This window comes from Pelophylax lessonae, assembly GCF_965119305.1.
Source record: "Pelophylax lessonae genome assembly, chromosome: 4".
In the NCBI taxonomy this organism is placed as follows: Eukaryota; Metazoa; Chordata; class Amphibia; order Anura; family Ranidae; genus Pelophylax; species Pelophylax lessonae.
In genome coordinates, this window is record NC_138771.1 from 6,188,130 (window position 1) to 6,260,218 (window position 72,089).

Consider the following 72,089-nt stretch of genomic DNA (forward strand, 5'->3'; position numbering starts at 1 on the left):
GGCAGATTGGCTCATTACTACTCAACTCAACACAAGAATGTAGGGATGCCTAGTCAGTGGGAACTCCTCCCCAGCACAGCACTTTGTCTGTATGTAGATGAGGTAAAGGGCCTCTTCCCCACAACCATTTCCTGGTTAGTGTGGGGGTCTGGGGGATCTGCGGGTAAGGGGCTTGTAGAAATATATAGAAGCCTCCTTTATTAATAAGGGGGCTCCTGAATTCCACCCCCAACATGAATGAGTATGGGGTGCACAGTTCATGACTGATCCCAACAGGAATACTAGGCAAATGACAGCTCCCCGATATGTAAGCTATATAAGGGAATTGGTAGGGACAGTGGTGACATCATTGACCATCATATAGCCATGGCCGTATTTGGTCAATGTCATTGCCCAGATATGGCCCAAATATGGCTAGTGGCCATGCCACTGCTATCCCTGCTCCTTGGCTTCAATGAATCAAGAGCTCCCTCTGACTCTGATACCATAGGTGCTAGCACCCACAACTTTCTTAGAAACCAGTGATATTGGAGTGGGAAGCTGTCATACTGTATATGGAAGCAGTAGAAATCCCACTTCTATATGTTTGTGGGCTCCCACTGCACAGGGGGCTAAATGGGCTACAGTTTAGATGACCACCAGAATACCTGAAACGTTGGCTCGTCCCTAGTGAAAATTTGCAAGAGGTTTAATTGGTCTGATGATTTTCTTTTCAATAGCAAGACCCCTTAGTTTTACCTTAAAAGCTCAGACATAAAATGTACACAAAACATATCCCTCTATAGTGTGTACTTGTCTCAATTCAGAGCACTGAGTGTAATTTCTGTCAGTAAAGAAAAAAGGTAACAGGAGAGGGATCTCCAGCACACAGCCTGTGATTGAAAGCCTCAGCTCTGTTTCTGTGTGCTGTGTGAAGGGGGTGTGTCCCTTCCCTCCAATTAGCTTTCACTTCTCTTCACTGAGCTCTGCAGAGTGTAACTTCAGCCCCCGCCGCCTGCTTTTTGAAAGCACAGACAATCTTGTAAGGGTAGGGTGATGTTGTTTGTCATGTCCTCTGTATTCCCCATTAACTTGTTGGGTGCCAAGTGTGGATCACACGGGATGTCCATCACAGGGTAGGTTCTTTAGGCTACGTCAAGCAAATCACTTGTCTTAGCATAGGGGGAACACCTTGTCCAGAGGCGTGCTCACCCAGGTGGGGCCACGGTCATGTAAAAAGTCAAACATTAAGGCAATCCCCCAACTCAGGAGTGAACCACTTGCATGTACCATTGTATGCAGAGTTCCTACACACTTGCACAGCTGTATGTGTTGTATTAAGAGGGACATGCAGAGCTTGTGCCCACTCCACCAGTAAGCGTACCTCTGTTACTTCCCTCCTAGTAACAGAATGGGTTCCCGCTGAGTGCCGACCTCATGTGTGCTCCAATTAACTCTGGTAATTCCATGCCAAGTGACCAGGTATTAGGTCTCCGTTGTGCTAATCTGCTCCCGGAGACTGATGGAGACAGATAGCTAGGGAGGGAGCTGCATGCCGAACCCCCTCGCTACTGGAGAACCCGTCCCCTATCCAGGCACCATGCCAATGACTGGTTGCTGTTATTCCTTCTGGTTACCTACAGTGAGGGAAAAAAGTATTTGAACCCCTGCTGATTTTGTACGTTTGCCCACTGACAAAGAAATGATCAGTCAATAATTTTAATGGTAGGTTTATTTCAACAGTGAGAGACAGAATAACAACAAAAATATCCAGAAAATCGCATTTCAAAAAAGTTATACATTGATTGGGTGAAATAAGTATTTGATCCCTTATCAATCGGCAAGATTTATGGCTCCCAGGTATCTTCTATGCAGGTAATGAGCTGAGATTAGGAGTAGTGATGGACGAACATCGGCCGGGGCGGTTTGCGAACGCCAGCCGCAAATTTTCTCAAATGTCCGCGAACGGCGAGTTCGCGGCAAGCCCCTTTGACTTTAATGGGAGGTGAACTTTAAAAACCTTTAGGTCATATTTGCTGCCACAAAAGACTTACTAGCTGTGCACAAATAGTCCCACCACATGGACAATGTCATAACAGAAGTATTGCAATTGGAAAAGTTGCCCTAAAACATTTTAATATTTTTTTTACAGCAAAAAAATGATTTGTTTTTTTTTCATAAATCAGCCAGAACTGACAGCAGCCGGTAAATACATTGTCTAATACATATAGGGTCCATTCACACATCTGTAAAATGGGTCCGCATCCATTCCACAAATTGGCGGAACATTTATAGACCCATTGATTTTCAATTCCAGTCTGAAAAATTAGGCATTCACAGGATACAGAAGTGTCGGCCAGTACAAGCCCCAAAAATTAGCCCACAGGGGTTTACCTGACAGCTATGAACATAGTATTCTGTGGCTGAAGGTTCATTAGGCATTCACAGGATACAGAAGTGTCCGCCACTATAGGCCCCAAAGATTAGCCCACATGGGTTTACCTGACAGCTAAGAACATAGTATTCTGTGGCTGAAGGTTCATTAGGCATTGATAGAAAAAATAATTGTCGGCCATGAAAGGCCCCAAAAATTAGGCATTCAATGGACATGAAATGCCTTTTATGCCGCTGTATTTAGCAAAGACAAGGACAAGGAATTGTTGTGGGTGAATTGCGGTCTGGCAGATATTTGTGGCCTGTCATGAGGAATTTCAATGAAACATGGTCTACTGGTCACATGTGTTGAATTCCTCAGAGATCCATGCCTCATTCATTTTTATAAATGTGAGGTAGTCTACACTGTCATGAGCTAGGCGAGTGCGCTTATCGGTCACAATCCCCCCTGCTGTGCTGAACGTCCTTTCGGACAGTTCCATTGCAAATTGTGCAAGCTCTGGGCAGAGGTCAAGCCTTCCCACACAGTAGTCCAGGGGTTCACCACTCCTCAGAGCGTCCACATCGGCCGTTAACCCGATGTAGTCAGACACCTGTCGGTCTAGGCATTCCCTGGTGCTGGATCCGGAGTACAGCTGCCCTCTTCTTGCAGGCGCTGTTGAAATGCTACCCGCAACTGTCTCTCTGTGACTGGAAATTCCTCTGCCAGCGCACGCAAAAGCAGAATGCAGCATTTCTCGCAGCAAGGCCTGGAAGTGCTGCATTCTGACCGCCCTCTGTGATGCTGGTAACATTTCCGCCAATTTTTGTTTGTACCGGGGGTCTAAGTATGTTGCCACCCAGTACTGGTCCTGGCCCTTTATGCTTTTTAAATGGGGGTTCCCCTTAAAACACTGGAGGATGAAGGCCCCCATTCGAACTAAACTGGAAGCGGTGTAGTGGCCTGGCTCCAGCTCATCATCCAGCATAATGTCGTCCTCGTTCTCCCCCCATCCACGGATAACACCAGGGATCCCAGAAAGGTTTAAAGCATGCTCTTCTTGCTCCTCCTCATCCGCCCCAGCACCATCCTCCTCTAACTCCTCTTCAGACTCCTGTTGTTGACTTGTCTCAGATGGAGTAGCACCCACTGGGAATTCATCCAACATTGCCACTTCCTCATCTTCCTGCTCCTGCTCCTCGACGGCTTGATCAATGACATGAAGCAATGCACGCTCCAGAAAGAAGGCGTAAGGTACGATGTCACTGATGGCGCCCTGGCCGTGACTGACCAGTTTGGTGATCTCATCGAATGGCCGCAGAAGTCTACATGCATCCCGCATGAGCAGCCACTGGCGAGGTGAAAAAAACCCAAGTTCCCCGGAACCTGTCCTGCCACAAAGTTCGTACAGGTAGTTGTTAACTGCACGTTTCTGCTGGAGCAGCCTATCAAGCATATGCAACGTAGAGTTCCATCGCGTCAGGTAGTCACAAATAAGACGCCTGACGGGCAGGTTGTGTCGCCGCTGAATGTCAGCAAGGTGAGCCTTGGCTGTGTAAGATCTTCTGAAATGGCCTGAGATTTTCCTGGCCTGCTGCAAGACATCCCGGACCCCAGGGTATTTGGCAACGAATCATTGAACAACCAAGTTCAGGACGTGTGCCATGCATGGCACATGTGTTATTTTGCCCTGTTTCAGCATGCTCAGCAGATTGGCACCATTGTCGCACACCACTTTACCAACTGTCAAATTAAGCTGTGTCAGCCACTGATCTGCCTGTGAACGCAAAGCTGAAAGGAGTGCAGGACCAGTGTGGCTCTTGGCTTCCAGGCACAACAGACGCAGCACAGCATGGCAACGTCTCACTTGGCATGTGGAATAGGTTCTGGGGATCTTGGGCGGCGCAGCGGAAGAGACGGTAGCAGCGGAAAAGGAGGAGTCAGCCAAGGAGGAGAGGGAGGATGGAGGAGGAAGAGAAGAAGAGGCAGGCCTGCATGCTATCCGTGACGGTACAACCAAATCTACACGGGTGCCATGGGTTACATGCTTGACGGCCGTCAGAAGATTCACGCAGTGGGCAGTAAAAGTGATATACCTTCCCTGCCCGTGTTTGCTAGACCATGTGTCTGTGGTCAGATGTATCTTGGCACCAACACTGTGTGCCAGAGATATATTCACTTGCCGCTAAACATGGCCATACAGCTCTGGAATGCCCTTCTGCGAGAAATATTTCCTGCCTGGGACCTTCCATTGTGGTGTTCCAATGGCCACAAATTTATGAAAGGCCTCCCAGTCCACCAGTTGATATGGCAGTAGTTGGCGGGCTATCATTTCCTACAAGCCAGCAGTCAAACGTTGGGCAAGAGGGTCATCCGGCGTCATCATTTTTTTCCACTCCAACATTTATGCCACAAAAGCCTGCCTTTTTCCAGAACAACGTGACGACGGCATGATGGACGGTGGAGTGGAGGACAATTGTGAGGAGAGAGGAGAAGGAGAAGGAGAAGAGGCTGGACGGGGAGAGCCTGGAGTGTGGCTTTGTGGGTTCTGACGGTGTTGCTCCCACTGGGCTCGGTGATGGGAGTTCAGGTGCCTTCTTAAGGCGGTCGTCCCTAGGTGAGTGTTGGGCTTACCGCGACTTATGCATTGACTGCAAAGGCTGCAGATGGCAACACTGTTGTCAGCAACGGACACATTAAAAAAAGCCCACACTGCGGAGCCATGTGCCGGCATCCTGGGAGCACCAGATGTGACTGTACATGGTTGAGCTGATCTGGGTACTGTCGTCAGACTGCTGAGTGGTGGCTGTTGCTACCTCCTCTTCCTGATCCAATGCCAACAATGGCTGCACATCGCAAATGTCTTGTGATGGATCGGAAAATAATTCCAGTGACTCAAGCGGAGGGTATGTGGTGGTGGTGGTGTTTGTGGTGGTGTCTTTTGGGGTGCACACAGCAGAGAGTGAAGAGGGTGCAGATAGAGAGGATTAGGGGGGTGCCGAAGAAGAAGGCTTTGTGAGCCACTCAACCAAGTCTGGTGCGTCCTTTGACGTAATCAAACGCACCTTCTGAAACTTCACACTTTGGCTCCGGCCTACTGCTCCTGCCCTACCCCTACCACCCCTGCATAAGTGTCTGCCTCTTCCTCTGCCTGTCATGTTTTTAAATTACCCTGTGACAAAAGTCTCTAGAGAATCGCTTCAATCTGTGATATTGGGGGGGGGGGGGGCACAGGTTTATCACACCAGTTCTACAATAAATTGGCCAGTAACTGTTGTCACTGTGTGTAGCACAGTTAACGCAGCAAAAGAGGCCACATTTTTGCAGGACTAAAATACACTCTTAGAAAAGTATACTGTTAAATAACACCCCACTTCAATATGTGGTATTGGGGGGCCACTGGTCTATCACACCAGTTGTTCAAAAAATTGGCCATTGAGTTTGGCACTGTGTGTATCAGAGTTAACACAGCAAAAGAGGCAAAATTTTTGCAGGACATAAATACACTTGTAAAAGAATACTCAGATGACACCCCATTTCAATATGTGGTATTGGGGGGGGGGGGGGACCTGGTCTATCACACCAGTTATAATACATTAAAAGTGCTTTTGTCACTGTTTGTAGTATTGCTGCAGCAACGCTCAGTCACCACACCTGTCACAATGCAGCACAGTGCACAATAGAAATCCACTATAATATGCTTTCTATATTACAAAGTATATTATACCGTGGATTACACCCCTATATAGTGCACTGCACACCTATACCAAATAAATACCAGCCCTGAAAAGGACTTTTGTGGATCTTAACAGAGAAGGATTTGTGTCACTGCCGATCTCGATCTGTCCCTGATGAACACAGCATACCTGTCCCTAAACTAAAAGGAAAGTGTAGCACACCTATACCAAATAGCAGCCCTGAAAGGACTTTTGTGGATCTTAACAGAGCTATTTGTGTCTGGCAATCTGTCCCTGATGCGCACAGCCAACCTTTCCCTACGCTGACAAAAAGCAGAATGTGAAATGGCCGGCAGCTCTGGTCTATTTATAAGGTAGGGGGGCATGTCCATGTGTTGAAATGTTTCAATTGGCTGTCCCGTTCCACCTGACGGCTGTCATCGGTCAAAGTTCTTCCCAATGTAAACTAATATGGCTGCCGCGAACAACGCCATGTGTTCGCAAAATTGGCGGGTAGCGAACAAGCAAAATTTGCCGCGAATCGACCGCCAGGCGAACCGCAAGGCCATCCCTAATTAGGAGCACTCTCTTAAAGGGAGTGCTCCTAATCTCAGCTTGTTACCTGTATAAAAGACACCTGTCCACAGAAGCAATCAATCAGAATTCAATCTCTCCACCATGGCCAAGACCAAAGAGCTGTCCAAGGATGTCAGGGACAAGATTGTAGACCTACACAAGGCTGGAATGGGCTACAAGACCATAGCCAAGCAGTTTGGTGAGAGGGTGACAATAGTTGGTGTGAATATTCGCAAATAGAAGAAACACAAAATAACTGTCAGTCTCCCTCGGTCTGGGGCTCAATGCAAGATCTCACCTTGTGGAGTTTTAATGATCACGAGCATGGGGAGGAATCAGTCCAGAACTACACAGGAGAATCTTGTCAATAAACTCAAAGCAGCTGGGACCATAGTCACCAAGAAAACAATTGGTAACACACTACGTCATGAAGGAGTAAAATCCTGCAGTGCCCGTAAGGTCCTCCTGTTTAGGAAAGCACATGTACAGGACCTTCTAAAGTTTGCTAATGAACATCTGAATGATTCAGTGGAAAACTGGGTGAAACTGTTGTGGTCAGATGAGACCAAAATTGAGCTCTTTGGCATCAACTCAACTTGCCGTGTTTGGAGGAGGAGGAATACTATCTATGACCCCCAAGAGCACCATCCCCACTGTCAAACATGGAGGTGGAAACATTATGCTTTTGGGGTGTTTTTTCTTCTAAGGGGACAGAACAACTTCACTGCATCAAAGGGACAATGGACCGGGCCATGTACTGTCAAATCTTGGGTGAGAACCTCCTTCTCTCAGCCAGGGCATTGAAAATGGGTCGTGGATGGGTCTTCCAGCATGACAATGACCCAAAACACAGGGCCAAGGAAACAAAGGAGTGACTCAAGAAGAAGCACATTAAGGTCCTGGAGTGGCTCAGCCAGTCTCCAGACCTTAATGCTATAGAAAATATGTGGAGGGAGCTGAAGGTTCGACTTACCAAACATCAGCCTCGAAACCTTAATGACTTGGAGAGGATCTGCAAAATCCCTCCTGAGATGTGTGCAAACCTGGTGGCCAACTACAAGAAACGTCTGACCTCTGTGATTGCCAACAAGGGTTTTGCCAACAAGTACTAAGTCATGTTTTGCGAAGGGGTCAAATACTAAATTTCAGTCATTAAGATGCAAATCAATTTATAACTTTTTTGAAATGCGTTTTTCTGGATATTTTTGTTGTTATTCTGTCTCTCACTGGTAAAATAAACCGACCAATAAAATTATAGACTGATCATTTCTTTGTCAGTGGGCAAATGTACAAAATCAGCAGGGGATCAAATACGTTTTTCCCTTCACTATATAGCAAATAAAACTTTTGTATGTAGTGAGGTTTCACAGACCCCAATGTGCTCAGTCCAAACCCCGGTTCTGAAGAATGAAATTCTAGGACCCCACATGTACCACTTGAGTAGCTTCAGGCCAGGCTTCGAGCAAAGTAAACAACTTTCCTGCACAATATGCAATAATGTCCTTTCTCTAACTAAACTTACTTTACTAAGTAAACTCTCTTGGCTGATTCTTAGCTATAAAGAAGGAGGGAAGGAATAGCCCCCAGAGATAGTAGGACTTTATAGGCATCTACTGGTTAATCTCATAAAAAACATACAATCCCCAATTGTGTAAATACATACAAAATTTATTAGTATAAAAATGCATAAAAACCGTCACAAAGATGAGTGAGCACAACAGTGCAACAGCATGCTCCTAAACCAAATGAACCCATATATGGTCCGACATGAAGCAGGGTCTGTGTCTGAAGACCATCAAGATGGCCGACCTCCTATGCCAGGATCAGAAGGGTTCTAATGTGCAAATGTACCAAAGGATCACTACACCTTTCGCTATACAGCTTCTTCAGGGGATCCCATTGAAATTATAATACAGGAACATAGGGCACCCAACAATCTCCTGGAAGGGGGGTGCAGAGTAGCGATAGCGGTAGAGTTGTTCCAGCCGGAACTAACAAATATGTACATATATCTCCTTCCTGTCAAAGAGTCACAGCTCCTAGAGATGCCGATCCAATCACTGTGGTTTAGCCCCTCCGGTGGAGATGTCCCCTAGGGACTGATTTTTAGCTATAGGTAAGTCTATAATTGTAACGCTCCTGCGTTTTATGTATGATGTGGATGTTCAGCTGCAGAAATATTCCACTTCAGTAGTCATGTAGAGAAACGCTGAGACACCAATCCCAACTCTCAATGACTCATCATGTGTGGATGATCTCAATTCAGCAAGTAAATACACACACTCAATAAGATGTTTCCTAGAGTGACTTATGTATATAGTAACACAGTGATGATAGGCTGAAGAGACAGGTTGGGTAGAGATGGTAGATGACAGACACTTGAAAGGAAATGTTCTTGAAAGTAAGATAGTAGCAGATGGGATGCAGATAGGTTTAGCAATCATGTATGGTAGCAGATGATAGAGTAGCAGGTGGACATACAAGAGAGATCAACCCAGTGCAAGAACAGGTGGTAGTAGGCTCAAGAGCTAGCAATCTTAGATAATGCAGATGTAGTAATAGTCCTTAGTATGCAGAGCTAGATAGTGTAAGCCTTAGTATGAAAGTTATAGAGGTTTCCCCTGTGGGGTACTTATCACTAATAGCAATGTAGCAGAGGAGAGGTTCGGCAAGAGCGGATGATCCGGTAGCGGGATACAGGGATCAGCGCAGCGTGGTTCCGACAGCGAGGTATGCTTGCAAGCATGAGAGCTTCAAGACAGGTTAGCATCAAGGCACAAAGCAGTTTGAACGAACACATGTGAGTGAGAGCCGGCGATCTAAATAGCCATCCAGTCCGGCGCTCAGTGATGACAGCATCAGTCTTAACTGCTTGCCGACCGCCGCAAGTAGATTTACTGCGGCGGTCAGCCCCTGCCAGGCAGAGTGACGTTAATTAACGTCACTAGCCTGGGAGGGTCTGGGGAGCGAGCGCGCGCCCGCGGAGGCGCGCTCCCGCTCCCGCGCGGTCACGCACCCCCCCGCGCGTGTGACCAGCGGACCCGATGTCCGCCGGCCACTCGGCGATCGTCGGGGGAAGAGGGAGAATGTCAGGCAGCTTGTGTAAACAAGCTGCCTGTCATTCTCCTCGCTGTAAAGACACTGATTACACGGATCTAGTATGTAGATCCATTGATCAGTGTCCTTACAGCTAGAGCCACAGCCAATCACAGTAAGAATCACGCCCCTAGGGACACACACAGCCCCTCCCTCCCAAATAAAGTTAACCCCTTCACTGCCAGTGTATTTTTACAGTAACAGTGCATATGTATAGCACTGATTACTGTAGTAATGTCACTGGTAACCCCAAAAGTGTCAAAAATGTCAGTCAAGGGTCCGATCTGTCAGCCGCAATGTCGCAGTACCGCAAAAAAAATCGCAGATCGCCGCCATTACGCGTTAAAAAAAAAAACAACAAAAATGACAAAAATCTTTCCCTTTGTTAGTAAACGCGATAACTTTTGCGCAAACCAATCAAAATACGCTTTTTGCGATTTTTTTTACCAAACATAGGTAGGATAAAACAAATTGGCCAAAAATGTTAAAAAATTTTGATTTTTACTTTTTTTTTTTGGGGAATTTCATATAAAAAAATGTGAAAAATATTGTTATTTTTGCAAAATTGTCGCTCTTTTTTTGTTTATAGCGCGTGATCAAAAAATCGCACAGGTGATCAAATACCACCAAAAGAAAGCTCTGTTTGTGGGAAAAAAAGGACGTCAAATTCGTTTAGGTACAGCGTCGCACGACCGCGCAATTGTCCGTTAAAGTCACGCAGTGCCGAATCGCAAAATACCCCCTGGTCTTTTAGCAGGAAAATCCTCCGGGGCTTAAGTGGTTAAAGGTGTATGCGCACCTTACCAAAAGAGAATGGTGGGGCGCATACACTTATGAAAGAGTAATTAGGGTACCCAAAGGTACCAGAACATTACAATAATAAGGCTTACCTATTCCATTGTTTCCCAACCTTTTTTTCAGTCAAGCACCCTTTAAAATTTCACACAATCTGGAGACACCCCATTCTAAAGTTCAAAAATGAAACTAATATTTTTCCATAACGCAGCAACAACCACACACATAGGATGCCCAATGTTAAAAGAGATTAGATTATTCTTTCAAAGCAAACACACCTTTGCACACTGGTCCTGATTACTATTCCAATGTTTCTCTTCTCCCTCCGTTTCTGTCCCCCACTCAACTAATGTAATACCAGAGCTGATGGAGAGGGGCAGGGAATTGGCAAACAAGGATGCTGTGCAAGTGCCCAACATCCAGACTTGTATAAAGTACTTGAAATTTCTACTTGAGTAAAAGTACAAGTGCTCGATCAAAAAATTACTTGAGTAGAAGTGGAAGTGCTCGCAGAAAAAGTTACTTAAGTAGAAATACTAAAGTATTCAACATTTTTTTTACTTAAGTATTGCAAGTAGTTTTTTCAAAAAATTTGCTACTTAAGTACTAAAAGTAAAAAGTACCAGTAGTTATAAAAAAAAAATTCTACTCAAGTACTGAAAGTAGAAGTACAAGTACTGTGTTATGTAGTTATTAAAGAAAGAAGTCAAAAGTATGAACACCATATTGTTTTTATTATTTCAAATGATTTATTCAAATGATTAACCTGTGTTTGTTAGTAGTTTCTTGATGCACTTTAAGCGCTGTAGCACCATTTATTTGTTTGTTTCATATTTTCTTTTTATTGGAAAGATTTGGTATAGCAGCTTTTATTATACACAGCCTTTATTTTCCTATGCGCTGATTTACAAATGACATTATACACATTTTTTTTAACTTTATGCAACCTGCCATCTACTGTTCTGGCAGTGGTCATTTTTTTAAAAGTAACGAGTAACTATGCAGCACAAAAAAAAAAATACTTGAGTAGAAGTATCGAAATCATCGAAAAAATGTAGTGAAGTAAAAGTAGAAGTAGGAGAAAAAAATTCTACTCTAGGAAAGTACAGATACCGCATTTCGGTACTTAAGTACAGTACTTAAGTAGTTCTACTTCGTTACTATACATCTCTGCCAACATCCTCCTTATCAACCAGTGATGTCACGGGCAGCTGGAAGGTTGTAATGATGCACAATGACAACTTGTGGTTTTACGTAACGAATAGGCAGGCTTGATCCGCCCACTGGCTTGTATATAATTTTTGGGCAATTTCTAGGCATTTTGCCAAGGCCGACCTGAAGAAACCTAAAAAATCTCCAGGGTCCTGGGCACCCTGGTTGAAAAAGGCTGGTCTATACTGCAAATTCTGGATGGACCCTCTGCACATTGCTTTAAACTCTTTCCAGCAAACTAAAACTGGGATGCCAATAAAGGTCATGTGTGTGTAAAGGCAGGCGTCCCAATACTTTTAAAAAAACTCAAAAACACCTGCGCTCGTAGTAAAAGTGTGATAACGATAAACAAATAAAACCAGCTAGCACAGTTTTCTGGTAAAAACAATGTCAATAATATAAAAAAATGCAGCGCTTTTAACGTGAGTAAAGTTTATAACATTAGGAGATGTTCATAGATGGGGATCCGGTGACTGTGGTTCCACGCGGCAGGTGCTAGTAGAAAAGCCACCACCGATAGAGGGGACGCACTCTGACCCTTACCCCAAATGTTGGACTACTCAATCAAAAGTAGTCAATAAAGCGTTTTTGTAATGAACTTTAAGCCATCACACTCCTGGGGTCTCTTGGTAACTGTGTCCATCAAACTATGTGTAGTACTGTCGCCATAGGGCTTGCTGCATGATGACTTCTCGGGCCTCCTCTGATTTCCAGCGGACAGTCACTTAGGGAACAATTCACACATTCCTCCTTACTCCTGATGGCTCGTCACACAATAAACAGTCCAGGGGAATTGGTTTTTAGTGTTTATTTTGGAACTTGGATGGGAGAAGGGAGTAGTGGAATACTCCAACTGGAACTATTCACAATAGATAACAACTCTCACTTGGCCTCACCAGGTTGCTTGTGGAAGCAGCTGCACTGCTTAATCTATACTGCCACATGTATGAAAAGGGTTAAGTCTCCTTGTTTTTTTCTCCCCAGAAATAGACTTGGTGAATCTACATTATCTTTGGGACACTCTCTAGCATCCCCTTCACTGACACCCGTCCACTGGCTCTTCTAGCTGCAGGGGTGGCCCCCCCTAAGGTCAGGCCACTTGACACAGATCTGTACTCTCTGTACTGCAGAATCAGATCCTCCAGTGTCTCCCCTTTCAGTCAGCTTCACCGGACCTCTGGGTTCAGTTCCTCACTAGCACTCTCCAGGACCTCAGGTCGACTCCCTGAGGCCGCATGGCACCTCTACAGAGGAGGAGGCAGCCGCCCATCCCTCCGGGACTCCGCTATCCAGCCAAAAGGCCTCAAGCACATTTGCTCTTGGCTTTTATACAGTATCCCAGCATGCACTTTTCCTCTGCCAAATCACCAGAGCTGTATCAAACGCATGTGCACTTATTTGCCAGGTTTCCTCGCACTGTCCAATATCCCTCCCTATTGGACCAGTGTGAAACACTCTGCAGACAGAACGAGTTGCAACTGAGCACAATGAGCAGACCTCACTAACAGATCCTTCTCTCTGGTAGGCAAAGAACAATATAGATTTACCTGCAGTCCTTCTGGTAAGCAGACGGGACTCAAAACTATACCTAGGAGGGTGCTACATATAACACACTCCTTCCAGAACAAAAACCTGTCTATCTGCAGTCTTCTCCTCTCTATATATTTTCAAAGTCCAGAACCTGCAAAGGTTGTCTGAGTGTAGGGAATGTAATTATTCATAGAAATTTGGGTTCTTCAGGTTTGAATGCTTGCAAACAAAAATTGTTAAGCCAGCTCCCGTATAACCTCTCTTCCAACATTTTGTGAGCAAGCAGTACATAAGGCCAATAACACAGTGGTGTGGGGACCTGTATACAAAAAGGAGATTTCTTCATCAAAACCCAGAATGTTGCACAGTGCAAATCAAGAGAAAACTTCCCATACCCTAATCTTTTAGCAACAGTTATTTGCAAAAGGTAAGAATGCCCTTTAGGACACAGAAGGAGCTTGTCCTCTTGGTAACTTTCAATAGAGATCTAAAGCAGCATTTCTTTTTCTCAGTTGCGGGACTTTTAAAGTATGCAAAATCTCAATCTCATCACACAATGTCAAAATGCTTTACTGACTACTTTTGATTGAGCAGTCCAACATTTGGGGTAAGGGTCAGTGTGTGTCCCCTCTATTGGTGGCGGCCTTTCACTAGTGGAACCACAGTCACTGGATCCCCATCTATGAACATTTCCTAATGTTATGGACTCTACTCACGTTAAGCGCTGCATTTATTTTATTTTAGTCCTAATCCATTGTGAATAGTTCCAGTTGGAGTATCCCACTATTCCCTTCTCCCATCCAAGTTCCAAAATAAACACTAAAAAACAACACCCCTGGACTGTTTATTGTGTGACGAGCCATCGGGAGTAAGGAGGGATGTGTGAACTGTACCCTAAGTGACTGTGTGCCGGTAATCAGAGGAGGCCCGAGAAGTCATCATGCAGCAAGCCCTACGGGGTGCTACACATAGTTTGATGGACACAGTTACCAAGAGACCCCAGGTATGTGACGGCTTAAAGTTCATTACAAAAACGCTTTATTGACTACTTTTGATTGAGCAGTCCAACATTTGGGGTAAGGGTCAGTGTATGTCCCCTCTATTGGTGGTGGCTGTTCACTAGCAGCTGTCGTGTGGAGCCACAGTCACCGGATCCCCATCTATGAACATCTCCTAATGTTATGGACTCTACTCACATTTAAAGCGCTTCATTTATTTTATATTAGTCCTAATCCATTGTGAATAGTTCCAGCTGGAGTATCCCAATATTCCCTTCTCCCATCCAAGTTCCAAAATAAACACTAAAAAACAACACCCCTGGACAGTTTATTGTGTGACGAGCCATCGGAAGTAAGGAGGGATGCGTGAACTGTTCCCTATGGCGCTTTTCCACTGCATGGAACCGAATGGTTTGGCTCGCTTTTGTGCTGTTCCACTGCTGGTACCGCATGGTACGGTGTTGGAACGGTTCGGTACGGTACGGCGGCGCTTTTCCACTGCATGGAACCGAACAGTACGGCTCTCAAAAACAATACCACCTCGATTGTGGTTCCAAGAGGTACCATACCCGGTACCATATCCCACAATCCTTTGCATGCAATCACTACTAGCCACTGATTGGTCAGAGAATCCCACCCACCCCGTTGTTATCCCACCCACTTAACTTTAGTACTACTTTAGTGGAAAAGCAAACCATACCGTACCGTACCGAACCGTTCCAACACCGTACCATGCGGTACCAGCAGTGGAAAAGCAAACCGGGCCAAGCAGGGCTGAGTAGAGCCAAGCCGGTACTTGCAGTGGAAAAGTGCCATAAGTGGCTGTGTGCCGGTAACCAGAGGAGGCCCGAGAAGTCATCATGCAGCAAGCCCTACGGGGACAGTGCTACATATAGTTTGATGGACACCAAGAGACCCCAGGTATGTGACTGCTTAAAGTTCATTACAAAAAAGCTTTATTGACTACTTTTGATTGAGTAGTCCAACATTTGGGGGTAAGGGTCAGTGTATGTCCCCTCTATCGGTGGTGGCTTTTCACTAGCAGCTGTCGTGTGGAACCACAGTCACCGGATCCCCATCTATGAACATCTCCTAATGTTATGGACTCTACTCACATTAAAAGCACTGCATTTATTTTATATTAGTCCCAATACTTTTAACATTATAGTGTACTCACATCAGTCCAATCTGGACCAATGTATAAATCGCCATACCTGGAATTCAGCTTTGCATTTTTGTTTTTAGGTTTAGATCTGGTGATCAGGTTTTAAAAACAAAGCAACACCAACTGGGCTTCTGTTTACTGCGTAAGTTCTCCGCTGTTTTTGTGTTGACTGATGTCTTTGTGTAATTAAATATTAAAACTTTTATGTACTTTTTACCTCCGCTTATTGTGATCCCGCGATTGAGTCCGGGCATTAGGGGATATTGAGCACTTAACAAATCGGTCCCATTATCTAATTTGATTGTGTCTGGTAGTGCTGGAAATAGAAATGAACAAAGCTCCATTAGAACGCACTTTATGAACATATGGTAACATAAGAGTCCTGGCTGAGGAATGTTGTTAGAGAGGTACACTTAATGGATCAGAGGAGGGAGGTGTTTATGCCCCATAAAACCTAACAGTAAAACAGTATGAGCGGCATAGAAGGACCTATGAAACAAGACCTTCAGGGCAACTAAATCAATTAGACATAATGCACAGAGAACATGCACTGTGAAATCCACCAACAGAGCTGTTATTGTCTGTCTCTAGCACATTATTACAGGCAGTAAACAATATAGTGCTGATTTATATAGCCCCAGACAGTGCTACAATTGTTGGATTTGTAGCCATGGGGTGAAAGGTTACATGACTCACCAGTCCCTTTGTTCCTCATTAGACTCTTATGGATCATCTGGGCAACGCTTGGCAGCCAACCTTTAAAGAGAAGATGGCGCTGTCATGATGTTGCAAAAGTTTATTTTTTTTTTTCTGTCCGGGAAGGATGATGTGATGATACTAGTAGTCATTGACACATCATAAAAACCAACCAAGAGAAGATGAGCGGGTCCAGCTGATGAGGCAACGACTCTTGTGGAATCTTTGTGTAAAATATAAAACTCGTTAAAGTGTCAGCTCATGTTCTAAATTTGGAAACAAAGAACCTTCCCTGTATATAAAAGATTGTTAATTGCTTGGATTCTGTAAATGATAAAGAGAGAATTTTAATAGCATTTGTCTACCACCTGTATAGACTTTACAGATGTGAAATTGCTTTTTCAAGTTCCTATAAGGTTTCTTAGAAGATGATAGTGATCTGTGAGGCACTTCTCTTCAGGGCAGCTTTTCTCAACCTTTTTAACACAGAGGAACCCCTGAAATAATTTTCAGGTCTCAGGGAACCCCTGCTAAAAATGACTTTATTTACAACTCATGATACATTAGTGTGATGGTCAATGGGATGAAAGCTCCTTACCAGGGGAGTGTAAAAGTATTGGGACACCGGCCTTTACAGACAAATGAACTTTAATGGCATCCCAGTCTTAGTCAGTAGGGTTCAATATTGAGTTGGCCCACCCCAAAGGAATTCTATTGGGTTGAGGTCAGGACTCTGTGCAGGCCAGTCAAGTTCCTCCAGCCCAAACTCGCTCATCCATGTCTTTATGGACCTTGCTTTGTGCACTGGTGAGCAGTCATGTTGGAACAAGAAGAGGCCACCCCCAAACTGTTCCCACAAAGTTGGGAGCATGAAATTGTCCAAAAATGTCTTGGTATGATAACGCCTTAAGAGTTCCCTTCACTGGAACTAAGGGGCCAAACCCAACCCCTGAAAAACACCCCCACACCATAATCCCCCCTCCACCAAATGATTTTGATCAGTGCACAAAGCAAGGTCCATAAAGACACGGATGAGCGAGTTTGGGGTGGAGGAACTTGGCTGACCTACAAAGAGTCCTGACCTCAACCCCATAGAACACCTTTGGGATGAATTAGAGCGGCGACTTCGAGCCAGGCCTTCTCATTCAACATCCGTGCCTGACCTCACAAATGCGCTTCTGGAAGAATGGTGAAACATTCCCATAGACACTCCTAAACCTTGTGGACGGCCTTCCCAGAAGAGTTGAAGCTGTTATAGCTGTAAAGGATGTGCCAACCCAATATTGAACCCTACGGACTAAGACTGGGACGCCATTAAAGTTCATGTGCGTGTAAAGGCCGGCGTCCCAATACTTTTTGTAATATAGTGTATATATTGGGAATTTATAAGTATGGTGTGGTAGCTAGTTAGAAGTATTATTGTACAGGGAGTTCCTTATTGTGGGGGGATGAAGAGGATTGCTATAGAAAGGTTTGAAGGTTAAACAAAAAAAAAAGGGCAAAGGGAGAAACAAGAGTAAGATATAAAAAGGGGGGTAGGATGGTGGGGCCCTGGGTGACCGGGAGAGGGAAGAAGGAGAAAAGGGGGGAGGGGATCCAGGATTCCATTCTCCTCCACCTGAAGGTATCAAAGATATCACTTTTGTAATTAGGTCAAGAGCTTAGAGTACTCATCTGTTGTAACGAAGTGGTGCCAACATGACCAAAGTTTGTTGAATTTGGACTGGGTCTCCTTTGCTTAGTGTGCAAGCTCCTCCATTTCAGTGGTGTTCTTTATACGTTGGAACCATTGACACCCAAATCCATACCTCACAGCTTTTTGAGATAGGAACGAGGGACAAGTACAACTGAAAAGATCAGACCAAAATGAGGGACAAATGGGGAGGAAAGAGGGACAGGGGGACTTTGTTCCAAATCAGGGACAGATGGGTATGCAGGTCTATCTCTCTAACCCTCAACTCAACCCCCCTCAACTCCATCGGTCTCCTCACGCATCACTAATTTACTAACAGACATATCAGTTTGGATGTCACAGCACTTCCTTAAATGAAACGTGTCCACAGGGACACCATGAGAAATTTCCACTTTTAAGTACAGGGGGCAGTACACACTGGTCTGTACTCACTAATGTCCTTGGATAGTTGGATGCCTCCTTCAAATATCTGCCAGACATATCTCCTGTGAATTCTTCAGACCAGATCCTAAGAAGAAGTCCCTCAGTCAGCTCCAGTAAAGTTCACCAGAATAGGCCCCCCAGCCAGCAAAGCTGAGAAGACCATAAAACACGATCTAAAGAAAATTACCACCAGCCAGACTAAAGAGCTGGGAGGTGGTACCACTTTTTTTTTTTTGTCCTTACCATACAGTCATGTTTAGACTGGGGAGCCTAAGCAACCTATATACAAGACTGTATATAAAGGGGGGGGGGGTAGAGGTGACACATGAAGCCCATGGGTCTCCCCAAGAGAAGGTTGCAAAAGGAAGGCTCAACTCAGGTTAAGAGGGCAAAACTTTAATCTTTATTGGAATCAAAATCAAAAGTAAGGTGAGATAGACAAAAAATTGTGGCTAAAATGTCTAAAGCCAATAGAAAGACCACACTGTGAACTGACTGCTGCAGACGATTACACTTATCCATACATACCTCCATACCTCCGGAACCCTCAGGTGATCCGTCCTTTCGGTCTCAGGAAGAGCACGCCCGGCACAGGATAAGGGGATGGTAAGCCAACTTAGAGACCGGTGGTCTCATTATTGATGGACTATATTGGATCTTGCCATATCACAAAATATGTACCTTCCCGAGCCATGAGACGTGCCAGAGATTTAGAATTGTATGGGACAGTATATGAGGACCTTAGTCTCATAGCGCTCTACCTGCAGTCCTCTATGAGACTTTGACCAATTTTCTTATGCATATAAAATAGTTTAGAGAAGATTCTCTGTAAATTTGAGGACTTTGCATGAAGAGGCTCCCCCTCCCCTTCTCCCGTGGTTCCCTCCTCCACCTTCCCCTACTGAGCAAAAATTATACCCAGATCCATCCGTATTTCCCCTCCAGGATATTCACAGCCAGGATATGGTGCGTCCCCTTTGACCCCCTACATCACTGGGTTGCCTTGAGTCCAGAATCTTCTTCAGCATAGGTTCAACCACCTATTTATAATCCCCATACTCCTGATTTAAGTGCAACATGATGCTATCAATGATTGACAGATGCCTGGACTATTAAGGGGTAAAATATTGGGCCAGATCTGGATTCTCAACTGGGATGGTTTTGGTCTATTATGCATGCACGACTTCCACAGTCTGCCCTGTAAGCAGAAGTTGAATGGAATTATTTGGCGAATGCATGCTGTTTATATGACCCATTAGGTTCCATGTGTAGCTGTAAATCCTTTACAGACAGGGTTTTGGTCTCACATGTGCAGGGTTTAGTGCTAGGGCCCCTATATGTGTACATGTATGGATGAGGGTGATCGTCTGCAGCAGTCAGTTCACGGTGTGGTCTTTCTATTGGCTGTAGACATTTTAGCCACAATTTTTTGTCTGTCTCACCTTACTTTTGATTTTGATTCAAATAAAGATTAAAGTTTTGCCCTCTTAACCTGAGTCGAGCCTTCCTTTTGCAACCTTTTCTTGTGGAGACCAATGGGCTTCGTGTGTCCCCCCTACCCCCCCCCCCTTTATATATAGCAAAGCTGAGACCCTGTTAAGCAGTAGAATGCACAACTGGACTGATCAGAAGGGCAGTAGGCCTTCAGGCTGGGATCTCCTCTTCCTGGACAAGAACCCCTCTGCACTAGGCTTCAAGCTATTTATGATCCCTTGCAGCCACCTTCTGGGCTCTCTCCCAGGGGTTGTCTGGGACAACATACAAGTTCATACTGTGAATTTGGCTCTCCCAACCCACTATCTTTCAGAACCATCCAGAAGACAGACGAAAGCAGGAAACTCACAACCCGTGAAACTCAGAGCAGACCAAAGTTATCACAGGCATCTCCACTGATTTACCTGACCTCGCACCTATCTAGAAGGGTGCTACAAAGGATACCCATAGAGGAATGGAAGCAACTGAGAAATGATTGTGGCCTTGCCTAAACTGTCCATGGCTTTTCACAATCAGCTCAATTAGATCGTCAGAAGCAGAGAACGCAGAGCAGGTCCCACAATGCCACTGCAAACTTACAGGTCCACGCGTAATCTGATCGGTGGACCTAGAGTTGCGAAGTAACACCGAGACAAGAAGAAGTGTAACTAGGAGAGTGATCCTCGGTGCAGAAGATAATCAAATCGGAGGTGAGGTGGCTCAGTTTGGCATCTTTGCCTTGGGGATTAAGTTTATCTGGTCTAAGCTGGACCAATGTAATTATGTTTACAATATCCATACCTGGAGTTCCTCTTTATAAAACAGTAAGTAGTGTTTTTGTAGACTCCTTGGGAGAAAAATAAAAGGCATGGTGAGACTTTTTATGGCTGCCCTAAATCGTCCTACTTGAAGCAAGATTCTCCCATCACACCCACATATGCATCATTTGGTCAGTATTAGGTTTCCCCATTTAGCATTTTCCCCTGGAGGGGCCACTGGAAATAGACTGGTTCTCCCAAAGTAGTACATAGGCCACCAGTCACACATGCACAGCCCCACAAACACAAACAATTCACACTCAGTCTAGCTGATGTCTTTTTAGTATTTTTAGTACTGCTGAAGATCTTTAACAGGAGAGGGTTTTGGGGTCACAAAATTATCATTAGCAATACTAGGAGGACAAACTTCTCTCTAATCTTCTCTAGGCAAACTTTTCTGGAGGTAACAGGGAATGGCCAGTATATCTAGGACTCTATAGTTGCAGTTCCAGTCCATATAGCAGCTTCTGGAACTTAGTTTCCTTCTGGCACTCGCACAATTAACGGTCCACAGCAAGGTCTTTACTCACAATGCCCCAGTAGTTGTCTGCCACCCAGCTTCCACAGGTAGATACTCAGTGAGGGAGATAAAAAAATCTTTCTCCAGACCAGGACTTCAGAACAGTGCCCTCCAGCAATTGTAATCTTCAGGCAATCTTCTCTAGGCCCTCAGCCCAGCTCCTGCTATGGCCCAGACTGCAATATCTGTCTCACTAACTCCGACCCAGGGCCAGGGGCAGCAGCCCCCAAGGAGGACTGGAATCCTCCTGGAGAGGAAAGAACTCTGTTCAGGCTTCTTACACATATATCACCTCCCAATCCACCTTTTGGATACCTCTTCCCAGGGATTGGTGGAAGCATGATAAATATTAAAATGATCATTTGAATCTCCCTGCCCTATGCTCTGAAAACTTCTTTCAGAGGCAGGTGGCAGTAATCAAACTCTCAGCTCAAGTAACCCTGATCAGGCCAAAACAATCAATCACTGCTCCATTCACTACAGTGGAGCAAAAAAATGACATTTAACCCAACTGCCTAACTAGGAGGGTGCTACACTATCCTAGGCTACACTACCAAACATGAGTACTAAAAGAGAGCATGCACAAAGCAGGCACAATGCAAAATGGTGAATTGACTGAAGCCCAGGCTGGTAGTAAGGCTGTAAGGCTACAATTCTATTTTCTAAAATGTAACTTTGCAATGCCATAAATTATAGTATAAAGATCTATGCTTGTAATTGTGGTGATTTAGGCCAGACTACAAGGTCTCTGGGATTATAGAGGATGAGATTGTCCAAAAGTAACTCACCTTCAATTTAAATTGCTCCTACAGGTCACCAACGATGTGAAGCAAATGATCGCAAAGGCCTTGAAAAACCCCGCCCTGAACACCCTTGAAATCAAACATAGAATCACCAGAGCAATGATTCATGCTAAAGTTGAAGCAGTTATCCTAGATAAGGTTTCCAAATATGAACGCCTCTGGCAACCATGGGTGGACATCTTTCTCCCACCGGACTTTGACAGCTCCTTATTACTTCCTTAACTCACCTTCTCTTAAGATTGTCCAAAAGTTGTTTCTTTGCTGTCATTTATAGCTTTAAATTTTAGCATCAATAGTCGAGAAAAGGTTGATTGATTGTTATGTCCAAGAAACTGTCAAGAAGCATAGTTATGGGTGAATGAAGTCATTAATATGTGAAAATGAAGATAGAAGTGATAACTGATGGGAATGGATTAGTGCGCAATTCTTTATAAAGTCATTAGCTAGTCCTTTGACAACAGAGATTGCTGTCTCATTAGAGTGCAGTAACTATATGAGTCCCATAAGTCCTCAGCTGTGATCTCAGAGACCTTCAGCCATTTTGAAAACCCCCATATGATTGTAGCCCCGATCCATAGCACCAGTGGAGGGAATAGCTCCCGACTGTCCTTGATTTGAAGGGACTGTCCCACATTTGGAATAAAGCCCCTCTGTCCCTCTTTCCTCCTCATTTGTCCCTCATGTTGGTCTGATCTACTGTATATAGTTGTATATAAAATGCACTTTTTATTTCCCAGTGCTAAAACTTTCATCCAATTTCTAAGTTGCTGGATTTGTAAATGTAAAAGCCAATATAAAGGAATAGTAGTAATAAAAAAAAGCACTTGTGGGTTTAACTAATTTTTAATTTCTTTGTATAATTCTCCTTTAAGGGGGCGTGGCAGGGGGCTGTGTCCTACACCTACCTACAGTGCATCCGGAAAGTATTCACGACGCTTCACTTTCTCCACATTTTGGTATGTTACAGCCGTATTCCAAAATTAATTAAATTCATTATTTTCCTCAAAATTCTATAAACAATCCCCCATAATGACAACGTGAGAGAAGTTTGCTTGAAATCTTTGTAAATTTATCAAAAATGTAGCACCCTCCTAGGTAGGTGCTAGTGAGGACATGGCTCAGTTTGGTGGGGGGGTGAGTGTAGCACCCTCCTAGGTAGGTGCTAATGAGGACATGGCTCGGTTTGGCAGGGGGTGAGTGTAACACCCTCCTAGGTAAGTGCTAGTGAGGACATGGCTCGGTTTGGTGGGGGGTGAGTGTAGCACCCTCCTAGGTAGGTGCTAATGAGAGAGTATAGTTTTTGGCTCTGTCTGCCCAGAGGAGCAGCAGGTAAATCTGTATTGCTCTGTGCTTATTAGAGAGCAGGATCTGTTAGTGAGGTCTGCTCAGTCTGCTCAGTATGCGATTCATTATGTCTAGAGTGTGTTTCACACTGGTCCAATATGGAGGCATGTTGGACAGTGGGAGGAAACCTAACAAATGGATGCATAGGCTTTGGTACAGTCCTGGTGATGGGCAGGGGCAGGTTGCCTCAGTGCATTCTGGGATACTGTATAAAACTCAGGAGCACATGTGCTGTGGGGTCTTTGGCTGGAGAGCAGAGTACCAGAGGGAGGGTGGCTGCTGCCTACTCCTCTGTAGCAGTGGCACATGGCCTCAGGAGGTCGTCCTGAGGGCCAGAGGAATGGAGCTGAACCCAGAGGTCCAGGAAAGCTGACTGGAGGGGAGACACTGGAAAAAACAGTACCGTGCATATAGGGGCTTGTGTCAAGGGGCCTGACCTGAGGGGGGCCACCCCACGTGTAGGATAGTTAGTGGACGGGTGTCGGCAGTCAAGAAAGAGGATACTGAGGAGAGTGTCCTGAATATAACCTTAGTTCATCAAGTCATCTTAGGAAAGAGACTTAAAGCTAAATTCACCTCAGTGTCAAAGTGGATCAACAGCCTGGCTGTACCAAGAGATAGAAGTTCTCCAGTATTGTGCATAGTTAATTCAGAGTATCCCCACTATTCCCTTCTCCCAACCCTAATTTATAATAAAAAAAATAAATAAATAACAACATACCCCTGGACTGATTATTGGACGAGCCAAAGTGAAAAAGTGAGATGACTGTGCATGTCAAGGTTGGTAACTCAGGGGGACCCGTAAGTGTTAAATTTGGCAGCCCTCAAGGGGGAAGTGCTAAAAAAATAAAAAAGGAAAAAATCAATTGTACATAATTATCACAGCCTTTGCCATGACACTCAAAATTGAGCTCAGGTGCATCCTTTCTCCACTGATCATCCTTGAGACGTTTCTTTAACTCTATTGGAGTCCACCTTTCCTAAATTCAGCTGATTGGACATGATTTGGAAAGGCACACACCTGTCTATATAAGGTCCCACAGGTAACAGTGCATGTCAGAGCACAAACCAAGCCATGAAGTCCAAAGGAATTGTCTGTAGACCTTCGAGACAGGATTGTATGGCAGCACAAATCTGGGGAAGGGTACAGAAAAATATCTGCAGCATTGAAGATCTCAGTGAGCACAGTGGCCTCCATCATCGGTAAATGGAAGAAGTTTGGAACCACCAGGGACTCTTCCTAGAGCGGGCCGCCCAGCCAAACTGAGCAATGGGGGGAGAAGGGCCTTAGTCAGGGAGGTGACCAAGAACCCAATGGTCACTCTAACAGAGCTCCAGCGTTTCTCTGTGCAGAGAGGAGAATCTTCCAGAAGAACCATCTTTGCAGCACTCCACCAATCAGGCCTGTATGGTAGATTAGCCAGACGGAAGCCACTCCTCAGTAAAAGTCACATGGCAGCCCGCCTGAAGTTTGCCAAAAGGCACCTGAAGGACTCTCAGACCATGAGAAACAAAATTTTCAGGACTAATGAAACAAAGATTGAACTCTTTGGCCTGAATGGCAAGCGTCATGTCTGGAGGGAACCAGGCACCACTCATCACCTGGCCAATACCATCCCTACAGTGAAGCACGGTGGTGGCAGCATCATGCTGTGGGGATGTTTTTCAGTGGCAGGAACTGGGAGACTAGTCAGGATGGAGGGAAAAATGAATGCAGCAATGTACAGAGACATCCTTAAAGAAAACCTGCTCCAGAGTGCTCTGGACCTCAGACCAGGGCAAAGGTTCATCTTCCAACAGGAGAACAACTCTGAGCGCATAGCCAAGATAACAAAGGAGTGACTACGGGACAACTCTGTAAATGTCCTTGAGTGGCCCAGCCAGAGCCCAGACTTGAACCCGATTGAACATCTCTGGAGAGATCTGAAAATGGCTGTGCACCGACGCCCCCCCCCCATCCAACCTGATGGAGCTTGAGAGGTCCTGCAAAGAAGAATGGGAGAAACTGCCCAAAAATAGGAGTGCCAAGCTTGTAGCATCATACTCAGAAATACTTGAGGCTGCAATTGGTGCCAAAGGAGCTTCACTAAATTATGAAGCAAAGGGTGTGAATACTTATGTACATAGGAATTTTTCCTTTGTATTTTTAATAAATTTGCAAAGATTTCAAACAAACTTCTTTCACGTTGTGATTATGGGGTATTAATTGTAGAATTTTGAAAAAATAAAAGCGCTGTGAATACTTTCGGGATGCACTGTGAATTTGCCAATAGGTGTCTCTCATTCCCATCTCAAAAAGTTGGAAGGTATGGCAGTGGGGCAGCCGCATAGACTGAGCTGTCAGTAACCCAGAAGCCGCCTGCACACACACATTCAGCACTTCAGCCATTCTCCCTCTCTGCAGCTGCCAGTGAGGGAAGAGAAGGAGAGATTATTATTTTCTCGGTCCTGAGTTGTGGCTGATGTCACTGGTTCCACACAAACAACAGAAGGAGGCGTGATCACAGATCATTTGATGGTGAGAGGCTGCTGGCCAGGGCCGGGACAAGGGGTGGGCAGGAGGGCCCTGCGCGCAATGGTTTATTGCAGGGATGGAGGCACATTCACCCCAACCCTAAGGCAAGGGGGGGGGGGGGCAGTTTGGCATCGTTGCCCTGGGCGCTGGACGACCTTGTCACAATTTTCTTCCCACTTCTTAAAGAGACTGTGTCATCCATTTTTGGCATACAGTTTGGGTATTCACGCCCATTATCGTGGGATCTACTAAAGTCTGAGCACTCCAACATCCAGACCTCGGTCCCCAACGATTATGAACACCTTGGCCAGTGAGAGGAGTTTAGAGAGACTAATGGACCTTTAGTTCTCAGTAACACCCCTCAGTTAAGCCCTCCTTGGTTTTTGGTTTGAGGGGCAAAGACATTTGGTCCTCCAATTGTTTATGGTGTTATACAAAATTGGTATCTGTTGCTGTTCACTGTTATTGCTGTTCTGTTGTTTTCATATTTTGGAAATATTTTCCTAAATAAATCCTCCTTATTTAGCCTTGGTGTGTCAGAAGGTGTGGCATTGCCGGGAAGGTCATTGACAGGGGACCCAAACATCATTGGCTCCTTCGTAGGTAAAGAGAACAGGTATGGCTTTGCTTCCATTGGATTCCAGTGATCATAAAACAAGTTGAACACAGTATTCCAGTTAGCCTGCATATTATTAGCCCCCATGGCCTTAGAATGTGAGTTTGGCAAGTGTAGCTTCACCCCAATCCTGAAGGGCAAGCCTTCTAATGCTTGGCTGCCCTCTGGATATTTTACACAATATTTTAGTTACGGGCCAAGTGGCACTAGAGGCTTAGCAAGGTTATGACAGCGAAGCACCTGTGGTCCATGGGAATGTCAGGCAAGGATGGATGTTCCAACAGGTGTTTCACCAGTAGCAAAGTCCAGATGTTGACAGATGTTGGCAGACAAAAGTGTAATCCAGGGACAGGCAGAGGTCAGGGTAGGTGGCAAACAATAGAGTAATCCATAAATGGACAGATGTCAGGGTAGGCTATAGACAGTAGTGTAATCCAGGGATATGCAGAGGTCAGGGATGGCAGTTGACAATAGTGTGACATAGGGGTGTGTAGTAGTCAGGATAGGCAGCAGACAAAGGGATACTCCAGGCACAGGCTGAGGTTAGGACAGGAAGCAGACAATAGTGTGGTCCAGGGACATGAAGAGGTCAGAGATGGTGGCAGATAATAGTGTAATCCAGGAACAAAGAGAAATTGGGCAGGCAATCTCTTAGGAGTAGTGTTGGGTGAGCAGTTTGGACCAAGCATAGATTTGGCCAGAACATTGTTCCTGTGTTTGGTTAACACCCGAATTTGCAGGGCTCTTGTTAGAATGTTCGCCCGCTGAGTGCCCCACAATGCATTGTGCACTGCACAGTGCATTCTCGGGCCCTAATTGGATGAAGCAATCCACCTGACTGCTGGTCAGGTACAAAACTTTACCCAATCAGGGCACAGAGCACTGTCAGAGCCCTGATAGGACAAAGTCATGATGACTTTGCCCAATCATGGCTCGGTGCTCATAGTACCACCCCACGCTATAAAAAAGTTACTTTCCACAGGAACCTTTTGCAGTGTGTTGTTGGAGATATATAGAGCAGGGCTCAGTGATCACTAGTTAGTGTTATTGTGACTCTGAGTGTAGAGTGTCAGGGTAGTGTTAGTGTAGTGATAGTGTAGTGTGAGTATAGGGTAGTGTCAGTGTAGTGTGAGTATAGTATAGTGTCAGTGTAGTGTGAGTATAGTGTAGTGTCAGTGTAGTGTGAGTATAGTGTAGTGTCAGTGTAGTGTGAGTATAGTGTAGTGTCAGTGTAGTGTGAGTATAGTGTAGTGGTAAAGTAGTGTGCATATAGTTTGTGAGTATAGTGTAGTGTCAATGTGTGAGTATAGTGTAGTGTTAGTGTAGTGTTAGTGTAGTGTGAGTATAGTGCAGTGGTAATGTAGTGTGAGTATAGTGTAGTGGTAATGTAGTGTGACTATAGTGTAGTGTCAGTGTAGTCTGAGATTTGTGTAGTGTTAATTTAGTGTGAGTATAGTGTGTCAGTGAAGTGTGAGTATAGTGTAGTGTTAATTTTGTGAGAGTATAGTGTGTAATTATAGTGTGGTGTCAGTGTTGGGTGAGTATAGTGGAGTATTAGTGTAGTGTGAGTATAGTGTGTGAGTATAATGTAGTGTCAGTGTAGTGTGAGTATACTGTGTGAGTATAGTGTAGTGTCAGTGTAGTGTGTGAGAGTATAGTGTAGTGTCAGTGTAGTGTGAGTATAGTGTGTGAGAGTATAGTGTAGTGTCAGTGTAGTGTGAGCATAGTGTGTGAGTATAGTGTGGTGTCAGTGTAGTGTGAGTATAGTGTGAGAGTATAGTGTAGTGTCAGTGTAGTGTGAGCATCATGTGTGAGTATAGTGTGGTGTCAGTGTAGTGTTAGTATAATGTGTGAGAGTATAGTGTAGTGTCAGTGTAGTGTGAGTATAGTGTGTGAGAGTATAGTGTAGTGTCAGTGTAGTGTGAGTATAGTGTGTGAGAGTATAGTGTAGTGTCAGTGTAGTGTCAGTGTAGTGTGTGAGAGTATAGTGTAGTGTCAGTGTAGTGTGAGTATAGTGTGTGAGAGTATAGTGTAGTGTCAGTGTAGTGTCAGTGTAGTGTGTGAGAGTATAGTGTAGTGTCAGTGTAGTGTGAGTATAGTGTGTGAGAGTATAGTGTAGTGTTAGTGTAGTGTGAGTATAGTGTGTGAGAGTATTGTGTAGTGTCAGTGTAGTGTGAGTATAGTGTGTGAGAGTATAGTGTAGTGTTAGTGTAGTGTGAGTATAGTGTGTGAAAGTATAGTTTGTGTCAGTGTAGTGTGAGCATCATGTGTGAGTATAGTGTAGTGTCAGTGTAGTGTCAGTGTAGTGTGAGCAGAGTGTAGTAGTGCTGGTTTAGTGCAATGTTTAACAGCTTTACATTACATTTTCTGCTGTATAAATCTTTTTTTTGGTTGCTGCTTCTTTTTTCTGGTGTTCCCCCCTTTTTTTTTTCTTTTTTTTTTTATAACTTTCTCATTTCTATCAGCGGCGGTCCTCAATTTAAAGTGCACCAAACGCCACTTTTCATTCAATAAAGTGCATCCAATCACCCATTTCCTAGTATCTATTAAATTTGGGTAATAAGCCCCCCCCCCCAATCATGTCCAAGAGGCCAACAAGGAGAGGCAGACATTCCCATTGCTCTGTGAGGGGGCCAGCAGCGTATGTGTCCAGAGGCAAAGGTGGACGTTGTCAGTCCTCAGGCAGAGCATAATTTCCTCTGTTTAGTGATGTTGCCTGTGCTATCCAGCCACAGCATGCAGAGGATGTGGTGAACTGGCTTGCTAAACCGTCCTCATCCTCCATCACCCAAGCAGAGACTAGTGTGCAGTCCACTGCAGCTGCCAGCGTGGCCAAATCTGCCTTCTTGTCCACAGCTCCTGCCATAGCCCCAACATCAGGCATGGAGGAGTCAGCTGAGTTTTTTGAACACAGCATCAGCCACTTGCTCCTTGACAATGCACTGCCATTACTTGATTCAGATGTTGGTTCTGAGGTTGAGGAAGGAAGGAAGATCAGAATGGAGAACGCTGGTAAACAACAAATTGGCAGTCATATTCCCCCGGCCTCAGCTTATCGCCAGGTTGGCTCCAGTGATGATGAGGATAGAAGGGATGATGATGATGATGAGGTCAGTGACTCGACTTGGGTGCCTTATAGAGCAGAAGATGGAAGTGAGGGGGAGGCACAACCCCAACAAGGCAGGATGTCCTCCAGAGGAAGCCATCATAGAACAGTCATGAGATTGGCTTCTGTCAAACAAGGACCGGCTGTACACACGGGCTGAATGTTGGCCGGTATCTATTGTATCGGCTAATTTTGGCTGGTATTTGGCCCGTGTGTATGGGGCGTAACGGATTTTCTAAATAGTAGCTCACCAAATGAATGATGTGACTATTGCCTTGATGTCACGTACCAGGCCAGAGGCTGAAGTGGTGGGAGGGCTCTCTTTGCAGCTGAGAGAAGAGCACCCCTGAGGATAATAACAGATGGGGCTGCACCAAAGAAGCACGGGTTGCCAGTGAGGCAGCTGCCTGATGATTCCAGATAAAGGGACACCTGAGAGCAGGAACGTTAGTAAAGGCAGATCTGAAAAAGCAGGTGAAACTTGACAATAGGGCTGAGCAGGAAGTGGAGTCCGAAGCCAGAGTCGGGGGGGGGGGGGGGGGATGGATCATGCACAGGAGGTCAATCAGGAACAGAGGCAAAAGCGTGGTCAAGATCAGGCCAGCAGTGCCAGGACAAGGTCATCTAGAGCCCAGGGCGAGCATGCCATACTGCGCCCCCCCTTCCCCCAGGATGTATGAGCATTATGTGTTAGCAAACCCCCCCCCCCCCAAAAAAAAAATAAATAAATAAAAGAAATAACCACTAATCTGCATGCTTACCAACCAAGCATAAAATTCCCCCTCCTCCCAGGGCAACTTGCCCCCCCCCCTGCTAAAATCCCCGTTCCCAGTGCAAATCTGTGCCCTGTCACCCCCCCCAGCTGAAATTCTCTCTCCCCAAATCCCCCCCCCCCCCACAAAAAAAAACACTCCTCCTAGCACAAATCCTCTACCCCTCAAATTTCCCCTCTGAGAAGAAATCCTTTTCTACTCCAAATCCCGCTCCCAGCACAAATCCCCCCCCCATCCCCACTCCCCAAACTTTCCCTCCTAGCACAAATACCCTCCATTCATCCCTACAAGCACCCCCCCTCCCTTAAAAAAAGTCCCCTCCTAGAACAAATCCTCCCCTCTCCACTATTTAATTTCTTCTAGCACAAATCCTCTTAGCACACACCCCCAAGAATTTCCCCTCCTAGAATAATTCTTAACCCCTGCTACCCTCCCAAACTTCCCAACCCAACACAAATCCCCTCTCCCAATCTCCTCGTATCACCTCTGCACCTCACATGATACCACAGTGCCCTTCTGCCCACTCCTTGTCCCGGCCCTGCAGGCCAGGGTCATACTCAGGAAAGCAGGCAGTGGCATGTCCATGGAAGCAAGCCGGGGTCAGAGCCAGGAGAGAAGCTTTAGACAGGTCAGGGGCAAGCCGGGTCAGTAATGGGTAATCCAATTAGAGCAGCAAACACAAGAACATGGGATACAAAGGCTAACCCAGCAACTTATGGACAGAACCGCAGTCCTTATAAAGCCCATTGGGCGCCAGCATGTAGATGCGCCTATGCGTGCATGTGAGCATTTGTGTGCAAATTAGCGCAGCCATGCTGGAAATTGGCAATTGGCAAATTGGAAATTCTCCGATTCATTCCCTGACACTTTAAGAAGCTCATCATTCGATTGTTCTCGCCATAGTACGGACATCACGATGCAATTTTTTTTATGTCCTTTGCTCCTCCCCATCGAGACTCCCTAATGAAACCCCCAGCTCCATATTTCTCCTCCGATGTGACAAGTTGTTACGGAGTAATTCCATTGTTCGTGCGTCATAATTACACATCACTTAGAGGAGGTTGTCCTGGACTGGAGAGAGGTATGTGCGTTGTGGAAGTCCCAAGGGCGAGCTAAATTACTCCAATTAATACACGGCGCTCCTGGAAACGAGGAGGCAGATTAAAGACCATTCCATTCCATTATATAGGAAGTGGAGTTTAAATTTCATTTTTATTTATAAATGAGTAGTGGCGGAGTAATGGATGATGTGGGGATGGTCATTATTTTGGGGATAGAGAATGGAGGCTAATAATCATCATAAGCGCTGTGGTTGGGGGGGAGGGGGGGGGGATTAATGAACCATGGCTGGTTTCTCGCTGGCAGAGTCGGTGAGATCCTACGTGTGTATTTGTGCGCAGAGCGAGCGGCTGGTGACCTACAACTAGGTTCCAGCAAATGCCTTTACTTATGATAATAAACGCTAATGGCTCTCCATCGTCCCCGGAGCTCGCTGTAAATCTCGCCACCATTCTAATTGAATAGCGGAGGATTTATGAGCTAATAAGCCGCAGATACTTTATACTTATCAGAGGATATTAGGAGTGTCAGTGTCAGACTCGGCTGTTCTTCATAATGTATAAATTAACGCCGCTGTATGTCTGGATTTACACATTGGGAGATCATGGTCTGCCAAAATGCCGCCTGGTGCCAGACTATCCCGTGCCCTCAATTAACGGGAAACCTGTTGGGATTTTGTAAAAGAGAGACTGCTGGAAAAAAAAAGACTTTGTTGGATACAAGTGTATCGGGATGCGAGCGTTTACTTGTGATGGCGGCACTGCTGTGCGAAGAATAATTGTAGCGTTTAAGGATTTTAAATTGCAGACATTTAAAGCAGTGAAACAAAAAAAGGGGGGGAAAGGGATAGCTCCCCCCAGGAATAATAGGACTTTTAAGGCATCCACTGATAGATCTCATAATAAAGCGTACAATCCTAGTATAATAGTAATAATATAATAATAATAATAGTATAAATACAGCACATACAAAATTTATTGATAAAAAGTTCTGAATACAGTATATACTCGAGTATAAGCCTACCCGCATATAAGCCGAGGCACCTAATTTTACCACAAAAAACTGGGAAAACTTATTGACTCGAGTATAAGCCTAGGGTGGGAAATGCAGCAGCTACTTGACCCAACTGGACCACCACGAGACCCAAAACAGGGGCATGATGCAGGGGCTGTGGGCATGGTACAGGAGATGCAGGGCTGTGGTCATGGTACAGGAGATGCAGGGCTGTGGGCATGGTACAGGAGATGCAGGGCTGTGGGCATGGTACAGGTGATGCAGGGCTGTGGGCATGGTACAGGTGATGCAGGGCTGTGGGCATGGTACAGGAGATGCAGGGCTGTGGGCATGGTACAGGAGATGCAGTGCTGTGGGCATGGTACAGGAGATGCAGGGCTGTGGGCATGGTACAGGTGATGCAGGGCTGTGGGCATGGTACCGGAGATGCAGGGCTGTGGGCATGGTACAGGAGATGCAGGGCTGTGGTCATGGTACAGGAGATGCAGGGCTGTGGGCATGGTACAGGAGATGCAGGGCTGTGGGCATGGTACAGGAGATGCAGGGCTGTGGGCATGGTACAGGTGATGCAGGGCTGTGGGCATGGTACAGGAGATGCAGGGCTGTGGGCATGGTACAGGAGATGCAGGGCTGTGGGCATGGTACAGGAGATGCAGGGCTGTGGGCATGGTACAGGAGATGCAGGGCTGTGGGCATGGTACAGGTGATGCAGGGCTGTGGGCATGGTACAGGTGATGCAGGGCTGTGGGCATGGTACAGGAGATGCAGGGCTGTGGGCATGGTACAGGTGATGCAGGGCTGTGGGCATGGTACAGGAGATGCAGGGCTGTGGGCATGGTACAGGAGATGCAGGGCTGTGGGCATGGTACAGGAGGTGGTTCAGGCATGGTACAGGAGGTGGTTCAGGCATGGCACAGGAGATGGTTCAGGCATGGTACAGGCATGCCACAGATGGTACAGGAGATGCAGTGTTGCGGCATCCTGAGGAGATGCAGGGGCTGCGGAGGAGTCTAACTTACCTTTCCGCCTTACATTTAAAAATGGCGCGGCCACGCCACCGCGCATGCGCCATTTGCCCAGTAATAGCCAAATGTGTACTGGCTTTCCTGAGCGGCGGCGGCGCATGCGCACTGACAGAGGAAAAGGTAAGTGAGACCGTGACTCAAGTATAAGCCGAGGGGGGCTTTTTCAGCATAAAAAAATGCTGAAAAAGTCCGCTTATACTCAAGTATATACGGTACATAAAAACCATCACAAAAGTGAATGAGCACAACAGTGTAACAACATGCTCCTGAGCCAAAAGAACCCGTAGGTGGTCCGACATGTAGCAGGGTCTGTGTCTGAAGATCATTAAAGTGGCCGACCTCCTATGCCCGGATCAGAAGGGTTCTACTGCACAGATCTACCAAAGGATCACTACGCGTTTCGCTATGCAGCTTCTTCAGGGAATCCCATTGGAGTTATAGTATAGGACAGAGGGCACCCGACAATCTCCTGGATGGGGGCTACAAGGTAGCAGTTGCAAAGGGATTGTTCCAGATGGAACAGACCAGTGTAAAAATATACCTCCTTTCTATAGAGAAATCACAATCACTGTAAGTGCTGATCGAGTCGGTGTGGGGTGGCCCCTCCGGTAGGGAGAGGATGGAGATCTCCATCCAGGAGATTGTCGGGTGCCCTCTGTCCTAGATCTATCAGTGGATGCCATAAAAGTCCTATTATTCCTGGGGGTATCCCTCCCCCCTCCCCTTTTTTCATCTCTAAATTATTGGATGCGACACCACTAGGATCTAGGATCATGCCTCAATTTTTATATATATATATATTACTGATCGACCGATATCCTTTTTTTAATGCCAATATTTTCGGACATGTAAAAACATTTTTCTTTTTTTTTTCTAAAGGTACTCCTTGTGGAGGGATCTGGGGGTCTAAAGAAAGTCACTACAGCCCTTGTCACCTTTGGGTTTTTGAACCTTGATGACCTTTTATTTTATTTCATCATAAGGACTTATATGTGCTGTTGCACTTTAACCACTTGCCACACGACTATATTCTGCGGCGGTCAGCCCCTCTGCGGCGGTCAGCCCCTCCTCCCCAAGTGATGTATGGGTACGTCACTCGCCCACGAGCCTGTAGGGCAGGGGTGTCAAACTCAATTGCATCACGGGCCGTATCAGCATTATGGTTGCCTTCAAGGGGCCAGTTGTATCTGTAGGACAAGATTTCCAGAGCACCTCACCCCCCCCCCCCACCTTATATTTAGATGTCAAGAGCCTCCCACCATCAGAAGTCAAGGATCCCCCACCCTCCCTTCCATCACAGTGCACCCCAAATACCTTGTGCTACTGCAAAGCTGCGATGCAGAAAGTTGAGGGTCTGAAGGAGGTCAAGGGGAGGGCTGGAGTCAGCTGCCAGAGTCTTCTGAATGCTGGTTGAGACAAGGGGGTGCTTCGGCTGCACAGAGAGACACAGGATCTGTAGGAGGATTTCTGTCCTCCTCTCTGCTGCTGACTGCTGAGAAGGGGAGGGGGTCAAGATGAGCCTCTCTGTGGCTGCAGGGAAAAGTGCAGGATCTGGCGGAGCAGTTCTGTTCTCCTCTCTGCTGTTGACTGCTGAGAAGGGAAGGGGGTCAAGATGAGCCTCTCCGTGGCTGCAGGGAGAAGTGTAGGATCTGGCGGAGGAGTTCTGTCCTCCTCTCTGCTGCTGACTGCTAAGACAAGGTGGAGGTGGAGACTAGGGTGGTGCCGTAGCTGCAGGAGAGATACGAGGGCCACATGAAATGGCCTGGAGGGCCAGATTCGGCCCCAGGGCCTTGTGTTTGACACATGGGCTGTAGGGGGTGAGCGCACGCTTACGGTGGCGCGCTCCCGCCCCCGCTCGTTCACTGACATCCCTGTGCGTGTGACCGTCGGCCACTCGCGGTCTCCCTCAGGAGAGGGAGAAAGGCAGACGGCTGATGTAATGACACCTGTCTGTCATTCTCCCTTAGATCATCACACAGGCTATGCGATCCTGCTATGTAGGATCGTATGTCTCTGTGATGATCTAACAAGCAACGCCCCCTGACAGTTAGAATCACGCCCCTAGGGACACACTAAACCCCTTGATCACCATTAAAGTTAACCCCTTCCCTGCCAGTGTCATTTTTATAGTAACAGTGCATATTTTTAGCACTGATTACTGTAGTAATGTCACTGGTACCCCCAAAAGTGTCAAAAATGTCAGTCAGGGGTCCAATCTGTCCCCCGCAATGTCGCAGTCCCGCTAAAAATCACAGATCGCTGCCATTACTAGTTAAAAAAAAACAATAAAAATGACATAAATCTTTCCTGTAGTTAGTAAACGCAATAACTTTTGCGCAAATCAATCAAGATACGCTTATTGCGATTTTTTTTTTAGCAAAATATGTAGCAGAAAACAAATTGGCCTAAAATGTTAAAAAATTTTGATTTTTACATTTTTTTTGAGAATTTCATATAAAAAAATGTGAAAAATATTGTTATTTTTTCAAAATAAACGCTCTTTTTTTGTTTATAGCGCAAAAAATAAAAATTGCAGCAGGTGATCAAATACCACCAAAAGAAATGTCTATTTGTGGGAAAAAAAGGACATCAATTTTATGTGGGTACAGCGTCGCACGACCGCGCAATTGTTCGTTAAAATAATGCGGTGCCGAATCGCAAAATATGGCCTGGTCAGGAATTGGGTAAAATCTTCCGGTCTTAAAGCGGTTAAAAATACGCTCATTGAGAATTTTTTTGTCAAAGACATGTAGCTAAATACATTTTGACCTAAATATATGACAAACATTTAATATATTGGATATTTTTTAACTGTCAAAGTAGAAAAATATTGTTATTTTTTCAAAATTGTCATTCTTTTTTTATTAACCACTTTACCACCGGAGGATTTTGCTGTCTTACGTCTGGGCCACTTTTTGCGATTCGGCGCTGTGCGATTTTAACGGAAAATTGCGCGGTCGTGCGACGCCGTACCCAAACAAAATTTACGTCCTTTTTTTCCCACAAACAGAGCTTTCTTTTGGTGGTATTTGATCACCTGTGCAATTTTTACTTTTTGCGCTATAAACAAAAAAAGAGCGTTTATTTTGAAAAAATAACAATATTTTTAACATTTTTTTATATGAAATTCCCCCCCAAAAAATGTAAAAATCTAAATTTTTTAACATTTCTGGCCAATTTGTTTTCTGCTACCTATGTTTGGTAAAAAAAATCACAATAAGCGTATTTTGATTGGTTTGCGCAAAAGTTATTGCGTTTACTAACTAAGGGAAAGATTTCTGTCATTTTTGGTGTTTTTTTTTAACGCGTAATGGCGGCGATCTGTGATTTTTTTTGCGGGACTGCGACATTGCGGCGGACAGATCGGACCCTTGACTGGCATTTTTGACACTTTTGGGGGTACCAGTGACATTACTGCAGTAATCAGTGCTATATATATATATGCACTGTTACTGTAAAAATGACACTGGCAGGGAAGGGGTTAATTTTATTGGAGAGGGAGGGGTTAATGTATGCCTGGTGCTTACTGACGTGTGTGGGGGGAGGTGACTGAGTGACACAGGGACAGATCGGATGTTCAGCTATGTTGAACACTGCGATCTGACCCTGCCTGTCACTTAGGAGATCCGCCCGCACTGTTTACACAAGCGGGCGGATCTCCACACTCGATTCCCCGACGATCGGGGAAGAGCAGCGGCGATTGCCGCCGCTCCTTCCCTGGCCCGACTCCCGCTGTGACTGAAAACATCGGGAGCGCGCCTCCGGCGGCGCGCGAGCGCCGCCTACAGGTGGAGGAGTCTAGCGACGTAGTACTACGTCGCTAGACGATAACGAGCCACATTGCGGCAGTAGTAGCAATGTGAGCAGACGTTAAGCGGTTAATATCACAAAAAATGAAAAGCGCAGAGGTGATCAAATACCACCAAAAGAAAGCTCTGTTTGTGGGAAAAAAAAGAACGTAAATTTCGTTTGGGTACGGCGTCGCACAATTGTCAGTTAAAGTCACGCAGTGCCAAGTTGCAAAAAGTGGCCTGGACATACAGCAGGAAAATCCTCCGGTCCTAAAGTGGTTAAAGTAGTCATGGCATTTTTATTATATTGTTATTTTTTTATACTATTGCTCATTTGCAGGTAATATTTTGCACACAGAGAGGATAAGCGCAGCTTTTCACTTACTTACGGAAATCCTAATCCTGAAATATGAAATGTATGTTTTGAATACAAAGCCAAAGGAAAGCAGAAATAAGGGACAGGACAAAGAAAAACCCACGGACCGTAATATTCCTCGGGACCGCCTGGTTTTCTCATTAGATTTGTACATAAGTATTATTCATTACCATTGAACAGCTGGTGAGCTGGAGGTATGGAGATCTATAATGAAGAGAGAGAATGGACTAGAATACGTATTTATCACATTATATTATAGGCAGACGTCTTGTTGGAACATTCTAGGACCCGTCACCGCTCACTACTTCCACAACTTGTATGAGAGGAAGATCTTGTAGTCTGATTAACCACATAAGGACCGGGCCTTTTTCTGGCACATGTTGTTTACAAGTTCAAATCAGTATTTTTTGCTAGAAAATTACTTAGAACCCCCAAATATTATATCTTTTTTTTAGCAGAGACCCTGGAGAATAAAATGGAGATCATTGCAATACAATTTACTGCTGATATAATATTGGGGGCACTGGTCTGGTCCCCCATCTCTTCTCTCTTATGAACGGGTCTTACCTTCTCTTCTCAGCTCTGTGTGGGACTGACTGCGGCGAGCTCCTCTGCTCTGAGGGTGGAAGAAGGAAATTATGTCACTGCGCGGAGCATCTCATTGGCTGGAAGTGCCTGGCACCTGTCCTGGTATACTGCTGGCCTAATCTTATCCTATATTTATTGTGTATCTTTTCTTATTCTAGATGGGAAATGTTTCATATTGGATATCTGTCATGTATGAACATAATGTCTTGAAGAAGTGGCAACAGCGGCGAAACGCGTCACTGTCTTTGTACATTTGACAGGAATTCCTTTATTTGATATACTGTTTTGACAAACCGTATGCACAGCAATTGAGTTCTTTTTAAAATAATTCTGTTTAATAAATCTTTGTCATTTTATATGGTACATTAAAGGGATTGTAAAGGCAGAAGGTGCATTACGATAAAAAGCCTTAAGCAGCCCCCTCAGCCCCCCCCCCAATACTTACCTGAGGAACCTCTAGATCCAGCGATGTTGCTGGAGTGTCTCAGCTGCCCGGGACTCAACCCGCGCCATTGGCTCCCACTGCCGTCAATCAAAGTCAGTCAGCTAATGAGGACAGAAAGGTGGCGGGCAGGGAAGGGCCGCGGCTCTGTGTCTGAAAGCACAAAGGGATGTGTGACTCGGCTCAGGTGCCCCCATAGCAAGCTGCTTGCTGTGGGGGCACTCAACAGGAGTAAGGGGGGCAGGAGCGCCTGTGAGGTACCCGAGAAGAGGAGGATCCGGGCGTCTCTGTGCAGAACCAACTGCCCAGAGGAGGGAAGCGTAACATGTTTGTTATTTTTAACAAAAAAAAAAACGAGACTTTACAATCACTTTGATGTGTCTTGATCAGTGGCGGCCGGTGTGTTGGGGGCGCAGGGGCGCCGCCCCCCTATCCATGCGTCCGGCCCCCTAATCTGCATGCAGGGGCACCAGACGCATGGAGTTCAATGGGGCTTTTTTTTTTTTTGCATCACCTGATTAGAGCCAGAGGCTCTAATAGGCTGCAGCAAAGGGTGGACCCGGGGCGCAGAGCAGTGCGCCCCGAGCCCACCCATTGTGTGACAATAGCGAATGAAAATTTGCTATTGTCACACGGAATCCTCCTCCTGGCCAATCAGGGAGCTGGTCTCATACCTGATTCCTGATTGGCCACAAGGCAAACCCCATGCCATTGGCCGAGGAGGAGGCGGGAGCAGAAGAACTTGAGGAGACGCGCCGCCGGGACTGAGGAAAAGCTGCTGCCGGGACTGAGGAGAAGCCGCCGCCGGGGGACTGAGGAGAAGCCGCCCGCCACCGCTGCTGCTCCAGGTAAGTAAGGGGGCACACACGCTGATCTCTGCATTGAAGGGAGCATGTACGCTGGTCACTGCATTGAAGGGGGCATGTACGCTGGTCACTGCATTGAAGGGGGCACGCACGCTAATCTCTGCATTGAAGGGGGCATGTATGCTGGTCACTGCATTGAAGGGGGCATGTACGCTGGTCACTGCATTGAAGGGGGCATGTAAGCTGGTCACTGCATTGAAGGGGGCATGTACGCTGGTCACTGCATTGAAGGGGGCATGTACGCTGGTCACTGCATTGAAGGGGGCATGTATGCTGGTCACTGCATTGAAGGGGGCATGTATGCTGGTCACTACATTGAAAGGGGCATGTACGCTGGTCACTGCATTGAAGGGGGTGTGTATGCTGGTCACTACATTGAAGGGGTCATGTATGCTGACACTGTATTGAAGGGGGCATGTACGCTGGTCACTGCATTGAAGGGGGCATGTATGCTGGTCACTACATTGAAGGGGTCATGTATGCTGACACTGCATTGAAGGGGGCATGTACGCTGGTCACTTCATTGAAGGGGGCATGTACGCTGGTCACTGCATTGAAGGGGGCACGCACGCTAATCTCTGTGTAAGAATATTTAATAATAAATATCTCGCACTCGTACTTATGTCAGAATATTTATACTGCTCTGAATATAGCAGTGTATTTATTTATGGTTAATAAGCAAAGATCTGTGAGAAAGGAGAGTCTCCACTTATGCCATAAATCAATGTCGTGAATTCTTTTTAATTGATTAATTTCTTTTTAAAAGCATATACCAATCTTAGTGAGTACAGTCTACAGTGTGGAATATATATAAAAATATTTATTCTCAAGACATGCAAACACGATATATGATCAAACAAGAAATGACACAAAAAGATAACTTCTACATAAAAAATGCTAACTTCAAATAATCAATGCAATGTGATGTTTAGCTCAATAATGAAAGTGAAAGTAAAACAAAGTAAAATGAAACAAAGTGAAAGTGAAACCAAAACACAATGAAAGCAAGATTACCATTTCTTCCCAGGTATAGTATAAGCCATAAATTAATGTTCTATATAAACAGACTACAATGGTCTGCGAATCACAGGGCCCAAAGTCATTCCACTGCAGAAGGAATGAGAATAAGCCATGCGAAACGGAAGACTTAAAATTGCAAATAATGCACTGAATCTGATATTAATAAAAATGTATAAAAACAAAAATCAGCTTTTTAGAGAAAAATATACCATGGCTTATACGGCTGGGATTGTAATCTCATTACCCTTAAATATGCAATATAAAACATATAAGGAAAGAATAAACAATTGTTGAATAAAATCAAATAATACAGCAAGGCATATTTACCACACTTATGGCTGCTAGCTTCAAATCGTTACCAGAGTCCTAAGATGGATGCCTTTCTTAAGATGGTGGATTCCCTTCAAGTTTCAGATGAATGATGGACCAGGGAGTATGTCTGTATGAGTCTTTCGAAAAATGTAATAGCGTGTGTGGTGTAAGTGTGAGGTGTGTTGTCAGTAGTGTAAAGTGTGTCTCTATCTCATATCTGGGTTGGTCTTTTATATGGTAAGAACAAAGAGCTATAAAAATTACCATAAGTAAAACCCAGAGGGATGAAACATTATCCCAATTGGTTGGGATATTCTATACCTAAACTGGTGAGATCATAGACACCTCTTTTGATAATTAACCCCATACTTAGATCATAAAGTTAAGGATGATTCCTCTATATGTGAGATTAATCATATAACACAACATAAAACTTTGTCCAGACTACCAGTACATACATAAATATCCACCTGTATTTCCATCATTCATCTTGGCAAGTAATGCCATTTCAATAATTATATTATTTAACACAATATAATATTTTTATATGGGAATATCTCAAATTATCTCAAGACTGCACCTGGTATTTCGCCTCCAGAGGGCAGTATCGTACCGTTCATTAGATTCTGTATGTAACATAATTTAAAACAATTTGTTATCTGATGACCTATTGACCTGTCGGCTAGTGAAAAGCAATTACTTATTTGACCATGCCAAAGGGCTGTCAGATATAGTCTAGGTTTGGGAATATTTACGACACCTTGAGCACTAAACCAGTCCAAAGTGATTCTTATATAAACACTCCTACCACATGCCTTAACATGAAGTAATTTGTTTTTAAGATGCACAAGTCCTTACACATCATAGAAAAGTATACTTATATATATTATATATCTAATATTATATAAGTATCAAGTTCACACTTCTATATTAATAAGAATACAATGTATTATCGTTAATATACATCTTACATATGATGATGTTTCCTATAAAAACTTATATGGTTCATCTTTAAATGTCTGCTAGAATATACTGGGGTATTGTCCATTGTTATATACAGATAAGATTACAGGCCAGACTAGCCATGAGTGACTAGTACGATGTCTCGCCAATTGATTCTTATCTGATGAAATGTATGTATTACCTTATTTACGATCACATAGATACAAAGATCTCTGTTGAAACTATAAGACCCTATTGTTGAAATTCTATGCTCTCTTGTAAGCTTGTGAGAGACATTTTGCAACAAGACATATATGAACCTTCTTTCACCTTAAAAACAAGATGGATCCTGTCCTGTTCAGAATCTCTTGTATGCATAATACAAAATATACATGGCTTTTAAAATCATTTTTCTTTTTACCTATTATTATTTTAATCAACCCCCAATAACCCCGACATATCCCCCCCCTTTCTTCCCAGTAGACAAGTGAGCAACTTAGGCCTATCTGGAAAGAAAGCTTTTTAAGGAGTAGTAAAAGGAAAAAAAAATGTCTTGTTCTCTTTTTTTTAAGAGAATAGTTCATATTGGGAATTGTTCATAACTTTTAAGTAAAGCGATAAAAAAAAATTGAGAAAAAAAAAAAAAAAATCAGTTCAAAATGTCAGTTCGTAGCGACTTTGCTAGTGTTAGCTATGTCACAAACTGTTCCTTATTAGTCTCTTTGAATTCTGATCTCCTGGTAAAGAAACTCAAATGTTCCTTGAAATCTGCATCTCCAGCTTGTAGAGTCTTGATGGAGACATAAATTAACTGCTGCAATGGCATTGGCAACTACCATTCAAAGCGCAGTAAAACAATGTTGGCAATCAGGAATCAGAGAAATCTTTGAACGTTCAACCTTGGATGTTGGTTGGATAATGAATGGTTTCAGCATGGTCTAGAGTGTCATACACCTAGACAGAGGTTTGCTCACATGCGCAATGCACCATTCTCACATCTCCTTCAACTGAAAACAGGAGGTAGTGCGATTCCTCTCAATGGATTTCCTCGGATCAAATGCACAAAGATCTGTTGAAACAAATCTTCCTCTCCGTCAACAAGAATCTGTGGCGTCTCGCAGCTTGATTCCTGAAGAGGGACCTGATTCAATGAGGGGTTCCGTCCTGAGCTGGGCTCTAGGGAGAGATGACCCATCCGATCGCTGTGTCTTTGGCAAACATCACCGTCTGTACCAATCAAGGACCTGGCATGGAAGGTTAATCTCTTCCTATTGGATGAAACATACAGTATGAATATACATTCTTATCAATTGACATTTCAATGCGATGTTGGTACCCTAAGCTTCCTCAGAGTTCTCCTTGAATCCACCGTGTGATCAGCCCTTTTATATGACACCAGGGAAGGTGAGACTATATATGCGACCTTTCCTAGGGCGACTGACTTCTGGGGCTTACTAACATGGGATGTATATTTATCGCCATGGATACCACGCATTGAAAAATAATATAATATTTGGTCTAAAATTTACCTACTACTTAGGAAAAAAAAATATCTCCCCCTATGGGGCATCAATGCAATTTATTGGAGGCAATAAAACTACCTGGCATTGAGGATTCCTTCTTGGTTACCGTATACAACCTTTAAACTCTTGACTGCATTACGTCATAAGGGTTTGATCCTCCTTGGTATCACCGTCTTTGGCGATTTTTCAAAATGTGTCCGCTTTAAGCGACCTGTTTGAGTCAGAGGGATGAAGTGACCACTGAAAAATAGGAGGGTAGTTAGTATCTCACAACCAAGATCCCCCCCTGACAGGGATTTCAGGATCCTCAATGCTGTGACCTGGAATAAAATGGTGTTAGAACCTCTGTATCCTATACAGCTATTCAGTGTATCCCTTTGATTCCTTACCACTTGGGCATTTAAGGATTTTATGGCCCTTGGCTGGCCATAGGATTTGTTACTAAGGAGAAATTTTTTTAATTCTGGGCTGCAGTGCCCTGAGTGAACCAAGTGATCAGCTGATCAATTTGGCCTTTACTCAGCTGAAAACCTTTACAGAGTTAAATTATTGGCTCCACCTCCTGCGGTGCCTATGTCTCTCGGGTTCAGACAGATGGGACAGATCCCCATCAGAACCAGTTTCTGGGTTCTGGCGTGAGGTCTGGGCCTTAATGTCACTTAATCTTCCCGAGGATTTTGGGGAACCCTAGGATGGGGCAAATCCCTATTTATTTGTGGGTGTCCCCCCTCCTTGTTGATGGGATGTCCGGTGTCCTCCTTAAGGTATCCGGTGTTCCCCTTGGGGCCTAGGTGGCATATCTTGCTCCTTTGCCAAATTTATTATTATGTACATGGGCAATGCCTCAAAGCATAGGGATTTAAATTACAGGTGGTTGTACTCAGCTCCTTCATTGAAGGGTGTTAGGCACTTTTGAGTACAGACAAAAAAAAATTCAGTGGGGCTTTGGTGCTGTGTACATTTTAAATTTCAGATAGCAGCTCTAGCAGCAGTAAAGTCTTTATTTGGGCTGCATTTAAACTACATCCTTGAGGCACAACACAGAAAGTTGTTTTCATAGGCCTCAAGATGATCAATAAAGTTTAAGGACCTTTTATTAACAAAAAAAAAATATACAGGACAGTACTCTTTTTAAAACTTTTTAAAAAAAACTGGAGGTGCATGGTATCTTTTTTTTTTTTTTTTTAGGGGTGCTAGTCTTTTTGCAGTGACCTTGATATGACTCATACCTATTTATGCATGGCTGCCCAATTTCTTGCCCTCCTATATTAGGAATATGGCTGGGGTGGATATGGACTCTTTGCCTGATTCCCCCCCTTGTCTGGGTCATAACCAACAGACTGGGAGTCATATCTGGGTCTATGAATAATTACATTATATTTAAAACGTAGGACTGATTAAGCATTTCCCTTATGCATTTACACCATGACCTTATGGAACTCTCCTATGTATTTACTGATGAGTTCCTGTCATGACATGAACTGTTACATTTTTATTTTATTTTTATTTTTTTCAAAATTTTCCACGGCTGATTACTCAGCAACTTTTGCTAGAAAAACATTTTTCCTTGCTCAAAACTTCCTAATTATTGCATTAATCATTTACATTTCACTTTCACATGATTACTTTCATTACAATTTACTTGATGAAACTTCTGCCACAGTTCTACTTTATTTTGCAGTTTCACGCTACATTCTCTTAACTTATGTGTCCCAATAGAGGTTACTTTCACCTGCTCAAGGAGGTTCCTAATCTCATTCTCTCATTTATTTGGAGTGGAGATTGAAACTCTACTAAACTCCTTTTTGCTGAGCCTTGTGGTGCAGTTCCTCACACAGACATAGTAAGATTGGCCATGACTCTAAAAGTATGTGATCACACTTCCTGACGTCTTTTGGTGTTAGATAAGCTTATTGGTGAGTTCATACATACAGGTTGTCCTCTACCCATGTCAGATGCCCTTTATTGGCCCGACTTCTGAGGATTTTGATATATGACTCTAACCAGCATTTACATATTACACCATATCAGACTCAGAGAGGTGTTTCCACACATTTATGACCTGTGCCAAATCTACTGGGGTTGTGTCATTACCACCAGGGACTCACACCTTGCCAGAGTTTGCAGTGTGAACATTACCTGCTGTAGGCATTTTTAAGGCATTTCTATTACATTCATAATTAATAAAAAAAAAATTCCAGAAAAAAAAAAAAAAAATTTTTTTTATTTTTTTTTTAAAGTTATTGATTATGTCACATGATCAATATTTATGATTGGCATATGTAAGAAATCAATAATTATCTCGCTGGGGCCTCCATTATATGTAAGAATATTTAATAATAAATATCTCGCACTCGTACTTATGTCAGAATATTTATACTGCTCTGAATATAGCAGTGTATTTATTTATGGTTAATAAGCAAAGATCTGTGAGAAAGGAGAGTCTCCACTTATGCCATAAATCAATGTCGTGAATTCTTTTTAATTGATTAATTTCTTTTTAAAAGCATATACCAATCTTAGTGAGTACAGTCTACAGTGTGGAATATATATAAAAATATTTATTCTCAAGACATGCAAACACGATATATGATCAAACAAGAAATGACACAAAAAGATAACTTCTACATAAAAAATGCTAACTTCAAATAATCAATGCAATGTGATGTTTAGCTCAATAATGAAAGTGAAAGTAAAACAAAGTAAAATGAAACAAAGTGAAAGTGAAACCAAAACACAATGAAAGCAAGATTACCATTTCTTCCCAGGTATAGTATAAGCCATAAATTAATGTTCTATATAAACAGACTACAATGGTCTGCGAATCACAGGGCCCAAAGTCATTCCACTGCAGAAGGAATGAGAATAAGCCATGCAAAACGGAAGACTTAAAATTGCAAATAATGCACTGAATCTGATATTAATAAAAATGTATAAAAACAAAAATCAGCTTTTTAGAGAAAAATATACCATGGCTTATACGGCTGGGATTGTAATCTCATTACCCTTAAATATGCAATATAAAACATATAAGGAAAGAATAAACAATTGTTGAATAAAATCAAATAATACAGCAAGGCATATTTACCACACTTATGGCTGCTAGCTTCAAATCGTTACCAGAGTCCTAAGATGGATGCCTTTCTTAAGATGGTGGATTCCCTTCAAGTTTCAGATGAATGATGGACCAGGGAGTATGTCTGTATGAGTCTTTCGAAAAATGTAATAGCGTGTGTGGTGTAAGTGTGAGGTGTGTTGTCAGTAGTGTAAAGTGTGTCTCTATCTCATATCTGGGTTGGTCTTTTATATGGTAAGAACAAAGAGCTATAAAAATTACCATAAGTAAAACCCAGAGGGATGAAACATTATCCCAATTGGTTGGGATACTCTATACCTAAACTGGTGAGATCATAGACACCTCTTTTGATAATTAACCCCATACTTAGATCATAAAGTTAAGGATGATTCCTCTATATGTGAGATTAATCATATAACACAACATAAAACTTTGTCCAGACTACCAGTACATACATAAATATCCACCTGTATTTCCATCATTCATCTTGGCAAGTAATGCCATTTCAATAATTATATTATTTAACACAATATAATATTTTTATATGGGAATATCTCAAATTATCTCAAGACTGCACCTGGTATTTCGCCTCCAGAGGGCAGTATCGTACCGTTCATTAGATTCTGTATGTAACATAATTTAAAACAATTTGTTATCTGATGACCTATTGACCTGTCGGCTAGTGAAAAGCAATTACTTATTTGACCATGCCAAAGGGCTGTCAGATATAGTCTAGGTTTGGGAATATTTACGACACCTTGAGCACTAAACCAGTCCAAAGTGATTCTTATATAAACACTCCTACCACATGCCTTAACATGAAGTAATTTGTTTTTAAGATGCACAAGTCCTTACACATCATAGAAAAGTATACTTATATATATTATATATCTAATATTATATAAGTATCAAGTTCACACTTCTATATTAATAAGAATACAATGTATTATCGTTAATATACATCTTACATATGATGATGTTTCCTATAAAAACTTATATGGTTCATCTTTAAATGTCTGCTAGAATATACTGGGGTATTGTCCATTGTTATATACAGATAAGATTACAGGCCAGACTAGCCATGAGTGACTAGTACGATGTCTCGCCAATTGATTCTTATCTGATGAAATGTATGTATTACCTTATTTACGATCACATAGATACAAAGATCTCTGTTGAAACTATAAGACCCTATTGTTGAAATTCTATGCTCTCTTGTAAGCTTGTGAGAGACATTTTGCAACAAGACATATATGAACCTTCTTTCACCTTAAAAACAAGATGGATCCTGTCCTGTTCAGAATCTCTTGTATGCATAATACAAAATATACATGGCTTTTAAAATCATTTTTCTTTTTACCTATTATTATTTTAATCAACCCCCAATAACCCCGACATCTGCATTGAAGGGGGCATGTACGCTGGTCACTGACATGAAGGGGGCATGTACGCTGGTCACTGCATTGAAGGGGGCATGTATGCTGGTCACTGCATTGAAGGGGGCATGTATGCTGGTCACTGCATTGAAGGGGGCATGTATGCTGGTCACTGCATTGAAGGGGGCATGTATGCTGGTCACTGCATTGAAGGGGGCATGTATGCTGGTCTCTGCATTGAAGGGGGCATGTACGCAGGTCACTGCATTGAAGGGGGCATGTACGCAGGTCACTGCATTGAAGGGGGCATGTACGCTGGTCACTGCATTGAAGGGGGCATGTACGCCGGTCACTGCATTGAAGGGGGCATGTACACTGGTCACTGCATTGAAGGGGGCATGTATGCTGGTCACTACATTGAAGGGGGCATGTACGCTGGTCACTGCATTGAAGGGGGCATGTACGCTGGTCACTGCATTGAAGGGGGCGTGTATGCTGGTCACTACATTAAAGGGGTCATGTATGCTGGTCACTGCATTGAAGGGGCATGTGCGCTGGTCACTGCATTGAAGGGGGCACGCACGCTGGTCACTGCATTGAAAGGGGGCACGCTGGTCACTGTGCATTGAAAGGGGGCATGCTGGCATCTCTGCATTGAAAGGGGGCACGCTGGTCTCTGTGCATTAAAAGGGGGCAAGCTGGTCTGTCTGCATTGAAAGGGGGCACACTATACCTTAATTACAGAAGGCCCCTTTCACACTTTTGCGACCTCAAAGTCACGCAATTTTTTTACAGCGTTTTTTGCCGCAGAGCAATGCCTATTACATTTTTCTGTTTGCGCCCCCCCAAAAATTGTGAGCACCAGCCGCCACTGTTCTTGATGTTATATGCAATACGGAAAGGTTTCTTCACAGTAAGAGCTGTGAAAATGTGGAATAGACTCCCTCCAGAGGTCGTTCTGGCCAGCTCAGTAGATTGTTTTAAAAAGGTCCTGGATTTTTTCCCAGGTCTCACTGTAACGTCCATAACGTCCATCACTGCAGGTTGCTTCAATAGGATGCACTTGGAAAAATCCCACTTCCTTCCTCCCCAGGACATCAGATTATGACGAAACGCGTAAGTTGGGACAGGACGGGACCATATGACGGAACCATATGACATAAACACACCACATGCCGCGGCCATCTTTGGAAACTTTCTTTGACATGTCTTTGTGATTTTTATGCTTGTGAGTGCAAATCTTTATGAATAAAACAGAAATTTTAGCTTCCTAGACATACTGCACCATAATATTGTTATTTACATCCCTTTGAGGTTACTCTGCATCTATCGGTGGAAGTGGGATTTTTCCAGGTGCATCCTTTTGAAGCAATCTGCAGTGGTGGACGTTTCAGTGAGGCTGCTGATGATCCATCCAGCCTTTGTTTCCCGCATGCTTATGTTGACCTCTCTATCGTTAAGGTGCCCATCTAATAGTTTTTTTTAAACTATCGATGCTCCCTGCTGAAAACCACTGCTTGTGGAAGAGAATTCCACATCCTTACTACTCTGACAGTAAAAAACCCTTTACGCAGTTTAGGGTTAAACCTGCTTTCTTCTAACTTTAGCGAATGGCTGCGAGTCCTTTTATTTTTCCTTTCACTGAAAAGTTTTTTTTCCCTATACTAGGGTCGCCAGTACAGTATTTGTATACTGATATCATATCCCCTCTCATCGTCTCTTCTCCAGAGAGAATAAGTTCAGTGCTTGTAGTCTTTCCTCATAGCTGAGGTCCTACAGTCACTTTATTTGCTTTGTTGCCCTTCTCTGGACTCTTTCCAGTTCCAGCACATCCTTCCTGAGGACCGGTGCCCAGAACTGGACAGCATACTCCAGATGTGGCCGGACCAGAGTCTTGTAGAGAGGGAGAATAATCTCTTTATTTCTGGAGTGAATCCCCTTTTTTATACATCCCAGTATTCTGTTGGCTTTGCTTGCAGCGGCTTGGCATTGCATGCCACTGCCAAGCTTGTTGTCTACCAGTACCCCCAGGTCCTTTTCCATCCTAGACTCACCCAGAGGTTTCCCCCCCTACTGAGTAACTTGTGTTCGTATTTCTGGAACCCAAATGCATACCTTACATTTTTCAACATTAAACCTCATTTGCCATGCAGATGTCCACCCCATTATTTTGTTCAGGTCTTCTTGTAATGTTTCCACGTCCTGCATAGAAGATATTGCCCTGCTTAATTTAGTATCATCCGCGAATATGGAGATTGAGCTGTTTATCCCCTCCTCTAGGTCGTTTAAGAATAAATTGAACAGGATTGATCTCAGGACAGATCATTGGGGGACCCCACTTTCCACACCCGCCCAATCCAAGTACTCCCCATTAATCACCACCACCTGGAGCCAGTTCTCTATCCAGGTACTCACCTTATGGTCCATACCTACCTTCCTTAGTTTGTACAGTAAGTGTTTGTGGGGAACGGTGTCAAAGGCCTTTGCTAAGTCCAGATACACCACATCCACAGACCTTCCTTTATCCAGATCACCACATCCACAGCCCTTCCTTTATCCAGACACACCACATCCATAGACCTTCCTTTATCCAGATACACCACATCCACAGACCTTCCTTTATCCAGATCACCACATCCACAGCCCTTCCTTTATCCAGACACACCACATCCATAGACCTTCCTTTATCCAGACACACCACATCCACAGCCCTTCCTTTATCCAGACACACCACATCCATAGACCTTCCTTTATCCAGACACACCACATCCACAGACCTTCCTTTATCCAGACACACCACATCCACAGACCTTCCTTTATCCAGATACACCACATCCACAGACCTTCCTTTATCCAGATACACCACATCTACAGACCTTCCTTTATCCAGACACACCACATCCACAGACCTTCCTTTATCCAGACACACCACATCCATAGACCTTCCTTTATCCAGACACACCACATCCACAGACCTTCCTTTATCCAGATACACCACATCCACAGACCTTCCATTATCCAGACACACCACATCCATAGACCTTCCTTTATCCAGATACACCAGATCCACAGACCTTCCTTTATCCAGATACACCACATCCACAGACCTTCCTTTATCCAGATACACCACATCCACAGCCCTTCCTTTATCCAGACACACCACATCCACAGCCCTTCCTTTATCCAGACACACCACATCCATAGACCTTCCTTTATCCAGATACACCAGATCCACAGACCTTCCTTTATCCAGATCCACCACATCCACAGATCTTCCTTTATCCAGATACACAACGTCCACTGGCCTTTCTTTATCCAGATACACCACATCCAAAGACCTTCCTTTATCCAGATACACCACATCCACAGACCTTCCTTTATCCAGATCCACAACATCCACAGGCCTTGCTTTATCCAGATACACCACATCTACAGACCTTCCATTATCCAGATATACCACATCCACAGACCTTCCTTTATCCAGATACACCACATCCACAGCCCTTCCTTTATCCAGATACACCCCATCCACAGACCTTCCTTTATCCAGATCCACCACATCCACAGACCTTCCTTTATCCAGATCCACCGCATCCATAGACCTTCCTTTATCCAGATCCACAGACCTTATTTAGTTCAAGTCTTCTTGTAAGGTTTTCAAATCCTGCGTAGAAATTATTGCCCTGATTCATTTAGTATCGTCGGCAAATACGGAAATTGAGCTGTTTATCCCATCCTCTAGATCAGCCGTCATTAAATGGCGGCCCGCGGTCCAAGAAGGGACCACACAATGCTTCCGCCCGAACCCATCAGGCAGCCACTATAAGCAGTCATTGGTTTGCTGGGACCGCAGGTGTCCCATCAATTAGTGATGCCCCGTGTGTGCGCCCCGCCCCCTGCTTCTTTCTACGGCTCCCTCCCAGCCAGGCCGCGAGTTGGGGTATGATGTCACGTGCGCGCCCCGCCCCCCTGCTCCTAACTGCGGCTCTCGACTCTCACTCTCAGCCGGGTGGCGCGTTGGGGCATGATGTCACGTGTGTGACCCGCCCCCTGCTCTTAACTGCGGCTCTCGACTCTCCCTCCCAGCCGGGCCCCGAGTAGGGGCATGATGTCACGTGCGCGACCAGCCCCCTGCTCCTAACTGCGGCTCTCGACTCTCACTCTCAGCCGGGCCGCGAGTTGGGGTGTGACATCACGCGCACGCCCCGCCCCCTGCTGTTCGCGGCTCCTGGCTCTGGCATTTTTCACCCCCTGGGGCACATTTTTTAGGGGGTTGCTTATTTTTATAAAGTGCAGACTGATTGGCATATTTTGTTAAGGGGCACACTGATGGGCACATATTGTTGTGCCCATTAGAGTGCCCCATAAAATAAAACGTGCCCATTAGAGTGCCCCCTAACATAAAATGTGCCCATCAGCGTGACCCTTATTTTATGTTAAGGGGCACTCTAATGGGCATATTTTATGTTAGGGGGCACGCTGATGGGCAAAACAAAACGTGTCCATCAGCGTTGCTCTTAACATAAAATATGCCCATTAGAGTGCCCTCTAACATAAAATGTGCCCATCAGTGTGACCCTTATTTTATGTTAAGGGTCGTGCTGATGGGCACATTTTATGTTAGGGGGCACTCTAATGGGAAACGTTTTATGTTAAGGGGCACTCTAATGGGCACATTTTATGTTAGGGGGCACTCTAATGGGCACATTTTATGTTAAGGGGCACTCTAATGGGCATATTTTATGTTAGAAGCAACGCTGATGGACACGTTTTGTTTTGCCCATCTTTCTGAGTCATAGCACAGACTTGAGATTTGGACCTCGGCCCAAAGAAAATTTTAGCGACCGGACCTCCTTGAATTTTAATTCATTACCCCTGCTCTAGATCATTTATGAAAAAAAAATAAATCTTTGTTTTTGATTTGTTGCATTACATTGCAGCAGCTAATGTGCTGTGCAATGTGGTGGGGCAACTGCAGTGGCTTTGCACCGATCCCAGCACATCATGTTCCTTTTCTTTAAAGTTTATTGAATTGTCACACAATGACATTTCATAAAGTCCCACTGACCACTGCACAGTGCGGGGTGGTGGATTTCCTTGCTCTGCCCTGTGCTGAAGAAGTATGGCTTGCCATGGTGGCGGGAACCAGGCACATAGGAGACAATACATTTTGCCTTGTCTTTTGGTGGGACTGCGCTGGAATAGCCGCTAAATGCTGCCCCACCGCTTATGGAGACAATGAACTCCATAGTCTCTTTCTTTGACTCTGGTCCCTCAAAGTGACCTGTTAAGGTCATGTGTACCGCAAAGATAGCCCAGTTGTCATCCAATCATCAAAAACTCTTCTGAAGGGTATGAGCAGCTACGGTCTGATGGCCATGTGTTTCCCATTTCAATTTTTTTTTCCAATCAGAACTACAAAGCAATTAGCATATTTTTTTTTTTTTTTTTCAGCGTTGTGATCGGCGGAAAGAACACGAAAAATGTGTTTTTAAGCGTATGAAAGCACAAACAGCGTCGGCTGGGGCTGGTATTGCTTTCATGTGTTTGGACGGCTGTCTCTTCCCCTCTCTGACATCAGCCCGGAGTGAAAATGCAATATTAAGCATTCTGCCAGTCTCCGTAGTAATGTAATTCTTTGTAATTGAACAAGAGTTTTATTAAACACCTCTCGGGATGAACACTTTCCCTGTTCTCTGTATCCAAACCTTCACTTTCAATTACTCGCCGTATGTTGGCAGCTTAAAAAAAAAAATTTAAACTGCATTACCAAAAAAACGAAATTACCGTCCCCCAGGAGCCGGGGGCCAGCCAGCAAAATCTTTCCATTAACGCTTTCGGTTCTCGGATTCCGCGGATTGATGGAAGCCGGCAAACTACGTGATTATACGAAGGAGATGGAGAACATTCTGCGGCTTCTTCAAGGCTGCGGTAGGCGCCATGTTGTGTAGGTGAATGAAATCCCTGTTAAAGGACAAAGAGTTATAGAAAAAAAAAGGAACTGTGGCCTGAGGGCCATATGTGGCCCTTTGCTTGTCTTTATCTGGCCCTTGGGACACTGTTCCTCCCACGGATACAGCGCATCCGGAAAGTATTCACAGCATTTCACTTTTTCCACATTTTGTTATGTTACAGCCTTATTCTAAAATTGATTAAATTCATTATTTTCCTCAAAATTCTACAAACAGCTCCCTGTGAAAGAAGTTTGTTTGAAATCTTTGCAAATTTATTCAAAATAAAAAGTATTCACAGCCTTTGCTCAATACTTTGGTGAAGCTCCTTTGGCACCAATTACAGCCTCCAGTATTTCTGAGTATGATGCTATAAGCTCGGCACTCCTATTTTTGGGCAGTTTCTCCCATTCTTTTTTGCAGGACCTCTCAAGCTCCATCAGGTTGGATGGGGGAGGGTTGGTGTTCAGTCATTTTCAGATCTCTCCAGAGATGTTCAATCGGGTTCAAGTCTGGGCTCTGGCTGGGCCACTCAAGGACATTCACAGAGTTGTCCTGTAGCCACTCCTTTGTTATCTTGGCTGTGTGCTTAGGGTCGTTGTACTGTTGGAAGATGAACTTTCACCCCAGTCTGAGGTCCAGAGCACTCTGGAGAAGGTTTTTATCAGGGATGTCTCTGTACATTGCTGCATTCATCTTTCCCTCCATCCTGACTAGTCTCCCAGTTCCTGCCACTGAAAAACATCCCCACAGCATGATGCTGCCACACCATGCTTCACTGTAGGGATGGAATTGGCCAGGTGATGAGCGGTGCCTGGTTTCCTCCAGACATGACGCTTGTAGCACCAAAGAGTTCAATCTTTGTTTCATCAGACCGGAGAATTTTGTTTCTCATGGTCTGAGAGTCCTTCAGGTGCCTATTGGCAAACTCCAGGCGGGCTGTCATGTGACTTTTACTGAGGAGTGGCTTCCGTCTGGCCACTCCCATACAGGCCTGATTGGTGGAGTGCTGCAGAGATGGTTGTTCTTCTGAAAGGTTCTCCTATCTCCACAGAGAAATGCTGGAGCTCTTCCAGAGTGACCATCGGATTCTTGGTCACCTCCCTGACTAATGCCCTTCTCCCCCAATTGCCCAGTTTGGCCAGATGGTCTGCTCTAGGAAGAGTCCTGGTGGTTCCAAACTTCTTCCATTTACGGATGATGGAGGCCACTATACTCAATGGGACCTTCAATGCTGCAGAAAAGTTTCTGTACCCTTCCCCAGATTTGTGCCACCATACAATCCTGCCTCGGAGGTCTACAGACAATTCCTTGGACTTCATGGCTTGGTTTGTGCTCTGAAATGCACTGGTAACTGTGGGACCTTCTATAGACAGGTGTGTGCCTTTCCAAATCATGTCCAATCAACTAAATTTACCACAGGTTGACTCCAATCAAGTTGTAGAAACATCTCAAGGATGATCAGCGGAAACAGGATGGACCTGAGCTACACATTGAGTGTCATGGCAAAGGGTGTGAATACTTTTACTGTATGGTGCACTAATACTCTCATTGACATCAATGATGAGGCACCATTACTTCCACTGACACCAACAATGGTGCATTATACCTTCTACTTACACCAATGATGGGGCATAATTCCTCCTATCGATGGGATACTTTTTGTCATGGACTTGCAATAGTGTTTGGCAGCTTACCTGTCCCTTCATCTCTGTATTAGAGGCCAGACTTCACTTCTGGTTCCTTTTATCACCTCTCCTTCCTGTTCGGCCCCACCCCAGGTCATCACAGGAAGTCTATATTAACCAGTGCACTGCAGGTCTGCTTTGCTGTTCAACAGTGTTTGTTTCCTGTTTCCTGTCTGCCGTGTGCTTGAACTACATTTCTGTGTACCGACTTTGGCTTGTCTCTGACTATTCCTGTTTGCCTGTTACCCTGACCTTTGGCCTGTCCCTTGGTTACCCTCGTCAGCCTGTTACCCTGACCTTTGGCCTGTTCCTTGGTTACCCTTGTATGCCTGTTACCCTAACCTCGGCTTACCCATCACCATTCCGTGTGTCCTGAGTGGCTGCTTCCCTTCTCTCCCTACGGAGCGTGACTCGGGGGACCCCAGGGTCCGCGACCTGGGCCCAGCTGCAGCCAAGTCCATCCTCACCACTAGAGGCTCTGGTGAACATCTGCTGGGTCTTAGACTCCGCGCCCTAGGGAATCTTGGGCTCACGTACTGGTTCATCCGTAGCAGTCTGCTATCGGGTTCACTACCTTGCGTTGCACCCCTGCCTCCAACAGGGTGCAGTTGTCACCTGGCCACAGGTGACCTGACACTTTTCCTCCCACCAAGATGAACAATTGGGCACTATTCCTTCCATTGAAAACAACAATGGGATAATGTTCCTCCAACTAATACCAATGAAGTACCACGATTTCTCCTCCCAATAACCATAGACAAGTGCATTTTTTCCTACCACTGGCGCTGGGACATTTTCTCCTCCCACTGACGGCAGTCTGACCCCGCTAAAGGACAATAAACTTGCCCTTTGTTTATAAAGTTTGGAGACCCCTGATCTGGACGTCTGTTTCCTGTTTTATAGAAATGTGTAACGTTCAGAGAATTATTTGCCTTTTTTCTTTAATTTTTTTTAATGTTTTTCAGTTTTTGAAGCTCATGACCTGTGCACTTTTAAGGTATAGCCTGCAGGTAGGTGCAGCTAGCTACTTTGCCACTAGGTGGCTCTGTACTAGAATAGTGTCTGGTTACAGCAGACAGTGTCATCAGGTGCTAGGTCCCATTTAGTTAGAGCCCTCCTGTAATGATGTCATTGGTAAGTCAATGCCCACATATAAGCAAGGCTGGGAGGAGCCCTAGTGCACTTGCAGCACATGAAGGCCCTGGATAGGGCAGGAGGTTGGGGAAGGGTAGACCTGAACCCAGGAAGAGCTGAATGTAGACTTCCTGACCCTTATGGAGGTGGGGGGGAAGGGCATATTGCAAAAAAGCCTTTTTAGGCCAGGCCGTTATCACGAGGAGCAGGAAAGGATGTCCCCTCCCTCCACCTTCCGCCACTCCACCTGGGTCTCCCGTCCCACCGTCGGCTGGTCAGTGTCCTGAACAAAGCCGGAATATTGTCTATTTTGTTTACATTTCCGTGAAGTGTATTTTTTCCCAAAAAAATGCGTTTGAAAGACCGCTGTGCAAATACATAAAACATTACAACGACAGCCATGTTATTCTTTGCTAAACATATATATATATATATATATATATATATATATATATATACAGTATCTCACAAAAGTAAGTACACCCCTCACATTTTTGAAAATATTTTATTCTATCTTTTCATGTGACAACACTGAAGAAATGACACTTTGCTACAATGTAAAGTAGTGAGTGTACAGCTTGTATAACAGTGTAAATTTACTGTCCCCTCAAAATAACTCAACACACAGCCATTAATGTCTAAACTGCTGGCAACAAAAGTGAAAAATTGGGGCCAAAGTGTCGATATTTTGTGTGGCCACCATTATTTTCCAGCACTGCCTTAACCCTCTTGGGCATGGAGTTCACCAGAGCTTCACAGGTTGCCACTGGAGTCCTCTTCCCCTCCTCCATGATGACATCACAGAGCTGGTGGATGTTAGAGACCTTGCGCTCCTCCACCTTCCGTTTGAGGATGCCCCACAGATGCTCAATAGGGTTTAGGTCTGGAGACATGCTTGGCCAGTCCATCACCTTTACCCTCAGCTTCTTTAGCAAGGCAGTGGTCATCTTGGAGGTGTTTGGGGTCGTTATGTTGGAATATTGCCCTGCGGCCCAGTCTCTGAAGGGAGGGGATCATGCTCTGCTTCAGTATGTCACAGTACATGTTGCCATTCATGGTTCCCTCAATGAACTGTAGCTCCCCAGTGCCGGCAGCACTCATGCAGCCCCAGACCATGACACTCCCACCACCATGCTTAGCTGTAGGAAGACACACTTGTCTTTGTACTCCTCACCTGGTTGCCCCCACACACGCCTGACACCATCTGAACCAAATAAGTTTATCTTGGTCTCATCAGAACACAGGAGATGGTTCCAGTAATCCATGTCCTTAGTCTGCTTGTCTTCAGCAAACTGTGGGCTTTCTTGTCCATCATCTTTAGAAGAGGCTTCCTTCTGGGATGACAGTCATGCAGACCAATTTGATGCAGTGTGCGGCGTATGGTCTGAGCACTGACAGGCTGACCCCTCCCTCACCCCTTCAACCTCTGCAGCAATGCTGGCAGCACTCATAAGTCTATTTCCCAAAGACAACCTCTGGATATGACGCTGAGCACGTGCACTCAACTTCTTTGGTGGACCATGGCGAGGCCTGTTCTGAGTGGAACCTGTCCTGTAAACCGCTGTATGGTCTTGGCCACCGTGCTGCAGCTCAGTTTCAGGGTCTTGGCAATCATCTTATAACCTAGGCCATCTTTATGTAGAGCAACAATTCTTGTTTTTCAGATCCTCAGAGAGTTCTTTGCCATGAGGTGCCATGTTGAACTTCCAGTGACCAATCTGAGAGTGAGAGCGATAACACAAAATTTACCACACCTGCTCCCCATTCACACCTGAGACCTTGTAACACTAACGAGTCACATGACACCGGGGAGGGAAAATGGCTAATTGGGCCCAACTTGGACATTATCACTTAGGGGTGTACTCACTTTTGTTGCCAGCGGTTTAGACATTAATGGCTGTGTGTTGAGTTATTTTGAGGGGACAGTAAATTTACACTGTTATACAAGCTGTACACTCACTACTTTACATTGTAGCAAAGTCTCATTTCTTCAGTGTTGTCACATGAAAAGATAGAATAAAATATTCACAAAAATCTGAGGGGTGTACTTACTTTTGTGAGATACTATATATATATATATATATGTATATATATATATATATATTATATTTTATTATATTTTTTATTATTTTTTTATTATTTTTTTATTATATATATGTATACATAAATGTTTTGCCTCATTTTTATTTTAAAACGGAATGGGTTGTTATACAAGGTGAAGGTTCACATAGACTTGAACTTTATTGCTAGCGGTGACATTCTGTGTGACTCCGGAAATTCCCTGAGTGCCATAATTCAGGTTGGAGGAAGGAGTCCGGTCATATTGTACCCTGACATATATGCTGAGCACTCTCTATTTTCTTGCTTATATTTCCCTCTGTGGATTGTTCTTCGCGGTGTTCCATCCTTCTCACTCACCTTTTATATTATTGACTGCCTGCTGGAGGGTGACCTGTACACAAAGAACCCCCCGAGTGTACAGAGCACAATGGGTCCCCCAGGCACACTGAGCAGTAAAAATTAAATTATTATTTTGTCCAAATAAATGAATTAGCATCCGAATGCGTGATGTGCCTAAACACGCCTTTCTAGATGCGTTTATACACGTTTACACGCGTCAAACATATAAATATATATTTTTATTAAACTGTGACTCACATACTGGAAAGGCATTTTTTATCTCATATTACATTGTATGGATACATTGTATCTTCTTACATTGTATGGATAAATTGTATCTTCTTACATGTATGGATAAATTGTATCTTCTTATATGGATAAGTTGTATCCTGTTATGTTGTATGTATATATTGTACTGTATTGTACCTTCTTATATTGTATGGATATATTGTATCTTGTTAAGTAGTATGGATATAATGTATCATTCTTTAACCACAGTGCTGCCACCTAGTGGTAAAAAGAAAGAACAAACATAGTAGTAATTACTGTGTTATACATGCAGACAGTAGCACACCTCCTTATTTTGGGATCAGGGATAAGTTCCTAATTTTGTACAATTTAAACATTTTCGGAGGTTTTGTTCTTATGGTGGTGGTGTGGGGAGGTCGAGGGGGGTGGGTTTAAATCTGAGGAGTTGACTGCCAGCTGTCAGATGGAAATGATCCAGAGGCTGTGCAGCTGCCTGATTGCTTACACCCCCACCCCCCCCCCACCCCCCACCACCACCACAGTTTAAGCTAGTGCCATGACCACTGCCCCAGTTTTCCTGTCTCAGGGTGGCTCCTTTCTTATGCAGCATCCTATAGAGCCACCCTTGCAGGGATTAGACTTGTGTCTCTCTACATTGTGTGCACCAGTAGAAAGGCACAGCCCCATAGCCTAGGATGGCAAGACACTCCTCTGCTTCTCCTGCATTCTCAGAGCTTACAGACTGGCTAAAGACTGCACTCAGTAGTGTCGCTATGGGGGTGCAGGGGGTGCAGACTGCAACTGGGTGACACCCACCAGAGGGGTGATACCAGGGTTGCCAACCATCCGTAAAAAATATGGCTGCAGGATGACTTTGGAATTGTGCAAGCGCAGTTCCAAAGCCGACTTGGCTCGGACATGCTTATCTCTTTTTGGCTGGGCGGTCCATGCGCAGTGAGTCAGTGACGTCATGGCGCCATGTTTAAATGAATGGCAGCACAGCAGCCCGGCAGTGGGCATGCCTCCCGAGTCCCGACCCGGAGACTGGATTCTAGTCTACCATCCCACCATAATGCCACTGTGAGCAGAACAGACATGGAGTCCTGGAGACTGGACCCCTGCCCTGCACCATCCATCCATGGCTGCTGGGGACTCCCACCACACCACCATAAGCACAGCCACACGGAGTCCCAGAGACTGGACCCCTGCACCTTCCATCCACTCCACTGTTAGTACAGCTACAGCCACAATCTCTGACCATCTCTTGTATCATGTTCGCAGCACGGGTGGGGTGGTGACACCATGTTTTATGGCATTGGGTGACACCAACCCTAGTGACACCACTGACTGCGCTGTCCACTGTCAATACCAAAATCTCTGTGGGACATGGACCAGTGTAAAGGTCGGTGTCACTTCCCTCCCCATACAAGTCTAAGCAGGAATGCAGAAGCATTCTAAAGCAGGTCAAATGTAGGTCGAAAGGAGGTCAACTGCAGGACTAGCTATAAAACATTTGTTGGACGAATGTGACGAGCATCCACCTATCCCTGAGAAATTCTGGCTGTGCTTTGCTTAAACCTGTCCTGTAGAGCCTCAGGTTCCCTTTAACAGGGTCTGTACACCAGGGGGTGGGAAGGATTGGCCGATTACATGACTACTGCGATTGGCTGTCACAGTGGTCACATGATTGGAAGTCAGCCCCGCCAGTTCCCTATCATTGCTATGGACTGAGAGCTGTTTCTGACTCCTAGCACAGAAAACGTTGCCTCCCATGGACTCATATGTGCAACGTGTGGACATTAAAGCCCACCCTTTGCCGCTGCACATATGGGTTACATGGACGGCAAGAAGACAAGTGGTTGTAAACCTCTAAAATGAGAAAAGAGCATATCCCTTTATAGAGTGTACCAGTGGCAGCCCGTCCATTGGGGGTGCAGGGGCCCCGCCCCCTATCCATTCATCCGGCCCCCTAATCTGCATGCAGGCGCCGGACGCACATGGATTCCAATAGGGTTTTTATTTTTTTAAGCAAGTGATTGGAGCCAGAAGCTCTAATAGGGTTCAAAAAAGGGTGGGCTGGGGGCGCAGAGCACTGCGCCCTCAGCCCACCCAGTTGTGTGACACGGATCCTCCTCCTGGCCAATCAGATCTGAAATCCCCGTGGCTCCTATCCATGATTCTCTGTGTCCTGACAAGGCATTTTAATTGGTCAGCACCGTCACATGGACTGCGCTGACAAATCAGAACCGGCTGCCTCTTCTCCACTTTCAGCACATCCATAGGACGCACTTTTTCCCGTTTCCCGATTGGCTGAGGAGGAGGAGGAGGGAGGAGACGCAGGAAACCGAGGAGAAGTAGGTGCAACCGCTGCTGCCTGCCTGCCCTCCACATGTTAAGGATGAGTGAGCCAGCTACTGGTGTGTGCTTGCCTCTATCCAAAGCACTGAGTGTGATTTCTGTCTGTTGTGTCCCTCCTTTACTATCTGCAGGATTCACTTATGAGAGGTTACGCTGACTGCAAGAGACCCAGGGGGATGGGTGCTCCAGCACACAACCTGTGATTGACAGCCACAGCTGTTCAGGTTTCCCTATGTGGCTGTTCAGAGGTGTGGGCGTGTCCATTCCCTCCACTCAGGTCTCAGATTACACTCAGCTCTATGCTGTGCAGTGGCGGCCGACCCATAGGGGGCACAGGGGCGCCGCCCCCCCCCCCCCCCCCAAAAAAAAAAAGAAAAAGAAAAAAAAAAAGATTTAAAAAAAAAAAAAAAAAATTGCCCAAAAGGGGCGCCCGCCTCATTGGTGCCTGTGGGGGGGTGGGGTTTTCCACCCGCAGAGGCACCGAGAGGCGGCCTTCTGGGGCATAAATGTAGCGCAGAGCACTGCGCTACACCCCCCCCTTTTGGAGCCCGCTCCATTGGTGCCTATGGGGGGGTGGGGTTTTCCACCCGCAGAGGCGCCAAATGGCAGCCTTCTGGGGCGTAACTGTAGCGCAGAGCACGGCGCTACACCACCCCCCTTTTGTGATGTCTTGGATCATGATTGGTCCAGACTCCAGCCTGGACCAATCATGATTAAGGACATCCATGCTGACCTCGTTGGGGGCGGTGCCAGTGCGTGCATCGGTCACTCACCGTCACCGCCCGGTCAGCTTCCCGCCGCCGAAGAGGAGTCCAGTCCTGAGAAGAAGCCGGCGCCGGTCACCCGCCGCAGAAGAGGCCGAGAGAGAGAAGAGCCGCTCACCTTCCCGCCACCGAACGAAGAAGAGGAGAGGGAGAAGCCGCCGTGACTCACAGGTAAGTGCACTCTCAGTCGGGCACGCACGCATAGCTCTGCATTGGGGTACATTACTGGTGGTCACTGGAGGCACGCAAGCACGCATAGCTCTGCATTGGGGTACATTACTGGTGGTCACTGGAGGCACGCACGCATAGCTCTGCATTGGGGTACATTACTGGTGGTCACTGGAGGCACGCACGCACGCATAGCTCTGCATTGGGGTACATTACTGGTGGTCACTGGAGGCACGCACGCACGCATAGCTCTGCATTGGGGTACATTACTGGTGGTCACTGGAGGCACGCACGCACGCATAGCTCTGCATTGGGGTACATTACTGGTGGTCACTGGAGGCACGCAAGCATGCATAGCTCTGCATTGGGGTACATTACTGGTGGTCACTGGAGGCACGCACACATAGCTCTGCATTGGGGTACATTACTGGTGGTCACTGGAGGCACGCACGCACGCATAGCTCTGCATTGGGGTACATTACTGGTGGTCACTGGAGGCACGCACGCACGCATAGCTCTACATTGGGGTACATTACTGGTGGTCACTGGAGGCACGCACGCACGCATAGCTCTGCATTGGGGTACATTACTGGTGGTCACTGGAGGCACGCACGCATAGCTCTGCATTGGGGTACATTACTGGTGGTCACTGGAGGCACGTACGCATAGCTCTGCATTGGGGTACATTATTGGTGGTCACTGGAGGCACGCACGCACGCATAGCTCTGCATTGGGGTACATTACTGGTGGTCACTGGAGGCACGCATAGCTCTGCATTGGGGTACATTACTGGTGGTCACTGGAGGCACGCACGCACGCATAGCTCTGCATTGGGGTACATTACTGGTGGTCACTGGAGGCACGCACGCACGCATAGCTCTGCATTGGGGTACATTACTGGTGGTCACTGGAGGCACGCACACACGCATAGCTCTGCATTGGGGTACATTACTGGTGGTCACTGGAGGCACTCACGCATAGCTCTGCATTGGGGTACATTACTGGTGGTCACTGGAGGCACGTACGCATAGCTCTGCATTGGGGTACATTACTGGTGGTCACTGGAGGCACGCACGCATAGCTCTGCATTGGGGTACATTACTGGTGGTCACTGGAGGCACGCACGCACACATAGCTCTGCATTGGGGTACATTACTGGTGGTCACTGGAGGCACGCACGCATAGCTCTGCATTGGGGTACATGTATACTGGTGGTCACTGGAGGCACGCACGCATAGCTCTGCATTGGGGTACATTACTGGTGGTCACTGGAGGCACGCACGCATAGCTCTGCATTGGGGTACATTACTGGTGGTCACTGGAGGCACGCACGCATAGCTCTGCATTGGGGTACATGTATACTGGTGGTCACTGGAGGCACGCACGCACGCATAGCTCTACATTGGGGTACATTACTGGTGGTCACTGGAGGCACGCACGCATAGCTCTGCATTGGGGTACATTACTGGTGGTCACTGGAGGCACGTACGCATAGCTCTGCATTGGGGTACATTATTGGTGGTCACTGGAGGCACGCACGCACGCATAGCTCTGCATTGGGGTACATTACTGGTGGTCACTGGAGGCACGCATAGCTCTGCATTGGGGTACATTACTGGTGGTCACTGGAGGCACGCACGCACGCATAGCTCTGCATTGGGGTACATTACTGGTGGTCACTGGAGGCACGCACGCACGCATAGCTCTGCATTGGGGTACATTACTGGTGGTCACTGGAGGCACGCACGCACGCATAGCTCTGCATTGGGGTACATTACTGGTGGTCACTGGAGGCACGCACGCATAGCTCTGCATTGGGGTACATTACTGGTGGTCACTGGAGGCACGCATGCATAGCTCTGCATTGGGGTACATGTATACTGGTGGTCACTGGAGGCACGCACGCATAGCTCTGCATTGGGGTACATGTATACTGGTGGTCACTGGAGGCACGCACGCATAGCTCTGCATTGGGGTACATGTATACTGGTGGTCACTGGAGGCACGCACGCATAGCTCTGCATTGGGGTACATGTATACTGGTGGTCACTGGAGGCACGCACGCATAGCTCTGCATTGGGGTACTTGTTTACTGGTGGTCACTGGAGGCACGCACGCATAGCTCTGCATTGGGGGACATGTATACTGGTGGTCACTGGAGGCACGCACGCATAGCTCTGCATTGGGGACATGTATACTGGTCACTGCATTGGGGACATGTATGCTGGTCACTACATTGAAAGGGGGCATTTATACTGGTCACTATATTGAAGGGGGCCTGTACTGTGGGGTTTATGCTAGAGGGGCTGTAATGTGGGGTTTGTGCTAGGGGCCTGTACTGTGGGGTTTGTGCTAGAGGGCCTGTACTGTGGGGTTTGTGCTTGAGGGGTTTGTGCTTGAGGGGTTTGTACTGTGGGGTTTATGCTAGAGGGCCTGTGCTTGAGTTGTTTGTGCTTGAGGGGTTTGTACTGTGGGGTTTGTGCCACTCTCAGTCCATGTATCCCATAATAGGATGTCTCTCACAGTATATCCCATAATAGGGCCCCTGTTCCCTATTATGGGATATACTAGCACTGATGGACCCCTTAATATGTGATATATTGGGAGAATTGGTTCACGCAAGCAAAATACAGGGGACAAAATGGGTGGAGTCTTTAAGGGGTGGGGTTTCTGAGAAATGGGAGGGGTCAAAATGGAAGGGCGGGGTCTTGCGCCCCCCCATCTTAAAACTTCACCAGCCGCCACTGATGCTGTGTAGTGTGTGCAGGGCAGCCATCAGAAATTGTGGGTCCCCTTACACAGCTTTAGGCCTGGGCCACCCAGGCCTGACCACAAAGGTAAATCTTCCTCCACTACCCAGGCCTGTGAATGCAAATGATTGACTGCTAGGACGCGGTCCTATCAACCAATAACTTTGACAGCGGTGGACAGCGGGAGACTGGAAGTTGGAGCCAGTGCAGCGGGTGGCAGCAGCGAGAGTAAGGACTAGTTGCCAGTGTAGGGGAGGAAAGGAAAAAAGGGGAGGTGTCAACTTGGAGCTCAGGGTATCCCGAGGGACTGGGCCCCACAGGACGCCCGTGCCCCCTACATCTGTATGGGCTTTACCCCCCTGATGGCGGCCCTGAGTGTGTGACATCAAATCCCTATCGCCTGCCTTCTGACGATCAGAAATGCTGTGTAAACTCTGGACTTTGAATGGATGTAGAGAAGAGAATGCTGCAGATAAACAGGTACAACTTATTTAGAAGGATTTGTTTCATATCTGTGTATCACCTGAATGATTTCCTATGATTGTCAGCTCCATCTAGTGGCGATAATGTGTTATTTTTCCTCAATACCTCACTCAGAAATAAATACTGCGTTATGGCGACTAGACGGAATTGACGATCATAGGAAAATTGCTGTATTAAGCAAAAAATAATCAGATTTCCTTGAGGAATGGGGATTGCTTGTCACATTTGTCCAACTATTTTTTTTTATAATTAGACCCCTAAGTGTTTAGGACTCATTTTAGGCCCTTTTTCACACTTGTGTGACTTGCCCTGCCACTTGGCACTGCAAAGTCGCATGCCAAGTCGTACCCCATGACTTCCAATCAGTACCAATTATATCTGTGAGACTTCAAGTTGCAGCGACTTCAAAGTACTCTCTGCACTACTTTGGTCTGACTTTGATGCGACTTGAGGTCCATAGACCTCAGGATTACACAGGCGTTGCTTCAAGACGCATCAAAGTCGCATGACTTTCTGGTCATACGAGTGTAAAGGGGCCTTATTGTAAAGGTTAGGTTGTAGAGATGGGGAAAGTATAGGGTAAGGCCATAGGGGAGGGGACATGGGTACTTATAGTGACATTGCTATTTCAGGCTGTATACTATTGTTGGGGTGTCTGTACATTGGATATACACTGATCAGCCATAACATTATGACCAATGACAGGTAAAGTGATAACATTGGTTATCGTGTTACAATGACATCTGAAAGTGTGTGTGTGTGTGTGGGGGGGGGGGGGGGTATATTAAGTAGCAAGTGAACATGTGAGGGAGTTTTCAGCCAAGGCTCATTGATGGAGGTGGGGAGGGAAGGCTCATTGATTGAGGTGGGGGGGAGGCTCATTGATGGAGGTGGGGAGGGAAGGCTCATTGATGGAGGTGGGGAGGGAAGGCTCATTGATGGAGGTGGGGAGGGAAAGCTCATTGATGGAGGTGGGGAGGGAAGGCTGATTGATAGAGGTGGGGGTGGGGGGCTGTTGATGGAGGTGGGGAGGTTAGGGTCATTGATGGAGGTGGGGGGTAAGGCTCATTGATGTAGGTGGAGAGGTAAGGCTCATTGATGGAGGTGGGGGAGAGGTTCTTGATGGAGGTGGGGAGGGAAGGCTCATTGATTGAGGTGGGGGGGAGGCTCATTGATGGAGGTGGGGAGGGAAGGCTCATTGATGGAGGTGGGGAGGGAAGGCTCATTGATGGAGGTGGGGAGGGAAAGCTCATTGATGGAGGTGGGGAGGGAAGGCTGATTGATAGAGGTGGGGGTGGGGGGCTGTTGATGGAGGTGGGGAGGTTAGGGTCATTGATGGAGGTGGGGGGTAAGGCTCATTGATGTAGGTGGAGAGGTAAGGCTCATTGATGGAGGTGGGGGAGAGGTTCTTGATGGAGGTGGGGAGGGAAGGCTCATTCATGGAGGTGGAGAGGTAAGGCTCATTGATGGAGGTGGGAGGGAAGGCTCATTGATGGAGGTGGGGGAGGCACATTGATGGAGGTGGGAGGGAAGGCTCATTGATGGAGGTGGGGGAGGCACATTGATGGAGGTGGGAAGGGAAGGCTCATTAATGGAGGTGGGGGGAGGCTCATTGATGGAGGTGGGGAGGGAAGGCTCATTGATGGAGGTGGGGGGGGGGGGAGGCTCATTGATGGAGGTGGGGAGGTAAGGCTCATTGATGGAGGTGGGGGGTGGAGGCTCATTGATGGAGGTGGGGAGGTAAGGCTCATTTTTTGAGGTGGGGGTGGGCGGCTCTTGATGGAGGTGGGGGGTAAGGCTCATTGATGGAGGTGGGGAGCTAAGGCTAATTGATAGAGGTGGGGTGGGGGGCTCTTGATGGAGGTGGGGAGGAAAGGCTCATTGATGGAGGTGGGGGGGCTAATTGATGGAGGTGGAAGAGGGAAGGTTCATTGATGGAGGTAGGAGAGGGGCTCATTGATGGAGATGGGGAGGGAAGGTTCATTGATGGAAGTGGGAGAAGGCTCATTGATGGAGGTGGGGGGGAGGAAAGGCTCGCTGATGGAGGTGGGAGGGAAGGCTCATTGATGGAGGTGGGGAGGGAAGGCTCATTGATGGAGGTGGAGGGAAGGCTCAATGATGGAGGTGGGAAGGGAAGGCTCATTTATGGAGGTGGGGAGGGAAGGCTCATTTATGGAGGTGGGGAGGGAAGGCTCATTTATGGAGGTGGGGAGGGAAGGCTCATTTATGGAGGTGGGGAGGGAAGGCTCAATGATGGAGGTGAGGAGGTAAAGCTCATTGTTTAAGGTGGAGAAGGGAAGATTAACTGATGGAGGTGGAGAGGTAAGACTCATTGATGGAGATGGGGAGGGAAGGCTTATTGATAGAGGTGGGGAGGGAAGGCTCATTGATGGAGGTGGGGGGAGGGAAGGCTCATTGATGGAGGTGGGGAGGGAAGGCTCATTGATGGAGGTGGGGAGGGAAGACTCATTGATGGAGATGGGGAGGGAAGGCTTATTGATAGAGGTGGGGAGGGAAGGCTCATTGATGGAGGTGGGGGGAGGGAAGGCTCATTGATGGAGGTGGGGAGGGAAGGCTCATTGATGGAGGTGGGGGGGAAGCTCATTGATGAAGGTGAAGGAGGGAAGGTTCATCGATGGAGGTGGAGGGAAGGCTCAATGATGGAGGTGGGAAGGGAAGGCTCATTTATGGAGGTGGGGAGGGAAGGCTCATTTATGGAGGTGGGGAGAGAAGGCTCGTTTATGGAGGTGGGGAGGGAAGGCTCATTTATGGAGGTGGGGAGAGAAGGCTCAATGATGGAGGTAAGGAGGTAAGGCTCATTGTTTAAGGTGGAGAAGGGAAGATTAACTGATGGAGGTGGAGAGGTAAGACTCATTGATGGAGATGGGGAGGGAAGGCTTATTGATAGAGGTGGGGAGGGAAGGCTCATTGATGGAGGTGGGGGGGAAGCTCATTGATGAAGGTGAAGGAGGGAAGGTTCATTGATGGAGGTGGGGAGGGAATGCTCAATAATGAAGGTGGGGAAGGGAAGGCTCATTGATAGAGGTGGGGTTGAAGGCTCATTGATGGAGGTGGGGAGGGAAGGCTCATTGATAGAGGTGGGGTTGAAGGCTCATTGATGGAGGTGGGGGGGAAGCTCATTGATGAAGGTGAAGGAGGGAAGGTTCATTGATGGAGGTGGGGAGGGAAGGCTCATTGATGGAGGTGGGGGGGGGGAATCTCATTGATGAAGGTGGGGGAGAAGGCTCATTGATGGATCTTAGGAATGAAGACTCATTGATGGAAGTAGAGAGGGAAGGCTGGCCCGTGTGGTCCCATCCAAATAAAGAGCTACTGGATCTCAAATTGCTAAAAAAGTGAATGCTGGTTCTGATAGAAAGGTGTCAGAACACACAGAGCCACGCAGTTCCTTGTGTATGGGGCTGTGTAGCTGTGGAACATTCAGGGTACCCATACTAACCTGTATCCACATCCAAACGTGCCTACAATGGGCACATGAGCCTCAGTACTGGACCACAGTGCAACAGAAGAAGGTGGCCTGGTCTAATGAATTCAATAATGATTTGAGGCATGCAACAATGAGTTTGCGCCATTGACTTGGCCTCCACATTCCCCAGATCTCAATCCAATCGAGCATCTGTGAGATGTGCTGGAAAAACAAGTCTGATCCATGAGGTCCCCACCTCGCAAATTACAGGACTTAAAGAGTCTTTGTCTTTTGTCTTTTGAAAGCCACCATACTACCCGCAGAAACCACCTCTTGTGGTAGAGAATTCCACAATCTTGTAGCCCTAACAGTAAAGAACCCCCCACGTTGCCTGAGGTTAAAACGCTTCTCCTCTAATCGCATTGTATGCCCTTGAGTCCTCATGCAATCCCTTCGACTGAACAGCTTTTTTTCTAAGCTGAGATCCTCATTGAGATATTTATAAATTGCTATCATGTCCCCCCTCAGGCGTCTCTTCTCCAGGGAGAATAAATCAAGCGATTGCAGACGCTCTTCATAATTAAGGTCCTCCTATCCCCTAATCAGTTTAGTTGTCCTTCTCTGGACTCTCTCCAGCTCCAACACATCCCTCCTGAGGACCAGCGCCCAGAACTGGACAGAATACTCCAGATGCGGTCGGACCAGAGTTTTATAAAGTGGAAGGATTATAGTCTTATCTCTGGAATACATCCCTTTCTTTATGCATGCTAATATTCTGCTGGCTTTGGCAGCTGCCGCTTGACATTGCATGCTGTTGCCTAATCTATCATCAACAAAGACTCCCAGATCTTTCTCCATTTTTGATTTAAAGGATCTTCTGCTGACAGCTTGGTGCCAGATAACTCAGTGTACCCTTAGAGGTCTAGTGGAGTGGCAAAAGGTGGACCTACTCAATATTAGGTGGGTGGTCAGGCCATGATGTTATGGTGGGTAGTCATAGCTGATTGGTGTTTATCTCACACAAGCTTGCAGGAATTATGCACATGTTTGGCGTTCTGATCTGGCGTTGGCTGTCTATGAAATAGAATATAAAAGGTGTAATGGTGAGAGGATACCAAGCCTAGATTAGCTGCCCATGAACGGGTGGATCTGCTACTACAAGACGAAGGTCTGCTCTGCTCACACATCAAAGATTTTTCTGGAGTAATTAAATTGCTGAGGGCAATGTCATGTAAGCATATCCAACACTGTAGGAGTCTTCATTAGTTTTATGGTTTTTATAAGTCCCCTGCACCTGTTAATTATCTGTAATTAGAAGGAGCCTCATACATCTTCCCGGCTTTATCTGGGTTTACGAGGGACTGCCATGTCCTTGAATATTCCCTGCTCATAGTATATATTTAATAGACAATGTCATGGCTCCTCCGCGGCAAAGAACGGGTTACTCCTTGGCTTCCCTCGCCCGGCCCTGCTTGGCAAAGCATTCTGTGCCTCTGATACCTAACCCCCCCTCCCCCTCCATGGAAAAGTGGAACTGTCTTTCAGTGGCGTGTCATTTAGCGGAGTGACAGCACCCAGCAGACGCGTGTTAGCCAACCCAGCCTGTGATCCAAATGGATTGTGACATATTCCAAACATGTAATAATAATTAATGCTGACACCTTAATCTGCCACCGGAGTTTAAATGTACAATATTAATCTATAATTAAGCAATCCCGGCGTAATAAGACAGAGGTGCCACGCCGACTTGTGACTCCTCTCTGGGAAAATATTGACATAAGAGCGCCGCTTACTCCGGGCAGCCGCTGCCATTTCCTATGACTTTCCACTACAGTAAAACCTTGGATTGAGAGCGATTTGCAAGACAAGCAACATTTTATTATAAATGTTGACTTGATAAACGATCAATGTCTTCATATAGAAGTAGTGACACGTCACAACTGAGTATAAAAGAGAAGAGAGACGCCAAAATGATTTCCCCATAAGAAATAATGGAAACTCGGAGGATTCGTTCCACAACCATTTATTCATAAATCCTTCCGTTTATAGTCCATAGAAAAAGATTCCAGCAATGTGATTGGTTTTGTAACCAAAAAATGTCCATCCACAAATGGCGCCTCCACAAGGGGATGAGAAGCAAAATCCAGCAGGAGCTCCAGAGTATAAAAGAGAAGAGGGGCGCCTCTAATGCCTCGTTTTCTACTGAGTGGTACGGTTTGGTTCAGTAGGGTACGGTTTGGTTCAGTAGTTTACGGTTCGGTTCAGTACGGTACGGTTCGTTTCAGTAGGGTACGGTTCATTAGGGTACAGTTCGGTTCAGTAGGGTAGTTCGGTTCAGTAGGGTACGGTTCGGTTCAGTACGTTACGGTTCGGTTCAGTACGTTACGGTTCGGTTCAATACGGTTCGGTTCAGTACGGTACGGTTCAGTAGGGTACGGTTCAGTAGGGTACGGTTCGGTTCAGTACATTACGGTTCGGTTCAGTACGGTACGGTTCAGTTCAGTACGTTACGGTTCGGTTCAGTACGGTACAGTTCGGTTCAGTACGGTACGGTTCGGTTCAATGCGGTACAGTTCGGTTCAGTACGGTACGGTTCGGTTCAGTACGGTACGGTTCGGTTCAGTGCGGTAAGGTTCGTTTCAGTACGGTCAACCAATCAAAGTTCTGCAGAGTGTAGCTCCACCCTGTTGGTACGGTACTAATGTGCTTGGTACCCCAACGAAAGGGTCCCAAAAAAGTGGTACGGTACGGTTCGGAATTAGGGTATCATTCACAATGGAAATGGCAAAAATAGCGTACCATACCGAACCAAACTTATTTTGGTTCAGATGGTGTCAGGTGTGTGTGGCGGCAACCAAGTGAGGAGTGCAAAGACAAGTGTGTCTTCCTACAGTCAGGCATGGTGGTGGGAGTGCCATGGTCTGGGGCTGCATGAGTGCTGCCGGCACTGGGGAGCTACAGTTCATTGAGGGAATCATGAATGCCAACATGTACTGTGACATACTGAAGCAGAGCATGATCCCCTCCCTTCAGAGACTGGGCCACAGGGCAGTATTCCAACATAACGACCCCAAACACACCTCCAAGACAACCACTGCCTTACTAAAGAAGCTGAGGATAAAGGT